Genomic DNA, 72,089 nt, shown 5'->3' with positions numbered 1-72,089 from the left:
CAGGAATAATGTAGTTTGGAATGATGAGCGGATGGATGTCACGAAACTAGGATTACAAACGTACTACAATTGGACGGATTGGTTGTTGGCTCGTGAAACTACAAAGATTGATAATCCCCAACCCAACCTGTTAGGTTGGACGCTGCCTTGCGATTGGTTTGTGAAGTGTAATGTCGACGCGGGGTTCAACAATCATCTTAGATCCACGAATAGGGGATGGTGTTTTAGAAATAATATAGGTGGTTTTGTTTCTGCGGGTGTAGCTTGGGATTTAGGTATTTTGTCCATTATAGAAGCGGAAGCTTTGGTTCTAAAATAAGCTATTCTTAGCGCTATCGAGTTGAGTTTTAATTGTGTGAAGTTTGAAAGCGACTCTCAAATGGTGCTTCAAGCCATCCACTCAAGAGCCACTGGTAACTCTGAGTTTAGTCTTATTGTTATGTCTATTAAGCAGTTGTTAATCTCTTTTCCCAACTTTGAGGTGAAGTTCATTAAGCGCCAAGCAAATATGGTTGCCCACTCGTTAGCGAAGGCGGCCAATTCTTGGTCTAGGCGTTGTTCCGTTAATTAAAACTCTTTTAATCAATGATATGAGTTAACTTTGTTGCTATAAAAAAAATTTAAAAAAACTATATTTAAAAATAATTTTAGGTTTAAGTGTTTTGTTATTTTAAAAATATGTCAATATTTTTATTTTAAAATCGACACCATGAATTCTCTCTCTTAACTTTTATTAAATTTATAAGGAGAATTAAAATAGATAATGTTATATGAAAGAAAATAAGAGGGATAATAAAACTAAAAATATATATATATATATATATATATATATATATATATATATATATATATATATATATATATATATATATATATAGAGAGAGAGAGAGGAGGGTTATATTTGCTCCAGGAGTAAGTTATTATAACTTACTCCAAATCTAGACCATTGATTCTTTTCAATCTAGTGGTTAAAAATAATAAGTAATTAAATGTGGAGAGAGAAAACTATTACTTATTATTTTTAACCATTAGATTGAGAAGAATCAATGGTCTAGATTTGGAGTAAGTTATAATAACTTACTCCTGGAGTAAATATAACCCTCCTCATATATATATATATATATATATATATATATATATATATATATATATATATATATATATATATATATATATATATATATATATCAATGCTCAGATATGTATTTATGTGATATGTATTTAAACCAAAATCTAACTATTAATTATTGTCTCTTAAAATTTAAGTGAAATTTGAGGCATTGATTTTAAATCGTATGATTATTATTAAAAGTTATCAGTTCTCGTAATAACCAAAGTTCTCATTTGATACGTCCCATATATGAGGACGTATCAAATGAGAACTTTGACTATAATGAAAACTAAGAACTTTAAATAATAAACATTGGATTTGAATTAATGACTCAGATTTACCCCATATTTTAAATTCATAATACATAAATATCTTGTTCACTTTTTTTTGGTTTATCACCACCGGTTTAGTCCAGTTCGGGGGTCAATTCTGGCATCAAGTGGTTCCAGCCCCCTCCCGATCGCAGTTGCGGGGGATCGAACCGTGGTTCTCCCTACCAAGTTCAAATGAGAACTTTGACTATAATGAGAACTGTGAACTTTAAATAATAACCATTGGATTTGAATTAATGACTCAGATTTACCCCATATTTTAAATACATATTACATAAATATCTTGTTGACTTAAACATTAATTAAATATTTTAAAATATGAGGTAAATCTGAGTCATTCATTCAAATTCAATGGTTATTATTAAAAGTTCCCAGTTTTCATTATAACCAAAGTTCTCATTTGATACAGACTTTGTTCTTCCATCTCCTTCCATAACAGTTTCTCTTCCAAATTCCTTAACAGTTTCCCTGTCATTAATCTACAACCGTTATATCTCTCTCTCTATCGATTTCTTTCTTCTCCCTCTTCATCTTTCTTCTTCTTTTTCATCTGTATTTTCCTTCATCATTTGAACCAATTTCATTCCACAAATGAAACCGTCAACTGGACTGCTGCAAATAGTGTTGTTGATTTAATGTCTGCACAGTTGGGTAATATTAATGGAGGCTTTTTATTAGGGTTTATTCCTTGGTAGAAAAGAGGTTAATTTATCAGGCTTGTATTTTGATGTTTGGAATTTGTTGATTTAGATTTGGTAGTCTTTTGCCTTGACAGTGATGTGGATTTGAAACGATGCAAGGACAGCGAGGAATGTATCACTCTATGTTGCTTAATTTTTGTTATAGCTATCATTTTCAACAATAGGTTATGAGAAAATTCCAATTCTGTTTGATTTAGAAAATTTCAATTTTGTTTGATTTTTTAGGTTCAATTTATAGGTGGCACAAATGAAGAATTTGAATAAATGATATTTTCTGCGATTTGCTATGGACTACACTGGTTCAACGGGCAGAGTTCATTGTAATGTATGTGATGTATTACATATGCTATTGTCTACCCTGAATCAACATGCAGAATTCCCAAAACAATTTATAATTATATTCCGCAAGTCATTTATAGTTTCCACTTCATATGATTTGAATCTGTTTATTATTAATCATTTGCATCGCTAATTGGTCAAAACCTGTTCTGGACTAGCTCAATTGTTCCAATATGCCCATTTCACTCATTGGTATAAAACGCCCAATAAGCATTGGCCCAATCCATAAAACCGGCAGAAGGTAAGCTACCCTTTCTACTGGGCACGTCTAATCTCTAGCTCCCCCATGACCAAAGATTATCGGAGCACGCTGGACAGTCGTTCTCGGCAACGGCTAGTTCCTTACGCTCAGCTAGTCAGGACCTAGTCAACTATTTCCTATATTTTGGGCCCTGGAATTACGCCCAGGCCCACAAATATAGAATGACTTAATCTTCACCAAAGAGAACACTATAAATAGCCCTCTACCTCTGGAGGGAAAGGTAATCCAAACTTTGCCCAAAATCTCATATTTTCCGTTGTACCTTTTGTTCTCTTTCTTACTTTGTCATTGGAGGGCCTTGCAGGTACAACCCACTTTTTTCTCATCCAACACCGAAGATCAAGCCTACTGTTGCTGTTGCTGGCCACCTATTCTGCACCACCTATTATACATACAAAGTTTTTTCACTGATTCATAATAGTTAATAATAAAGAGAACATCAAAATACTACACAATATTTTTATAAATAATGTAAAACAAAAACTATATTTATATCCAAAAAAATATATTGTTCATAAAGATGTTTCTAGCCATATACTTTAAGCCGAGTAAAACTATGCAACTTAGGAACCAAATCACATCCTTTAGGCAGAAGGGTGGTAAATCATTTTTTGAAGCATGAGAGTAATTCAAGGAGATGATGTGAATATTCCCACATCATAGACTCAAAAGGTTTATCGTCGACACTTTCTAAAATGGTCTTCTCTACAATATGAGAATGTCTCTACTCGCATATGCATGAGGAGCTCTTATGATTTATGAACAAACCTTTCGATGAGACTTATGCACTTATCGAGGATATAGCCTAAAACCATTATCAATCTTCCGCAGAAAAGGCCCCTCAAAATGGCGTATTTTATGAAGTTAGCACCCTGGACCACATGAATGTGAAAGTGGTATTTTATGAAGTTAGCACCCTGAACCACATGAATGTGAAAGTGGACACTTTATATCAGAAGTTAGATAAGCCACCGTAACTCCAAATTGCGAAAGAGGAGCTTCATAATCCTATGGGAAAAACTTCCAAAGATGGTTTTGAAGTCTTTTACTAACATTAAAGATCCACATGTATTCTATTAGTAGGCCATATATAAGCGTGCATTATTTTTAGTTGCACATAAAATGGTTGGAAAATGGGTTAATAAATTGAAGGGTATTGTTGGAACAATAAGTAATTTAGTTAATAAGCTTATATCTTTTTCTCTCGTACGACTAACATTGTGGTTCATTTTTTTAAGAGCAAAAAGAGAAATATATTAAGAGAGCTTCTATTTTGACACCATAAGAGCATCAATATTGCCATATTTCTACCGTGTCTACACAATAACCAAAGATACCGTGTCAGTAGTTTATGAATATTTGGCTTCCAAACATAGTGCTTTAACGTAAAAAGCGTTCCTTTGTTCAAGAGCGTTTCTTTTCATTATAATTGGATTTAAAAGATGGATATAGTTATTTTGTGAGATAGATTGTGGGGTCCAATAAATTTTTTTTATGAGTTGTATGGATATTTTAAAAAATAGAGATGTGTTGTTTAAATAATTGAAATGTGTGAAATATTATAAAAAAACTTAGTATGGTCCATTTAAAGAACCAAAATGAATTCTTTGGATGTGGATGCTCTAATCTATACACTGTATCCTTACACCCTATAACATACAGCCTACATATATGTTATTTGTGTCAGAAAAAAGAAAAAAAAATATTATTAAACATGATACAAAAATAAAATCGTATAAACTACGATGTAGGTGTTACAAACTAGTATAAGATTATCATTACTCATATATTAAACTAAGGCATAGGAATGCCGAAAAAGGAATACACATCAAAACTGTTTCATCTGAGATAAAAGTGGCAAAAAAACAAAAGATCATCCCAGCTGATATTAACAACTATCAGACAGACAAAAGAAGCCCATCTAAACCAGTACCTATCCAACAAACAAGACCATGTCCACCTATACCAGCAACTATCAGACAGACGCATAAATTGTGTTACAATGTAGAATTCCAACTAATAGAAAGACAGATAATAACTATTGAATAGTATCGCAGCTCCACCGACGAGATTAAAGCCACCAAAATCAGCCTAAGCGAGACCCGAACCAGAACTACAAACAACCAAATCTCAAAAAAATTGATAAATACATTGTCAGATACTAGAAACTGACACCTCGGTCAGATGAGCCGACACAGGAATGCGCATCTATGATACGTCTGAGAGAAAGGGCAATTCAAGGATGCTACCTCAACACCACTGAATTGGCCGAGACGAACTTTCAAACTGAAAAATAAGATTGCAGCCTCCATCGAGAGAAACTGAAAGTTTCAGATGAGATCAGCTTCGTTCTACTGGCGAAAAGTACAACAGTCTGAAGCCTGACATTGTTTCCATGCCCAAGAACATCATATCACCGACACACAACTACCTTCTCAAGCACTGCTATAGAAAATAGCAAGAAGGCAAACGACCTATCAGTACTGCTCGGCGGAAAAACCAGTACCACAATCTGCACTGATACCAAATCTAACAAAGCTTCAAACGGGCAACCACTTCAACACCAAGGTCAGATATCTTCCAAGGAACTCCTAAATGGCGCAAACGTGAATACTATTCATCTTGGTTCCAGCGAACTCGCCGTTGCCGGAAAAGCGGGGCAATTGAAATAAAGAACACTGAATTATGGGACAGAACCCGCAACAGCTCAACAATGACCAAGCTAGCTCTCCAAAGACCTACTAATACGACCCTCTGATTCCAAGCGCTTAAACAATCACTGCCACTTGAACCACCACCTAACAATCAGCAACAAATAGGCCTCGGAAAGCAAACAAGCCCAGCCATCCACAAAGTAAAACCACTTAAGCCAAATATGCTCAAAACTAAGAGATATAAGATTAGGTTAAAAAATATCTCTAACACCGGATCGCATTTGCCACTGCCATGGGCAACACACCACAGAAATATATGACATGCACCAGACCAATGCGCTCGACAGATCAAGAGGAATCTTGACCCTTTTGCTGCTCCTATTGCAAAACACCTTCGGGGCCTTGATTTCCCGGTTCAATTCAAGAGATCCTAGACCGGCTTTTGGATTCATGAACCAGTAAGATAAATTGACAACGACAGCCGACTCCAAAAGCAAAAATAACACCCAACCACCGATCCAATAGAATAAATCCTGCCAACCAACTCAAGACAGCTTGATACATCCACTGGTAGAAGTTAGCAGAAACAACAACGAAGAGAGAAGAATATCACCAAGCCAAATCAATCCAGAGAAAAATAGTCGAGCAAAGGTAGTAAAATGCGACTACTTACTGCCTTCTCGACTCCAACACGTAGTAGAACTACAAACCAAAAACCATATTCAATAATTCACAACCAAGTACATCTTATATTTCCTTCCAACTACCTGAACCAGGACCCAACGCTCTTACATGACCTCCACGCTCAAGCAGTCCGAACCAAAACCCAACACGAAACTCAAAGCTATGTTATGTTTGATGTTGCCAGACTTACTTTTCAGCCAATTCCAAGTAGTCATTTTTTCATTCTCCAACATCCTATCTAGGCATACTTCCTTACCGCGACATACCTTGTCGTTTCTAGCCTTCCAAATATTCCATATGCAAGCAAACCAGATTATAGTGGCAATTTTAGGAGATGATCTACCCGTTCGGTTATACCAGCAAACTGCTCCAAATGTGCCAAACTTTCTTTTTGAAGTGCCACTTTAATCCCGATCCAACGAAAAATTGAGTACACCAAATACCTACAAAAGTTTGACATTAAAAAAAATGAGATATTGATTTCTCACAACCATACCCACCCTTACTTAACAGCGACTCTTGACCCAACATTCCTCTCTTGATTAGGTTATATCTTTAGTGGCTAATATGTGTTTTAAAATACTCTCAACACCAAACATGAAACTTTGGACAGGACCGCCTTATGCCAAGCTTTAAACCAACTTGGGTTGGAAGAGTTCTGTATATTGCAAATTAAATCTTTATATAACTTTCTGACTGATTAAACGCTCGATGTATCCTGAACTTCCATGCTTGACGTACACATAACATTCCACCAAGTGGAACAATCTCTCCACCCACCCCTAACCCCCATCCTCTGCTCCAATTCTCTCAACCCATGACTGTATTTCATTTTACTCAAATAATTTTCCTCTCATCATGTCTCCCTTCATAAAAAAATTTAAAAAGAGATTCGAGTTTATTGATGATACCTGACGGCTGACGGAGCCTTAAAAAAATACAAGAAGTAGACTGGTAAGACAGACAAAAATGATTTATAACAACCACCCAACCCCTACGGATAGCTGTCTAGCTGATTGTTCCTCCAATTTGATAATCCAGCTCTAACAACTTCTATGATGGGCAGCCACCTACTCCTACTCGAATTTGCACCAATTGGTAAACCAAGATAATTTAACCGTGTGTGGCCGATTTTCCATCTTAACATAACAGCTTCCACCTCGGTCCAATTTTAGTTGATGTTGATTCCTACCAACTTTCTTTTGTGAAAATTAACCTTTAATCCTGACATTGCTTCAAACCGCATCAAATTTCCCTTAATGATTTTAATATTTGCCCTCCCCTTCTCTCTAATGATTAGTGTGTCATTCTCATAATGAAGATGTGTAAACGTTTCATCACCATTGTCGAATTTAAATTCTTTGCTAATAACGGGTCTCCTTGTCTAAATCCACATTCTATATTGAATTATTTTGTGGGGCTTCCACTTACAAATATTGACACTATAGCAGATTTTAAACATTCTGACACCCAACTCCTCCACTTTTTGTTAAACCCTGTCTTCACCATCATACAACCAATGAACTTCCAGTCAATTGAATCATATGTCTTTTCGAAATCAACTTTAAACAATATTACCTATTTTCTCCACTTCCAAAGCTTCCTCTGCAATTTAATTTGCAATTAAAATACCTCTAATATTTTCCCTTTAGAGATGAATGCCGATTGCGATTCTGGGATAATTGAACCAATCATTGTTTTTAATCCGTTTGCCAACAATTTAGATACCACTTTATATATGCACCCTGTTATACCCCAAAATTTGCCCGCATCTTTTTCAGGGAGAAGGCAACAGACTTTTGTCTAAAATTGGGAGTTTCATATAATCTTGGATTTTATTTCATAAATATCCTGATTTTATGAATACTCAATTTTTTAGAATATTTTTATACGGTATTTTGGTTCGCTGTTGAATTTATTCTTACACAAACACCAAGTATTGTTTATCACTTCACACACGCTGTTTATTTGAGATTTATTTGCAGATAAATAGTACTGACGCAATTGGTACATAATTAAATTTTTGCAGGCGCAGAGTCCGGGGATTCAGACTGTACTGGTAACAATTAAATTATTATTAGTTTTTGTTTCCCACTAATTTTTGTACTATACTATTGTTTTCAAATCTTTTCCTTTCTTTTCAAATCTCTTTCTTTCAAATCAAATCCTAACTTAATTCCATACATCTTTCTTTTCAAACCCTACCATACACTTTCTTTCAAATCCTACTATCATTCAAACTTTCCTCTTTTGTACGGAATCACTTCATTCCCCAACGTCTCTATCCTTCTTTTCACTCTATATATACCCCTCATAAGCATAAGCATCATAAACATAGGAGTTTACCTTTGTTCTGTTGTTGCAGGTAATGGATCCCGCTACCAGAGATTACATCCGAATCAACATCTCAACAGTACCATCTGAACTTAAGGAATTAATATCAGAATTTCCCATAAATGCTCAATTCACCGAAAAGCACGGTCACCTACTCCATTTGGTTACTTCAAAATTTGAAGAAGACATGATACGGGTCCTGTTCCAATTCTTTGATCCCGAACATCATTGTTTTACATTTCCTGATTACCAACTAGTACCCACTTTGGAAGAGTTCTCTGAACTGATTGGGTTACCTGTTCAAGATCAATTACCTTTCACTGGTTTATAAAAGATTACAAAGCCTGAAATCATTGCTGCTGCCTTACATTTACGAAAGTCAGAACTCGAGTCTAATTGGGAAACAAAGAGTGGAGTCAAGGGTTTGCTTGCTAAGTTCTTAATGGGAAAGGCTCGATCATTATTAAAAAATAGGAGTTACCAAGCTTTTGAGGAAGTTGTGGCTCTTTTGATTTATGTGTTGGTTTTATTCCCCAATCCCGACCAATTCATAAGTGTGCACGTTATCAACATTTTCTTAACCCGCAATCCGGTACCTACTTTACTGGGAGACATTCTACATTCTTTACACACTCGTACCATGAAAAAGCGAGGAACTCTTATGTGTTGTGTACCACTACTGGCTAGATGGTTTACATTACACCTTCCCCGATCAGTGTTGAGAAACGAGCAAAGGATGCAATGGTCTCGCAGGATTATGTCTTTGTCTCATTCCGATATCCGGTGGAACAATTTCTTTCAAAAAGACATCACTCTCATTGACCATTGTGGGGAGTACCCTAATGTGCCACTCCTTGGAATTAGGGGAGGTATCACCTACAACCCCTCTTTAGCTTTGCGCCAATTCGGATATGCACGAAGAAATGGTCCTCATGACATGATTACCCATGGCATTGTGTTCGACTACGAAGATGATTCCCAAAGATATCGACGAAGGTTTATACATGCTTGGGGCAGTGTCTACAAAGTAGAAAGCAAGACTTTAGGACAATGGAATTTTATTCCCATGGAGCCTTACCTCAGATGGGTGCGTGCTCGTGCTCAGAAGTTCATCATGCCATATCCCGCTATCCTACCTGTGACTGTTGAGCCAGAAGTCGAAGGGGACGAACCTCGAGTTATTCTACATCCAGACATTCCGACTGACCTAGAAGAGTTGCAGAAATCTTGGGTTCAACTAAAAGGAGAAAGGGACACCTTCAAAGCACACTGTCAAGACTATGAGAGAAAAGTGTTGGAGCTCACCAGACAACTCCAGGAAGAACAGCAGATCAACACGTTCCTGGGTGCAAAGAGAAAGCGTCCATGGGAAACTTGAAGAATCCTTTATTTTCTGTATTTTTATCTTGTAAGCCCAAAAGAGGCAAAGAAAAGAAAAAGAAAAAAAAAAGACAAAAGAAAAGAAATAAATTGTTTGACTAATAAATGTTTGTTTCTCTTGTTTAAACAAATCTAAATTCTAAGATCCTTGAAAACATTGCATATACATCTCATTCATAAACATTGCATAACAGGTTCACATAACAGGTTTCTCATCTCCTCGCTGTTTATTTCAGTTAGAAGGGATGGATTCCGAAACAAGCATCAAGAATCTCGAGGCACAGAACGCCCAAGTTCAGATAGAAATTTTGGAGCTAGCAAAGGGGCAACAGGAACTGAAAGCCCTGATGACTAAGAAGAAAAAGAAGCCCAAGGGATCTGTAGGTTTAAGTCACCTCGTGAGGAAAGTCAGAGTCCTAGCCAGGATGCCCAGAAAAGCGCCAATCCCTGAAGTAGTCGGTGAAGGTGATCAAGAAGACAACCACAACAACCAGGGTTCTGTCAAACTCTCTCTCTCTCTCTCTCTCTCTCTCTCTCTCTCTCTCTCTCTCTCTCTCTCTCTCTCTCTCTCTCTCTCCCCTGATGAAGAAGATTATCACTCCAAAGACGAACAGGGTGATAGCAAATACCAGCAGTTGGAAGAACGCATGAAAGCTATGGAGATACAGAAAATACCTGGTTTAGATTTCAACGATCTTGGACTCGTCTCAGATATTGTTATCCCTCCAAAGTTCAAAGTTCCTGTCTTTGCAAAGTATGATGGAGTCTCTTGCCCAAAGCTGCATCTAAGGTCCTATGTGAGGAAGATACTACCTCATACGGCAGATAACAAATTGTGGATTCATTTCTTCCAAGAAAGTCTGTCGGGTACACAACTCGAGTGGTATTATCAACTGGAAAGTGCAAAAGTTCACACCTGGGAAGATCTGGCTGCTGCTTTCTACAAACAGTATCAATACAACGCTGACCTTGCACCAACCCGTACTCAACTACGAGGCATGACTATGGCACCAAAATAAAGTTTCAAAGAATATGCACAAAAATGGAGAGATCTAGCTGGAAGGGTTCAACCACCCTTATCTGATCGCGAGCTGGTCGACATGTTCATGGGTACTTTAACTGGCCCTTTCTACAGTCATTTGCTGGGAAGCTCATCGTCAGGTTTCACTGACCTGATATTAACTGGAGAGCGTGTCGAAAGCGGCATTCAAAGTGGAAAAATTCAAGTAGGCTCCTCCTCTGGTACTACAAAGAGGCCCATCAGTGGGAGAAATGAAGTCAATACAGTACACAGTCAGAAAAGTCGCAAAAGTGAGCATCACCAATCTGTAGGGGCTATTCTGATCTCTGCATCTGCACCTCAAAAAGATCAACCGCCGAAGTATACGCGTCGACCAGATGCACCAAGAAGAAACTTCACCAGAATCAATATGCCAATCTCTCAAGCATTGCAACACTTGTTAAAAGCAAATATGATTACATTGAAAGACCCTCCGAAGAATGTCAACACTTCCTCTCCTAGTTATCGCCCCGACGCAACATGTGCATACCATTCCAACTGTCCAGGACATGACGCAGATCACTGTTGGGCCCTGAAAAACAAAATCCAAGACATGATAGATGCTGGGGAAATTGAATTCGATCCTCCAGAGACTCCAAATGTTATCACTGCGCCTATGCCAAAACACGACAAGACTGTTAATGCTATCATAGACACTGTTTATATCTATGATGTGAGAGAACTGTCAACTCCGCTCCTTGAAGTCAAAAGAAAGCTAATACAAGCTGGTTTATTTCCAGGTTGTGACCCTGATTGCTTTTATGGTTGTGAAAATCTGAAAGGAGGAATTCAAAAGTGGATGGATCGTCGTATCATTATGTTTGAGAAACTTCCTTCTATAGACAATTTGTGCAAAGTTTTTTCAAATGGGATGAAGATAGAGGATGTCTCAGTGGTTTCTAACATACCATTGAAAATCCCTACCAAGGCTCCCTTCAAGATTTCTGCTACACCCAGAGTAGCATCTGTAATCATTACCAATCCGGCTCCATTTCCATATTCCTCAGACAAAGCTGTCCCGTGGAGTTATGACACTAATGTTTATGTCCATGGAGTTAAGCAAGACACCTTGATTAAAGAGGCCATGAATTTTACTACTCCAACTATTGATAATATTGTGGGGACTAGTAAGATTACAAGAAGTGGAAGGATCTTTTCACCAGAAATTTCTCCAAATGTTGCTACTAATCCAGTCCAGGTCCCGATTTCTAATCAAGATGTCAATGCTCGAGGCAAAGAGCCACTAATTGAACCAGTTCAAGTACCTATTGAAGTCACTGTTGAAGATCCTTCGAGGCAAGAAATGGAGGAAATATTGAAAATCATCTGCAAAAGTGATTACGATATTGTTGAACAACTGGGGCACACTGCTTCAAAGATTTCAATGCTGTCTCTGCTAAAGTATTCAGAAGCTCATGCCAAGGCCCTGATGAAGTTCTTAAAAGCTGCACATGTACCACAGGAGATTTCAGTTGACCAATTTGAAAATTGTGTTGCCAGTCTAACAGTGGATAATGGTCTCGGTTTCTCTGATTCTGATTTAACCCCTGCTGGGAAAAATCACAATAAAGCCCTGCACATCTCTATCGAATGTAACGGCACCACTTTCTCTCATGTGCTGGTAGACAATGGTTCCTCGTTAAATGTGTTACCAAAAGTAGTACTGGAAAAACTTGACTTTGAAGGAGTTGTTTTACAACCAAGCGATGTTGTGGTAAGAGCCTTCGACGGGTCAACAAGAACAGTATACGGAGAAGTGAAGCTCCCAATCAGAGTGGGCTCTTAGATCTTTGATTCTACCTTTTACGTGATGGAAATTCATCCAGCATACTCCTATTTACTAGGACGCCCTTGGATACATGGGGCAAGCGCTGTAACTTCTACCCTGCATCAGAAGTTAAAATATTCGGTAAAAGGCAAGGTCGTCACAGTTTATGGCGAAGAAGAATATGTGGTTAGCCACCTGAGTAACTCCAAGTATGTTGAGATGGATGATGAATTCATCGAAACCCCCTGCCAATCTTTTGAGGTGGTCTCTCCAGCTATCTCTACTGCCAAACATAGTTCTGCTACTCCTGCTACAAGAATAACTCCAACTATGGCTTCTCTCAAAGATGCCAAAGCTGTGATCGAAGAGGGTGGTTGCACAGTATGGGGACAACTCCTTGATGTACCTTACAAGTTCGATAAGCTAGGTCTGGGCTATGCTAATGGAACTCAGAAGAACGATCAAAGTCCTCGTTCTGGAGGATTAATGTCACATTTCATCAGCCAAGGAGTAAATGCTATTGAAGATGACCAAGTTCCACCCGTTTCCAAGGAGGTTTGGTATACTTTGGGAGAACCAAGCGGCAGGTACGACTTTCTAGTGAAGTACACTTCTCCTCAAAGTTCTTTTATTGCCATTGAAGACATTGTCCCAACTGGATGGGATGATCAGTTCGAAGATTACAAAAGTCTTACAAGTTCCATTACTGAGCAATACCAAAGTCCACCTAGTCCAAAAGAAGTCTGGGATACGCTGGGAGAACCAAGTGGTAAGTATGACTTTATGGTGAAGTATTCCGCTCCCCTGAGCTTGCAGATCGCTATTGAAGACACCACCCCAACCGGATGGGATGAACATTTTGAAGACAATATGACACTCACAAGCCCTGTCACTCCTGAAGAAGTCTGGGAGACACCAAATAATGAGAATGATTTTCTGATGCAGTACACTGCTACCCAGAGTGCACAAGTCTCTATCAAAGACATCATCCCAACTGGATGGGACGATCTTATCGAGTATCTCTCTCAGCCAACAGAGGCACCTCAGCCTGGGCTCTCATATCCAGTAGAGTATCTTGCTCATCCTGAAGGATCAACAGCTCATCTCGTCACCAAAGAAGTCAATATTGTGGAAGACGAAGAAGACAACTGCAACTGGAGTAACTGGATATTCCCTACTCACAACAATGGATTGAACAATTGGGAAGCCGAAGATGTTATCTCCTTTGATCAGGAGTAAATGCAATTTCCTGTTTTCGTTGTTTATATGTTCAAAAATAAAAATGGTTCCTGTACTATCGAACCATGAACTTAAAAGCCAAGTGCCTTGCCCGAAGCACACTGGTCCTTTTTATAAGGGTTTGTCATATCATGATCATATGTTCATTCAATAAAATCATGGGATGTTTGCATATTCAAGTTTTGTGATCCTTTTTGTTTCTTTCTTTATTCATTTTCAAATAGCTATGTATTCTTACACACACCCACATAATAAATGCAGATTCACATTCACTCTGGATCCTGTTGATAACGATTCTTCTATTGCCAGTCATGACTTTGAAAATCCGATCTACCAAACTGAGGACGAAAGTGAGGAAGATTGTGAAGTACCTAGGGAACTTGCAAGGCTATTAGAACAAGAAGAAAGGACTATACAGCCGCATGAAGAGCCAATTGAGGTTATCAACCTGGGCAGTGACGAAGAAAAGAAAGAAGTCAAGATAGGGGCTGATTTAGAAGACAGTGTCAAGCAAAGACTGATTCAAATGTTACAAGACTATGTTGAGATATTCGCTTGGTCCTACGAAGACATGCCTGGTCTCGACATGGATATTGTGGTTCATCGCCTGCCGATCAAAGAAGGAAGCACTCCAGTTAAGCAGAAACTGCGGAGAAGTAGGCCCGATATGTCCAAGAAGATTAAAGACGAGGTTGAGAAGCAATTCAACGCTGGTTTTCTAAAAGTTGTGAGTTATCCTCCATGGATAGCTAACATCGTTCCTGTGCCTAAAAAAGACGGGAAAGTCAGAATGTGTGTAGACTACAGAGATCTGAATCGGGCAAGCCCCAAAGATGATTTCCCTTTACCTCACATCGATGTACTGGTTGACAATACTGCACAATGCAAGGTATTTTCCTTTATGGACGGATTCTCCGATTACAATCAAATCAAGATGGCGCCAGAAGACATTGAAAAAACAACCTTCACAACACCCTGGGGAACCTTTTGTTACAAAGTGATGCCCTTTGGTTTAAAGAATGTAGGAGCGACGTATCAGCGTGCAATGGTAGCTCTGTTCCATGATATGATTCATCAGGAAATAGAGGTTTATATGGATGATATGATTGCAAAGTCCAACACCGAAGAAGAACATCTGGTCGTCTACACAAGCTGTTTGACAGACTCAGGAAGTACAGGTTGCGACTGAATCCGAACAAGTGTACCTTTGGAGTAAGATCCGGTAAACTCTTAGGTTTCATCGTCAGCAGCAAGGGTATTGAAGTTGATCCTGCCAAGGTCAAAGCCATTCAAGAAATGCCATACCCCGTAGCGAGAAACAAGTCAGAGGATTCTTGGGACGTCTGAACTACATCGCCAGATTTATTGCCCATATGACTACTACTTGTGTGCCAATTAGCCTTTGATAAGATCAAAGAATATCTTCAAAAACTATCAATCTTGTTACCCCCAGTGGAAGGAAGACCTCTAATAATGTACCTAACAGTGTTAGAAGATTCAATAGGGTGTGTAGTGGGGCAACATGACGAGTCTGGCCGAAAAGAGCATGCAATCTACTATCTTAGCAAAAAGTTTACCGATTGTGAAACAAGATACTCACTGCTCGATAAAACTTGTTGTGCCTTGGCATGGGCGGCTCGCCGACTAAGGCAGTATATGCTAAACCATACCACTTTCCTGATCTCCAAAATGGATCCTATCAAATATGTGTTCGAAAAACCTGCTCTCGCTGGAAGAATAGCAAGATGGCAAATGATCTTAACAGAGTATGACATCCAGTATACTTCACAAAAAGCGATCAAAGGAAGTGTGGTAGCTGACCATCTGGCTCATCAAGCAGTGGATGATTATCAAGCGTTGAACTTTGACTTCCCAGATGAAGATATTATGCTAGTTACTGACTACGAACAACCAGGACCGGAGGAAGGACCCGAGCCAGGATCCCGATGGACTATGGTTTTTGATAGAGCCTCTAATGCGCTTGGCAATGGCATCGGAGTTGTAATCATTTCTCCTACAGGAGGACATACACCATTCACTGCCAGATTATGCTTCAACTGCACTAACAATATAGCCGAGTATGAAGCATGTATTCTGGGTCTCAAAGCTGCAATCGATCTGAGAATCAAGTTCCTAGAGGTCTACGGAGACTCGGCCCTTGTAATTTATCAAGTCAAAGGGGAATGGGACACGAAGCACCCGAATCTAATTCCTTACAAAGAATATGTGCTGAGTTTGATTCCTTACTTTAAAGAAATCACTTTTGAACATATCCCGCGAGAAGAAAATCAACTAGCTGATGCTCTAGCTACCATGTCATCTATGTTCAAAGTCAGGTGGGACAATGAGGCGCCAATGATCACCATTTACAGACAAGATGAAGCAGCCTATTGCAATGAGACTGATACCGAAGGAGTGGAAGAAAAACCATGGTTCCATGAAGTAAAAAGATACCTCGAAGCCCAGGAGTATCCTGAAGGGGCATCCATTAATGATAGAAAGTTTCTAAGAAGATTTGCTGCCAAATTCTTTCTAAGTAATGGAGTCTTGTACAAACGCAACCATGACTCGACTTTGCTTCGTTGTATGAACAAGAAGGAAGCGGAGCAGATTATGGAAGACATACACGATGGTGCCTTTGGTACTCATTCAAGTGGACATACAATGGCTAAAAAGATCTTAAGAGCAGGTTATTATTGGTCTACCATGGAGACAGACTGCCACCATCACTCCAGAACTTGTCACAAATGCCAGATATATGCCGACAAAGTACATGTACCTCCAGTCCCATTAAACGTTCTGACAGCTCCTTGGCCTTTTGCAATGTGGGGTATTGATATGATTGGAGAAATCAAGCCTACTGCTTCAAATGGACATCGTTTTATCCTGGTCGCTATTGACTACTTCACAAAATGGGCAAAGGCAGCCTCGTTTGCTTCTGTCACCAAGAATGTGGTGGCCCGGTTTATCAAGCATAATCTCATTTGTCGGTATGGCATCCCTGAGAGCATCATCACAGACAATGGTACAAATTTAAACAACAGGATGATTACCGAACTCTGCACGCAGTTCCAGATCAAACATCACAATTCATCCCCATATCGACCAAAGATGAATGGCGCCGTGGAAGCTGCCAACAAGAACATCAAAAAGATCATACAAAAGATGACAGTAACCTACAAAGACTAGCATGAGATGTTACCTTTTGCTCTTCATGGTTATCTCACCTCAGCACGTACTTCAACAGGGGCAACTCCATTCTCCTTAGTCTATGGTATGGAGGCAGTTCTTCCAATTGAAATTCAGATTCCTTCCCTAAGGATTATGAAAGAAGCTGATCTAGACGAAGACGATTGGATTCAGACTCGGTTGGACCAGATAAACTTGATTGATGAGAAGAGGCTTGCAGCTATTTGTCATGGTCAGTTGTACCAGAAACGTATGATCAAAGCCTTCAACAAGAAAGTCAAAAGTCAGGCATATCAAACCGGTGATTTGGTTGTCAAACGTATCATCTTACCACAGGGCGACCCCAGGGGCAAGTGGACTCCCACTTATGAGGGACCATTTGTAATCAAGAAAGTATTCTCCGGCGGAGCCATGTTGCTTACCACTATGGACGGCGAGGATTTGCCACACCCTGTAAATGTAGACATAGTCAAAAAGTACTTCGCTTAAAGAAAAGCTCGCTAAGTTGAAAACCTGAAAGGGCGACTTAGGCAAAAAATGAACGTCTCGGTGGATTGAAAACCTGAAAGGGCGATCCAGGCAAAAATTAGAGACTAAAAAAATATAATTATCCAGTTAGGCTGAAAACCTGAAAAGGCAGCCTAAGCAAAAGATAGGGAATAAAGCGTACGACTATGTCCCGTTTGGCTACCTACTCACCTTCAAGGTTCAACACATCAAAGGCACCAATCAGTCCAATCATTTTCTTCCAACAAGTGAGGGATGAGATACTCGAAGACAGATTGGCAATAGTAGAGTTGAAACTTGACTGGATTGTTTTCACATAGCTATTTCCCTTTATAAGTACTTTTCAAAGTTTTATGACAACTTCCTACTACTAGGATTTTTGTCTCCTTGTACTAATCCGCCTATTATGGCTCTCTTTCAAAATCAATACAGTTCATGCTCAAAATCAATGTTTTCACTTTTTCTGTTTTGAACGCGTAAACGTCCCAATAATAATTTTGAATGAACATATACATTTGAATATGATTGATGTTTATAAGAAAAAAAACAGGAATAGCAGTCAGGTAATGTCCCAATCATCTGGACATCATCCCGAAATCAGCATCAGAAGAAAAGTTCCCCAACAGAGATACGTTTCTCAAGCAGATTCCTCAATGAGATTTTTCTCTCCAACGAAGTGATTCGAGGAACCTTATTCCCCAGCAGAGCTGTTCAAGATCACTATCCCCAGAAGGCGTGATCCTCCACACCAAGGTTTGATCAAATAGTGCATCGGAGGATTACACATCTTTCTTATTCCCATTCAAGGTGCATCAAAATCAGAACTTTCAAATTACCTTCATCCTCGAGCGGTAGTCAAAGATCCCTCAACAGAGCACCCTGGTCCGTAAGGAAGTTCCCCAGCTGAGTATACTCGAACAGGATAGCAAAGATCATCAACGGTCATAATGCCTTCATTTCCAAAATAACAAACAGGGATTTATTTTCCCAACCAGAAGTTTGATACGCTCTAAACTGCATAAGTCATGTCCATACTGCATACATCATACGCATATTCATGCATAGCATATAATGATTCATGACAAACGCATACATAAATGCACGATTCTAACTTAGTTTGAGAATTTCAACATATACATTACATACATCATGGTATTGCATGTCATTAACTTGGTTTTCAGGTAAACGGATATCCTCAGCAAGTTATTCTCGATCGCATGCAATATTTTCCTGGGTTCTATTCAGACAGGCATTCTTCTCAGAACCAAAGATTCAAACTGAAGAGTTCTCTCTTTTCAAACCACCTATCAACTCAAAACAAGCAACGCAGATCTAAGTCGATACCTTGGACGGTTCCTTAATGATCTACCTTCAGATCTAAGTTGATACCTCAGACGGTTCCTTAAAGCAATCAACCTTTAAGATCTAAAAACGGACACCTCAGACGGTTCCACAAAGATCAACTTTCAAAATCTAAATCGGAAAAACCTCGGACGGTTCCATAACGATCAACTTTCTAAGTCGATACCTCAGACGGTTCCTTAAAGCAATCAACCTTCAAGATCTAAAAACGGACACCTCGGACGGTTCTGTAACGATCAGCCTTCAAAGATCTAAAGCGGATACCTCAGACGGTTCCTCAACGATCAACATTCAAAATCTAAATCGGAAAAACTTTGGACAGTTCCGAAACGATCAGCCTCCAAGATTTAAAGCGGTAACCTCGGACGGTTCCGTAACGGTCAACACAGAGGTTTTCAAATCCTTCATCAAGATATAATCAATGGATTCATTCTGATGAACAAACCATCAACACATTCGCTAGATGGCATCTGAAAGCCCATCTCAGGTAATGTTTTGATCCGCCAACAATATTTATCAAGCCGCATTCAATACAAATTCCAACATCACTTCCGGTGGAGGTAAGTGCAAATTTTCAAGGCATCTAAATATTCAATCATCTTCTACCTTCAGATTTCAATCGGTCTCTTCAGGTTTAAGAAGATTGAATAGGGGCAACTGTTATACCACAAAATTTGCCCGCATCTTTTTCAGGGAGAAGGCAACAGACATCTGTCTAAAATTGGGAGTTTCATATAATCTTGGATTTTATTTCATAAATATCCTCATTTTATGAATACTCAGTTTTTTAGAATATTTTTATACGGTATTTTGGTTCGCTGTTGAATTTATTCTTACACAAACACCAAGTACTGTTTATCACTTCACACACGCTGTTTATTTGATATTTAATTGCAGATAAATAGTACTGACGCAATTGGTACAGAATTAAATTTTTGCAGGCGCATAGTCCGGGGATTCAGACTGTACTGGTAACAATTAAATTATTATTAGTTTTTGTTTCACACTAATTTTTGTATTATACTATTGTTTTCAAATCTTTTCCTTTCTTTTCAAATCTCTTTCTTTCAAATCAAATCCTAACTTTATTCCATACATCTTTCTTTTCAAACCCTACCATACACTTTCTTTCAAATCCTACTATCATTCAAACTTTCCTCTTTTGTACGGAATCACTTCATTCCCTAACGTCTCTATCCTTCTTTTCACTCTATATATACCCCTCATTTTTTCCATAAATTCTCACATCAAATTTCACTCATTTCCCAAATTTCTATCTCCTAATTATTTTCTCTTCTTCCCCGGCAAAAATGGCAAAGTGGATGGATACATTTTTTCTTATGGTCATCACTGTGTTGGTGGTGATCATGTCCTTTTTCTGTCTGCATAGTCCTGAAAAATGCGGACCTGGGATGCTTACACTCCCGTGCATCTATATGTTGTTGTTTATAGCATGGATTTTTAATCGTCATATTTAAAGTTTGTCGTATCTTTCGCTTTCAAATAACGTACCGTTCATTATATTTGTTATACTGTTCGTTATATTATGTAATATTTGTACTGTCAGTATTAAATATTATATTGTCTGTTGTACCGTTGTTTAATTATCGAGATAATGTTATGTGAGTTTATTGCTAGATAAATATTTATTTTTCTATGCATTAAATCTTTTACAAATATTATTATCAGTAATTTCGTTTGCGTACGGTATATTTTATTTATTTATTATGTTTGTGTTTTTCTAACAACTCATGTAAATAAATTTTCACCATTAACACAACAAAAAACAAAAAGAAAAAATTAACTTTAACTGTTAAGTTTTCACTTTAACTGTTACGTTAATGCCTGGACAGCCAGTTAACAGTCAAACCCGCTGACAGCACGATTCTCCATGTTTTGTATCATCATTCAAATCAATCTTTCACATTTCAAAATTCCAAGATTTTTGTTCTAGAAGTCTTCTGATAATCACATGATCAGCAGAGACTCAACACTGTACAAAAATCAAGTACGCTTAACTGTCTCCTACACAAACAGTCCCTAATTAGGTTTTTTTGTTTTTTTTTTCAGGAGAACAAGTTTTTTGAGACCTCAATTGGATTTCATGGATCTCCATATGTCTCAAAGTACCACCAGACAAATTTTCAAACTCCGATTCGCTCGGACGCACAGTCAGCAGCTCAAACAGTCAACAGACGACCAGTTTGACCGAAAAGTCAACAGACAGTCAAAAATGAAATTTTTTGTCAACATCCATATTTTGTCAAAAGATTCATCATTTGATCAATGGTTGATCATAATTCATCAAGAAAAGTTCAGAAATCAACAAAACCCTAAGTTTCAAAATTAGGGTTTTCTCCTAAAAAGTCAATTGAACTTTGACTGGCCATAACTCTCTCCTTGTTTATCCAAAAAATTCCAACCAAAGCTTATTTTGAAGGAAATTCAATTATCTTTCAAATGAAATTGGTCACATGGTCAGTGGATTTACCATTTGGAAAATATGAGCCAAGACATTACAGGTCATTTTCAAAGTCAACAAAAAGTGGTTTTTTGTCAAAGCCCATAACATCAAGATAACTTCTCCAAATGCAAAAAAGCCTCCAAAGTAGCTTGTAGAGGACATCTTGAGGTTTCTAAAAAGTACAAGAACTCCTTCATATGATCAAAATTGAGGGAGATATGTCTTGTTGAAGTTGGCTATTTTTTGGGAAAATGCATGAAACTAGCATTGATCAAAATGATTTTTTTTCCAAAAGAGGCCAAGCATGCATGATCCAAACATGTTTCTAATGATGTTAAAGGGCTCCCATGACCAACATTAGGCCCATGACATTTTTGTTTCTTTTTTAATTTAATTTTATTACATTTAAAATTAAATTAAAAAAGAAATGGTTCAAGACAATTATCCAAAGCTTTTGTCCTTAGCTTGAGTCACCAAGATGGCTTAACTTTTGCAGCATAGAGATGTACAGCAGGCCTAGAGCAAGAGGGTGAGGAAAAATGAAGCCATGGCCAAAGAAATCAAAGCTTTTTATATTAAAAAATTCAAAAGTTCAAAGACAATCAATAATTGTTAGCTTAAGTTTGCAGCACTCTTATTGCTCATAAATAGCTTAGCATACTTCAGTAAGCATAGGGAGACAAATTCAGAACAAAACACATGCTTGTATCACTCTTGTATTAATTTGAAATTTTCAAAGAAAGCTAAATTTCGAATTTTGAGTTTAAGCTAATTTCAATCCAAACTAAACATTCAAACATCTTCCTCAAGTATCACTGAACCTATCCAAATCAATTTCAAGCTTTGAAACTCACTGAATCGAGCACTATAGCTCACGGTTTGTTCAAACATAAACCAACACGAATCTGATTATTCATGCATATTCAATAAGATGTAATCCCATATTTGTGTTTAGTTTGGTGCTCTGATCGTTTCTGGAGCTTTAATTGAGTTTTAATGGCCGTTTGTAGAATATACCATTTTAGGGTTCTTAAGCTAAAATTTGGGATCCTTTGATTTAGGCAAAATTAGGAGAAACTAAGGGCATATTTGAACTCAGGGGACAATTTTAAGTTGAACCATGGTCTCCTAATCAGTTTATATTGCTTGTGTGAAGTTTTGATTGTTTGCAGGTCTTGTAGCTACGGACAAAACCGTTGGTAAAGCTTTTACCTACGGTTGCAGGTATTTGAAATGGAGAAGACGAAGACATGGCGTCCTCTGGTTGGTCAGTTTGCGCGCGCGTGTGTTTTAAGTTTCAAACCAATCATATGCTTTGCGTTCCACCATCATATCATGTGCCTTATGATTACAGCCATCAGATCTCATTAATTCAAGATCCAACGCACCTGAATACTCATCCTTACCATAGACCTTCCTGCCAACCACACCAGATCATATCTTTAATATATTTCCTATTTTATTTTATTTTTCTTTGAAAAATTATTTAAAAATAATTTTAAAAATCAGAAAAATATATTAAAAATATTTTTAGGGTGATAAAATGTTTAATTAATTTTTGACACAAAAATATTTTATTTTTCTTCATAATTAAAATATTTTGTTTAATTAATTAGATAATATTGTTATATTTATCTTTTAATTATTTCTAACCCATCAAAAAATAAAAAAAAATATTTTCATTTATTTAAATTAGGTTTATATATTATAAACTAATTTTTTACATATTTAGAATATTTTTCTCTTTAAATTTAATTTATGTGTATAATTATTTGTATAATTATATGTTAATTAGCTTAATAATCTCCAAAACCATTTCAAAAATTCCAAAAAAATTAATTTTATTTTAAAATTAATTAACAAACAACTTGGACATATTTTAAACTTTATTTTTTAGGTTTAAATTGTATTTCTGATTCCTAACCTTTTAATTAAATTAATTATGTATTAATTTTGATTAAAATCAACCATCCAAAAATCCAAAAATATTTTCCTTTTATCTTATTGCAATTTAAATTCATAGATAAGTGTATAGGTTGTCAAATTCATGTAAATAGCGTAGTTTACATTTCTCGCACAATCGATGTAATAGCGTAGATTTATTTTCCGCATTTTACATTCCCGCACTTTAATTTCTGTACATATAAAATTGCGTGTATGGCAAGAATAATAACTGAAGCGCTAGATCACTAATTTCAAAGACAAAAATATCTGAAAATAAAACACAATCACACTTGCACCTCTTAGGGCAATCCCTCTGTTACTCTTTTCAAAATCAACTCTACTGTTTCAAATACGATTCAAAATTCTTCTTCTGTATCCAGTCAAGGAAAATTTTCTAAAAGAAAATAGGAAAGGACCTTATGAACTTAGGGTAGATCTCCTAATTGCTTGCTCAAATCAAACAAAACAACAAATGTTTCACATATCATTGTTTTTCCAAAACAAAAACTTTCAAAAAGACAACACTTTGTATATATCCAAACAAGGATCATTACGAAGTTAAAAATCTTTTTTTTCAAACCATCAAAACATCTTTCGAAAGATAAACACTTTGTATACATCCGCACAAGGATCATTACAAAGTTAACTTTTTACAAAATATTTAAAACCACATACAAGCATTTCAAAGCAAGACAAACGATTCAAACAAGTGAGCTAAGCAATTAAGAGCCCATGGATAACCATGGATACAAAGGGGTGCTAACACCTTCCCTTTGTATAACCTACCCCCGAACCCAAAATCTCTTTAAGGTCTTTTTCTGTTTCTTTTATAAACCTTTCCTTAATTGGATAAAATAAAAGTCGGTGGCGACTCTCTGATTTTCACAAACTCAAAAATAAAAGAAGAGTCAGTTCGTATCCCACGAAAAAAACCGAGGTTTGAAAGCTGCAGTTGGATGCTGCAGTTGGGGTTTGAAAGCTTATGTATTATTGCCGAAAGCTCTCTAATGGGATGTAATATTGCCAAAAGCTTATGTAACTCTTTTTCAATGATCTCACCGTTTCACCTTTAATTTTGAGCCTATTTATTTCCTCTATTGCCACTTTAATTTTCTCTCCCAAATTCTGAGTATGCTTTTTATGCCATACCCTGAACCTCGACTTAGTATGTTTCATCTTTTTTTTAACACATACATTCTCCAACCTTCCACTTCAACCCGCTCCACTGTTCCTTAACAAATTTATTTTGGAAATTAATAGATACTTAATGTTCATGGGCGTGTTCAAATATAAAGTGATAGAAATGTCCATAGACAAAAGTTGAAATTGTCTTCAAATTTGTCTGAAGAAATTTTGGTCAAATTTTACACTAAACTTCCACCAGTGGAATTTGTCTTTAATTTATCGAAAGAAATTTTTGTCAGTTTTTGTTCTAAACATCCACCAGTGAAATTTGCTAAAGAAATTTTTTTCAGTTTTTGCACTAAACATCCACACCAATAGAATTTGCCAAAGAAATTTTTGTCAGTTTTTGCACTAAACAGCCCCAGTGGAATTTGTCTTTAATCTGTCGAAAAGAAATTTTGGTCAATTTTTGCATCAAACATCCACCAGTGGAATTTGCCTTTAATCTATCGAAAGAAATTTTTTTCAGTTTTTGCACTAAACATCCACCAGTGGAATTTGTCTTTAATCTGTCGAAAAGAAATTTTGGTCAATTTTTGCACTAAACATTCACCATTAGAAGTTGCTGATAAATTTGTCTCGGACTACTGAAAGTTTGAATTTCGATTTCAAAATATACAACACTTCCTAAAGTGGTGCATAACGTAACTATAAGAGAACCATTACAATCTTATGCTAAAAAGGTGTTGTTTCATCCAGGGTTGCAAACCTGTGAAACAACACATGCATGGCCCATAAATACACTATTCAGAACTCGAAAATAATTCAGTCAATTAGAAAATCCTCTTCATTATTTTAGACACTCTTCCTTGCATTCGATTTCTTCATCAGTCTTGTGCAGAATCGATGAGAGGCTGAATTATCCTAGGTATTTTTGCTTTCCAAACTCTAAGACAAGTAAGAGAGTGATTGAAATACTTTAAAAAAATGACTCCGTTCACGATTCAGATCTAGATCGATTTTTTTTTAATAACCAATTTTTAAAAAAAAATTCCAGAAATAACAAGTATTTCAAATAAATTACCAAAATAGCAACTTTTTTAAAAAATTACACGTTGTCGCCAGTGGGGTGGCGACAACACTTAACCTATATTGTTGTCGCCAATGGGCCTGGCTAATGCATGCAAAAAACAGGTGTTGTCGCCACCCCCTGGCGACAACACCTCCCCCCTTCTTTTTTTTTAAATTTTTTTGTATAATTTATTTTACCTATTATTTGTAACTATTTTTTTAGTTTGGAAAAATAATATCAATAAATAAAAAAGTACCAAATACATTAACCATTAATCATAATTAAAAAAGTACATTAAAATTAAAAAACACAAAATACATTAATGATAATAATAATTAAATTTCTATTGACCGCCGCGTGGACCATGGTACGATCCGCACTCAGGTTGTCTAATGACTCGTGTCGAAGGTTCACGAGTTGGGAGTGCTCCCTTATTCCTACGACGACGCCCCCCTCTATTTGGTTCCTCTTGTGTTTGAGTCGACGGCCCCTCAATGCATTCCGGGTCTACAAAATCTGTGAGCCATCCTTGACCTCTAGAATTCCCGCTATAGGAAAGGTGGGTGCCCGCGGCACCTTCAAAGCTTTGTCTTGGTGGGTTGTAACACACACAAGATATAAGCTGTGAATACGGGGGAGCGTTCGTCATTCAAGCAAATGTTTGCCATCATCAAAAAGAGGGAGTTTGTAAGAACAAGCATACAATCACAAATGAGTTTTTGATTCATGGCAAACATCACAAGCAACCAAATACAAGAGCACAAGTGAATGACTCAAAGAAAATGAAGTTTTGACCATCGTTTCATCTGTCAGGTCGACCTAGTTCACAATCAGGTCGACCCAAATTGAAGTAAAAATTGCATACTTCTGTTATGTCGACCCAGAGCTTCAGCAGGTCGACTCAAAGTGAAGTAAAAACAACATGGTTCTGTTAGGTCGACTCATCCTTTATCCTAGGTCGACCTAAACTGAAGAAAAGCCTCAAAAATGCAATTTAACTGACTTTAGGTCGACCTAACCTACCAACAGGTCGACTCAACTGGAAGTAATTACAACTTGGCCAAATCTAACTCTGTTAGGTCGACCTAACCAACAAAGTAGGTCGACCTATCTGCTCAAAACCTGCCAAACTATGTGTGTTTTGCTGATACACAGATCCTGCTCCTTTATATATTTCTTCATGTCATTTATTGCAAATCAACACCAACAACTGAAAGATACACAAAGGCTTCTCATCTTCGATCATCGACACAACTCCAACACAACAACACACAATCATTTTTGCATTGAGGGTTTGCGTTCAAGATCGATAACGTCCATAGAACAGAATTGAAGATTCCTAGTGGGTGAAGATTTGTGGGGTTTTGGTGAATAAAATTTGCGGATTTTGTCCTCCAAGATTGGTGAATTTTGGGGGTTTTTATCAAGAGGCTTTATCAAAGATTCAGCTGAGTGTGAAGATTGAAGAACAAGGGTTCAAGGAATTCAATAAACTGCAGCAAGGAAATCAAAGTGAAGCTCTTGGAAGACCTTGATCTGGCTCAAGATTAAGGGGGAAGAAGATTCAAAGGATCAACATAATTGGTTTATCGTTTATCGCTTTGTTATCTTCTTTGTATAAACTGTTTTCAATAATAATGAAAGACATCCCAATTCCCGTTTGGAATTGGGGGCAGATGTAGTCGTAGCAAGGACGATCGACGAACTGCCTGAATAAATATCGTGTTGTTATCGCTTTTGTCTTTTCATTTACGTTCTGTTAGTACTTGGTTATAATTGCAAATTGATCAACGATTCAAGTGTTAAAATTGTGTATTAAGAACCTTCGTAAACATCACAATTCACCACATATTGAATCATAATCAATTTAGATATTATCACCAAATGTTTGTGCTTTTGCTTCATCCATTATCATAGCATTGCAAACAAAGTTTATCAAATCAGAAGTTAATCGTTTTTCATTAGAGCAACTAATTGATTCTTTAATCTATCCTTTCATTGTTAATCCCAATTATCTTGTGGTTTTATCACATATACAACCTTTTCAATAGCGGTCCGGACTAGACGCGAGTCGATCCTGAACCGCTTTCGCTTAAGTTTGAAATAATTCCGAAAAACTCTGAGATCTATTCACCCCCCCTCTAGATCCTTAAGCCTAGCGTCTGACAAGTGGCATCAAGAGCTCTGGTTTATTCCGTGCTACGTGAAACACTTATTGGAAAGATGGCTTCCGGACCTAAAGGGGCTCACAATAGAGCTCCAGTTTTCAACGGTGAAAACTATGGCTATTGGAAGGTGTAGCAACCTGCCCTAAAAATTAAAGATTAGAGTCGCCACCTATTATACCAAGGCGAATAGGAAACCTCGCGCAGTTAAGAGATCAGTGTAAGATACTATATTCAGGTCGAGGGAAGGTGTTAGGCACCCTCAACCCTTTCCTAAGGTTTACACTATAAGGTTAGGTTTATGGCTAACATAAAGAAAGGTAACAGCCAGTTAATAGGGTAAATGGTAAATTATTGATATTAAAGGTTTATGATTAAAGAGATAAAATCAGGAAAAAATGAGATTTGTGAAGAAGGGGACTCGCCTTATTGCCAAGTGCCTACGTACCTCCTTATGGAGGATCAGAGTCTACGTAGTTCGGGGCACAGGGTTGTACGCCTTAGAATTAGAGTTTGAATGGTTTGAAGTTGTTTTAAAGGCTTTTTGAGTGGCCTGTCGTAGTTTTGAAATGCAAATGTTTGAAGGTATTTTGAATTAACTTATCGTAGTTGTGAACATCGCAGTGTTTGAAGGGATGAAAATCCGTAGTATCGTGGTTTAGTGTATTTTGAGATTTTGGCGTACAACCCTGATTTAATTTGTTACCATTAGTTGCGATAATCAATAGGTTTGATTACTATAGCTAACGGATTAAAGGGAGGATTGCTAACCACTATAATCGATAGATTCGATTATCACGAATAGCAAATGTGCGTATTTTAATTATCTGTACTCCTCATAATCGATAGATTCGATTACAAATAATAACGAATTTTGATAAAAGGAAAATGCTAATCATCGTAACCAATAGCTTTGGTTAAAACCATTTAGCCAAAATAAATTGTTAGTTTAATTTGAATTTAATTATTTAAAGGATTTGATTATTACCCTCATACCTTAATGTATTCATATAGGTTTTTTATAGTTTTTATAATTAAAATTAATTAATTAATCGAAATAGTCGGATAATCAGGAAGAATAATTTTATATCATTATAGAATAATCCTAATTTAATCTAATCTTATTAAATTAACCCTAAATTAAATTAACTATATAATTAATCTAATTAAAATAATTAAATAAAAACAATAAAGAGAAACCTCGTTATGATCCTGTGCATTGAAGCCATGAGGGAGCATGGAGCACCTTAGCCTTTGTGTGCGTTAGATTTGAATTATAGGAGGATCGTACGGTTAGGAGATGAGGGTGTACAGTAGGCCACAGGTCAGTCCAGGTCACTCCCTTCCACCTTTTGCCAATGAGGCTGCATGTGTATTGTGATAAATAAATAGCCTGGGTAAATTAAATATAAAAGACAAACCTGATTGGGAAATTCAACCAAGCAAGTCAACTGGGCCCCACGGATTGTATGCACGAACCAATCATAATTGGAGGGAGGAATTTTGACTTTCTGACCAGCCAACTGCACCGCGCCACGCGAGGAGAGAGAGAGGGAGAAGTTTGACTGGCCAGTGGAAACGAGGCACGCGTGTGGCTGACGAGGAAGACCACTGTTCATCGTCTTCTCTACGGGTACCTGCGGATTTACTCGCAATGTTACCTGCGATTTTACCTGCGGATTTTTTCGCAGGTACTTCGTCTTCCATGGCTACAATTAGAATCCTGCAAAATCAATCAAAAACAAAAATAAAGACAACCCAAATCACCTAAAACGAGGTCCCTGAGTTCAATGGTAATGTTAGTTTTGACTAAAAACCAGTGTAGCCCTGAAAACGAACGTATAGGACCTTGATGCCCTAACTATGGTGTCTCTCGATTCCTGCATGTAAACTTACGATTAAAGGTTCAGAATAATCCTAAACATCAACATGATTATAAAGGCGTTCATTAAATCCATTTAAAATGCGTGAATTGAAGGTTTAAGAATCGAAACTTTATTGCAAACTGTGGGGAACCAGGGGGTACGATTCTGCGTGCATGGGGCTTCAACAAAACGCTGGTTGGACTCTTGGGATCTCTAGAGGGAAGAAGGAATATTTGCTTTGGTGTGAAACTCGCCTGGAGGAGTGATTTGACGATGCCCTCTTCTTGCCTTCTTTGAAACTCTAAACCCTAGCTTCTTGCCCCATCTTTTTCCTCCCCCCTTTCTTGGCAGCCTCTTTTTAGAATATATATGGGTCCATTAGGTTAAAAAAACAAGGAGAGATCCATGATTAAATGTCTTGGATTTTTGATTGAAAATCTCCATCAAAACTTACTATCTTGAGCTCATGTTATTTGCAAATCCTTTTCCACATATTTCTGATTTGAAAGATTGATATTGGATCAATTACATGTGTTGTAAAATGTTATTTCTTTTAATCTTGATTTACTTTGATTTAATTTGATTTTAAATGATAAAAAATCAAAATAAAAGAAGATAAATCCATAAAATAATTGGAAATTGATCCATGGACTCTTTATGAACCTAATATTTCGTGGAAAGTGCCATATGATAGGCCCATTACTCAAAAATACGAAATTGATCAATTAGGGCTTCATGCATTTTTTCACAAATCGACCAACTTGTGCGCATCGTATCTTCCTCCATTTTAATCATATGAATGCATTCTAGGACTTTTTAGAAAGCTCAAATAGTCCTCTAAAGGACCCTTTTGGTTTCATCTCAATTGAAGCTTCCATGCTCGAGTTATGAGCTTTGACCCAAAAGGTGTTTTTCGTTGACTTTCAAAAGGACCTGTAATGTTTTTGTCCATATCTCCCAAATGGTGCATTTCTTGATTTTGGGACCAACATCAAAGTTGTGGAGGGTGAAATTTCCTTGAGAATAGGCTTTGGTTGGGAAATTTTTAATGAACCATGCGAGAGTTACGACCGGTCAAAGTTGAGTTGACTTTCTAGTTAAAAAACCCTGATTTGAACCTTTGATTAGGAGAGCGTGACTTGAGTATAACCATTGAGCCTTGAACCCTTGAAGATGAAATAAGACGGGCAAATTTTGGGGTATGACAGAAGGATTGTATGTGTGTTCACATCAATGCCATTGATAGGAACATCTGGACAGCAATTGTCAATGGTCCCTTTCAGATCACCATGACAAATGCAGCTGGTGCCGTTGTTCCAAAACCAGAAAATACTTGGGATGCTGAAGATGAAAAGAAATATGGATACGATTGGAAATCGATAAACATTCTAATCTCAGCTCTAGGAGTTGATGAATACTATCGCGTTTCCCATTGTAGATCCGCTAAAGCTATGTGGGACACATTGCAAGTTGCCCATGAGGGAACGGATGATGTCAAACTAGCTAGAATCAATATGTTAACTCAAGAGTTCGAACTCTTTCACATGGAAGATGGTGAATCCATCGAAAACATGCAAAAGAGATTCGTACATTTGAAAAATCGTTTAAATTCTCTTGATAGACTTGTTTCCAATGCAGTTGCTACTAACAAAATCTTGAGATGCTTGAACAGGGAATGGCAACCCAAGGTTACGGCAATAAAGGAAGCAAATGATCTAAATACCTTAGACATCACCACTCTCTTTGGTAAACTAGAAGAACATGAACAACATCTTAAATGCCTTGACATGCATGAGAAAAGGGCAAAGAAAGATAAGAACATGGAGAAAGAGGTAGAGAAGAAGTCAATAGCTCTAAAAGCTTCAAGCTCCAAGACCTCAAGACAAGAGCTAGAGGATAGTGATACAAGTGATGATGAAGACTCCAATGATGAGGAAATGGGACTGTTTGTGCGAAGATACAACAAATACCTAAAGAAAAATGGAGCAAAACATTCCGACAAAGGCTTGATCAACTATAGAAAGTAATCAAACAAGTTCAAACAAGATGAGAATAACAAAGGAAAAATTAAAGGTCCTTACTTCAATTGTGGCAAAGTCGGTCACTACAAACCGGATTGTCCATACCTTAAGAAGGAGAAAGAGAAGAACCAAAGCAAAGGTCACAACAAATCTAGAAGAGCCTACATAGCATGGGAAAGTGATTCATCTAGTGAAAGCTCATCAAGCGATGAAAAAGAATCAGCAAACTTATGTCTTATGGCTCATCAACACAAGAAAAAGAAACGTGTAAGTCATCTTAAACATGAACTTGTAGATAAAGTATCGCATTCTCAATTAAAACTTGCTTTTGAAGAATTACATAGAGACGCAATTGAAGCTTTCAAACTTTTGGCCTCAAATAAGAAAATCTTTTCATATCTTGAATCAAAAGTTGAGAAAACCGAAAAGGATATGGAAGCTTTAAAACAATCTATGCTAGATATTCAAAAGGATAAAGTTGAGATAGATCCTACATCATGGTTTGGTTGTGAGACATGTCATATTTGGCAAAAAGAAGTGAGAGATCTAAAAGCCAAATTAGACAAGGCTCTACAACCAAAAGTGACGTTTGCGGTTGATCCGAATAAGTTCAAAAGATCGTATACTCCTTTATATAGTAAATACACTTTTGTACCAAAAGTATCAACTGGCAAAACAGCATATTCTCATCATATTACCTGTCACTATTGTTGCAAAAAGGGTCATACCATTGAAAAATGCAAATTTAGGAGGATTTTGGTTCCTAAAGGAGTATTTCAATGGCTGCCCAAGTGCAACAAATTATGTACTCACTACCAAGGACCCAATGAAAATTGGGGACCTCCCTCTCTAAATTAATTTTGCAGGAAAAGTGTCTTGACATTGCCGAAAGGATGTGGTTCCTTAATAGCGGATGCTCAAGACACATGACGGGAGACATATCACTTTTCGTTGAGTTTCACGCAAAGAAAAAGGGGTATGTCACCTATGGAGACAACAATCGGGGAGCTATACTTGGTAAAGGAAGTGTAGGTAACCCCTCTACCACAACTATAACTGATGTATTGCTAGTAGAAAGTCTTAAACATAACCTCTTAAGTATAAGTCAATTGTGCGACAAAGATTTTAAAGTAACTTTTACAAATTCTGGTTGCACAATAGAACATACTAAGAAAAGAGACATTATGTTTAATGGCTTAAGAGTAAACAACATCTATATGCTAAACTTGGACGAAGTATCTAAGACAAGTACCAAGTGTCTAATTGCTCTAGGCGAAGACTCATGGCTTTGGCATAGACGCCTCGCTCAAATTAATTTTGACTTACTTAACAAGGTTGTCACAAAAGACTTAGTAATCAGCTTACCAAAAATAAAGTTTTCAAAGGATCATCTATGTGATGCTTGTCAAAAGGGAAAGCAAACAAAAACCTCTTTTAAATCAAAGAACGTGGTTTCAACATCACGCCCTCTTGAACTCCTTCACATGGATCTCTTTGGCCCTTTAAGGACTAAAAGCATAGGTGGAAACATCTATGGTTTTGTCATTGTCGATGATTACTCTAGATTTTGTTGGACAATCTTTATACCTAGTAAGGATCAAACTTTTCCAGCTTTCACGCAATTTGCAAGATTATGTCAAAATAAAATGAACACCAAAATAGTTGCAATTCGAAGTGATCACGGTGGAGAATTTGAAAACTATCTTTTTGAAAAATACTGTGATAAACATGGAATTGAGCATAACTTTTCAGCTCCTAGAACACCACAACAAAACGGAGTGGTTGAACATAAAAATCGTGTTCTAGAGGAGTTGGCAAGAACAATGCTAAATGAGGGTAGTCTACCTAAATATTTTTGGGCTGACGCTATTAGCACCGCATGTTATGTTTTGAATAGGATATTAATACGTCCTATACTAAACAAAACGCCATATGAATTATTAAAAGGTAGAAAACCAAATGTGTCACATCTCCACGTATTCGGTTGCAAGTGTTTTGTGCTGAACAATGGTAAGGATAATCTTGGGAATTTCGATACTAAAGCTGACGAAGGCATCTTTCTTGGTTACTCACAATCTAGAAAAGCATATAGGATATACAACAAAAGATTACTTATAGTAGAAGAGTCAGTACATGTGTCTTTTGATGAATCTTATACAAAATATGTCGAGAAAGGTATATCTTTTGATAGTGCAGGTCCATCTACTGAAGACATTGTCAAAGATAAGGAAGACGAGAGTGAAATTATTGTGAAGAAAGGTGCTGAGAAAGAGAAAGATGAGTCTCATGATGATGATGAAAAAGAAAGCATCTCAAACAATGAAGAACTTCCTAAGGCCTGGAAGACGAGAGTGAAATTATTGTGAAGAAAGGTGCTGAGAAAGAGAAAGATGAGTCTCATGATGATGATGAAAAAGAAAGCATCTCAAACAATGTAAAAGATCATCCAATTGACAACATTATAGGGGACATCTCAAAGGGCGTTACAACACGCTCCAAGATAAGTAACTTTTGTCATCATTTTGCTTTCGTTTCACAAGTTGAGCCGAAAAACGCTAAGGACGCATTACTTGATGAGCATTGGCTAATGGCCATGCAAGAAGAATTAAACCAATTTAAACGGAATGATGTTTGGGATTTAGTCCCTCATCCGGGAGATCATCAAGTAATCGGCACGAGATGGGTTTTTCGTAACAAACTTGATGAAAACGGAGTTATTACTAGAAACAAAGCTAGATTAGTTGCTCAAAGTTACAATCAAGAGGAAGGTATTGATTATGAAGAGACATACGCTCCCGTAACACGTCTCGAAGCTATTCGTCTCTTACTTGCCTATGCTTGTTCAAAAGATTTTAAACTATTTCAAATGGATGTTAAAAGCGCCTTTCTAAATGGCTATATAAATGAAGAGGTCTATGTCGCTCAGCCACCCGGCTTTGAGAATTACATGTATCCAACTCATGTTTATAAGTTGAAACGTGCTTTATACAGTCTCAAACAAGCCTCTAGGGCTTGGTATGAACGTTTGAGCAAATTTCTACTTAGTCAAGGATACTTTAGGGGTAAAGTTGACACCACTCTCTTCATTAAAAGAAAAGATAAAGATATACTCTTGGTTCAAGTTTATGTAGACGATATTATATTTGGGTCGGCTAATGCAAAACTTGTCAAAGAATTTTCTAAGCTTATGCAGAGTGAATTTGAGATGAGTCTCATGGGAGAGCTGAATTTCTTCCTTGGCCTACAAATCAAGCAACTTAGTCATGGAACATTCGTAAGTCAAACCAAGTATTGTACAGAGTTGCTTAAAAGATTTGGAATGAGTGAGGCAAAGGAGATTGACACACCTATGGCAACAAATAGTAACCTAGACAAAGATGAGAAAGGTAAAGAGGTTGATGCGAAATTGTACCGAGGTATGATAGGTTCACTATTGTATCTCACAGCCTCAAGACCGGACATCATGTTTAGTGTATGTATGTGTGAAAGATACCAATCTTGTCCAAAGGAATCACACTTAAAAGCTGTCAAAAGAATTCTACAATATCTACGTGGAACTACTACATATGGCCTATGGTATCCTAAAGGCAATGAATGTTATTTAGTGGGATTCTCCGACTCAGACTTTGCTGGCTGCAAATCCGACAGAAAGAGCACCAGTGGGACATGTCATCTATTCTCAAATTCATTAATAAGCTGGCATAGCAAGAAACAAGTATCAGTTGCATTATCTACCGCTGAGGCAAAATACGTAGCTGCCGGAAGCTGCTGTGCTCAGATATTATGGCTCAAGCAACAACTCATTGACTTTGGTATTAAGCTTGATCGTATACCTATCATGTGCGACAACACAAGTGCCATAAACTTGAGCAAGAATCCTGTTTTAGACTCACGAACCAAGCATATTGAAATAAGGCATCACTTCCTAAGAGATCATGTAGAGAAAGGAGAAGTTATATTCGAACATATAGAGAGCAAGAAGCAACTAGCTGACATCTTCACCAAACCTCTAGCAACGGAGCAGTTCTTCAACATTCATAGGGAATTAGGGATATTAGATATCTCTAATTTGAGCTAAATGCGTTTGTTTTCTTAATTTTATTCCTTTACTTCCTATATATATTGATTATACTCAAGCTAACATCTCTTTTAGTATGAAGGTAGTTCATCATCAAATCAAGCATCATTCCACATTGACTAGAGGATTATACTTCATTCTACGAAATGATGACAAGATACCTACAATTGAGAAAGTGGCAACATGTTTGTCGTTCACTTCCAAAAAATTTATTGATACTATAATATGCTATCAATTAACATGCTTATAGTGACATTATACATGCTTTTCGATATCTCACTTACACACATATGTTGATCATCATTCTACATAACATATCACGTTTTGGACATACAAGCAGGTAGAATAAGCATATCACCATCATTCATAAGCATATCACTGCATTTCTAGCATTTGAGGCAATTTAGGTCGACCTAATTCGTCTCTGAGTCGACCTACAGAATTGTTTTTTCACATTTAACAAAATCATGCTCAGTTACGTCGACCTACCCCTCTTTTAGGTCGACCTAATCTGCATTTTTTTGGGGGTCCTTCTGCTAGGTCGACCCAGCCTCCCTTTAGGTCGACCTACTGATACAAAATTTCCAAAATTGGGCCTGTTGGTCGACCCAACCCATCTCCATTCATTATTATGCATCCATTTTTCATTCCTCCTCATTCCCAAACACTTGTGTACGGCCAGCCCTAATTCTCCTACAGCAAACTTCTCCAACCATCCTCTTTCTCACTCAAATTTCCTCCAACCATGGCACCAAAATCAAGAAAGGGAAAGGAAATCGCATCTGGTTCATCCTGATTGTAGGGAAAACTTTGAGAAGTGGCAAATGAAAAGGAAAATTGTTAGGCAATATATCTATAACCCACATGTTGTCAAACATATGCATATTCCCGATGTTGCAAATCTGATTGAACACCAAAATATTCATCCATTGGTGCGCTGTGACACTCCGTACTGTGAAAATACCGTTAGGGCTTTCTATGCAGGGTTCCAAAAAGGGGATGGTTGTAATTTCTGATTTAAGATGGGATCTCAAGAATTGAACGCAATGAAGTTGTGTTAATTTATTTGCTGCAAAACAGAACGCGTGTCCACTGGCCACACTTTCTAGCTGCCAAGTTCCATGAAGTACAGCAGAAAACTACTGCTCTATGTTATGGTTCAATCATTCAAACAATCGTAAACCATTTCGGCATGAGGCTTGATAATTTGCCCTACATCCACATGCAACAGTCTCAAGACTTCTCCCAAACAACCTTGACCCTCATGGGATACCACTAGGATCCAAATAGGAAAACCTACTATCTCATTCAAAAGGGAACCGGAAAGATCATATACAACTATGACGATCCTACAGAGTTTGGCCCCCTTGCAGGTAATGAAGAAGAAGGTAATGATCAAGACATAGCAAATGATGATGATCACACTATGGAAGATGTTTCACATAATCCGGATCCAAATTGGCAATATGTTCCATCACAAGAAGAGGAAATCCCTTGGGGATACACAGCCCCGCCTCAGCCGGATCAAACTAACATCATTTTCATGTTAGAAAACATGCAGCTTCGCCAACAAGAAAACTTTGAAGCACAACAGCTTCAATTTCAGAATATGCAACAGCTTCAAGAGGATCGTTACAATGCTCAACAACTCCAATATGAAAATCTTCATCTCTTGGCTCAAGAACACAAAAATGATTTTGAAACCTTTGCTTCCAATATGATTGCAAGACAAAATCAGTTTGAAGAATCAGCAAACACTTGGCACGCCGGTTTGAGCCAACGATTCAACATTCTCAATACATCCGTCTATGAATTGCTGGAACAAGTTGAAGAGGATCGTTCTCAAGGGTTCCAAAGAGGAAGAGGAAGACGAGGCAGGCGTTAGCAACCTTTGCATCCATTCGTTTCATATCATTAGCCATCACATCATATTGCATTTCATTATGTTTTTCTACTTGATTGTCTACCTTTTAATACTTGATATTAAGCTTTGCTTTGTAATTTTAATTATGCCTGGATATTATATTGTGCCTTTCTATATTATATTCAATCTGCACTATTATAATGTTGTCATTCTATATTATATTTGCCGTCTGCTTCTCTCTTTCTTTTTTCTGCCTTTTTTTGATGTTGTCAAAGGGGGAGATAAAATGAGAGTACGGGGGAGCTTAGTACGGGGGAGCTAACACACACAAGATATGAGCTGTGAATACGGGGGAGCGTTCGTCATTCAAGCAAATGTTTGCCATCATCAAAAAGGGGGAGTTTGTAAGAACAAGCATACAATCACAAATGAGTTTTTGATTCATGGCAAACATCACAAGCAACCAAATACAAGAGCACAAGTGAGTGACTCAAAGAAAATAAAGTTTTGACCATCGTTTCATCTGTCAGGTCGACCTAGTTCACAATCAGGTCGACCCAAATTGAAGTAAAAATTGCATACTTCTGTTAGGTCGACCCAGAGCTTCAGCAGGTCGACTCAAAGTGAAGTAAAAACAACATGGTTCTGTTAGGTCGACTCATCCTTTATCCTAGGTCGACCTAAACTAAAGAAAAGCCTCAAAAATGCAATTTAACTGACTTTAGGTCGACCTAACCTACCAACAGGTCGACTCAACTGGAAGTAATTACAACTTGGCCAAATCTAACTTTGTTAGGTCGACCTAACCAACAAAGTAGGTCGACCTATCTGCTCAAAACCTGCCAAACTATGTGTGTTTTGCTGATACATAGATCCTGCTCCTTTATATATTTCTTCATGTCATTTATTGCAAATCAACACCAACAACTGAAAGATACACAAAGGCTTCTCATCTTCGATCATTGACACAACTCCAACACAACTACACACAATCATTTTTGCGTTGAGGGTTTGCATTCAAGATCGATAACGTCCATGGAACGGAATTGAAGATTCCTAGTGGGTGAATATTTGTGGGGTTTTGGTGAATAAAATCTGCGGATTTTTGTCCTCCAAGATTGGTGAATTTTGGGGGTTTTATCAAGAGGCTTTATCAAAGATTCAGCTGAGTGTGAAAATTGAAGAACAAGGGTTCAAGGAATTCAATACACTGCAGCAAGGAAATCAAAGTGATGCTCTTGGAAGACCTTGATCTGGCTCAAGATTAAGGGGGAAGAAGATTCAAAGGATCAACATAATTGGTTTATCGTTTATCGCTTTGTTATCTTCTTTGTATAAACTGTTTTCAATAATAATGAAAGACATCCCAATTCCCGTTTGGAATTGGGGGCAGATGTAGTCGTAGCAAGGACGATCGACGAACTGCCTGAACAAATATCGTGTTGTTATCGCTTTTGTCTTTTCATTTACATTCTGTTAGTACTTGGTTATAATTGCAAATTGATCAATCATTCAAGTGTTAAAATTGTGTATTAAGAACCTTCGTAAACATCACAATTCACCACATATTGAATCATAATCAATTTAGATTTTATCACCAAGTGTTTGTGCTTTTGCTTCATCCATTATCATAGCATTGCAAACAAAGTTTATCAAATCAGAAGTTAATCGTTTTTCATTAGAGCAACTAATTGATTCTATAATCTATCCTTTCATTGTTAATCCCAATTATCTTGTGGTTTTATCAAATATACAACCTTTTCAATAGCGGTCCGGACTAGACGCGAGTCAATCCTGAACCGCTTTCGCTTAAGTTTGAAATAATTCCGAAAAACTCTGAGAGATCTATTCACCCCCCCCCCCTCTAGATCCTTAAGCCTAGCGTCTAACAGGTTGAAATTTCTCCTAGTGGGTGTGGCCTCGAAGTTTGGTCTTTAGAAGTTGGTGGTGGGTTCGGTTTGGTTAAAATACATTGGTTGTGGTGGTGTATTGAAGTTCAATGGTTGATTGGGGTATTGTGATGTTTGTTGGTCGAATGAGTTGTATGGCGGGTATTCTTCTTGTATGCCTATGTCGGGGGTAAGTGGTGGTGATCTGGAAGAGCCCGCCATATTGAGTTCTTGAAAGCATAGGTGGTGGGGTTGAGTTTGTGGTTGATTTTGAAATGGTTGTTGGTGGTGGTATTGTTGGGATTGTTGTTGTTGTTGTTGTTGGTAAATAGGTGTTTGTTGGTTTATTGGTTGTTGTTGGTAATAGGATGGTTGTTGTTATGGGTAATTTTGTTGTTGGAAATTTGGTGGTGGTTGTTGATGTTGGAAATATGGTGGCGGTTGTTGTTGTTGGAAATTTTGTTGTTGTTGGTTGTTGTTGGAAATATGGTGGCGGTTGTTGTTGTCCTCCAAAATATGGTTGTTGTGCTCGCGGGTCTGCCAAATAGAAAGGGTCAAACACAAACATTTCGGGATTTGTGATCGTTCTGTACCAGTTGACATATTCAGTCGTTGGTTTCATTTCGGCCGGCGCCACAGGAAATTGTAGGACACTGGTGGAACGACGAGCCCATATTTTACGGTGCTCTTTAGCAAACGTCTTCCAATTAAGTATGTACCACTGTTGGCTAACCTTTTGCAGATGCCAAGGTTCCAAACACTCAGGGGGGTCAGGGATACCTTGATGCATGCCGAATTGGAGCTTCACACGGTCACTTTGGTGCATCTCCACAGTGGTGAACCATATGATGGGTGATTTTTCCGTCCAAACAGCCGCCTCTCTAGGTTCGGGTTCACGGTCCAGCCCCAAGTACGGTCTCCAAATAAACTGCAACGAAAAAATATTAATTTCAAATTATAGAAGATAGTTTATTTTACAAATATATTTAGAAGATGGAAATTTTTAGTGGTATTACATCTTGGGGTCGAAGTCGATCCAATAGTTGGCGGTAAAAAATTATTTTGTTTACAAGCGTATTGGTGTAATCCAACCCAGTTTCATTAAACCTAAACACATCCAAAAATAAAAATCAATATAGTTACAATTAATAATAGAAAAAAATACACTAATTAAAATAAGATCATTAAGTTACCTTGACGCGTAAGGGAAGACGTAAATGTGCGGGTTTTCATGGGCTAATACCGGCATTCTCCACCATCCCCATGCTTGTAGCAAGAATGCACATCCATTAAATGTACAAGTATCCTTTGTTGCACATTTGCACAAGGAGCTATAGAGGTATGCCAACACCGCCGAACCCCAACTATACGTCTTGATTTCATCAATGTCCTCAAGTAGACATAAGTACATAAAATTGACACTATTCCCCGTTCCTTCGGGAAATATAAACCTACTAAATAATAACATAATATACATTCTAGTTTTATATAGTTTACTTTCTTCGCTAGAAAACTCATTCAACTTAAGGTCATCATAACTTTTTTGAAGGCCAGCAAGCTTAATACCTTGGCCCCTACCTCTTTCTCGGCCCTCACCCTCTATTAAATCTACACCCAACATTTCGACGCATAGAGCATTGGGTTGTTGGACATTTCCAAACACAGCTTTTCCATTTGTTGAGAGACCCAATAACATGTACACGTCCTCTAGCGTGACGGTACATTCACCCGTTGGAAGGTGAAAAGTATGAGTCTCGGGCCTCCAACGCTCACACAAGGCTAATATAAACTTAGTATCAATTGAGGTATGTATTAAATTCATTACCTTCCCAAATCCCGCACGTTCAACGTAAGACACAATCCAAGGGTCGGGAGCATTCATCGGTTTCGCACGGGTCCGAAATCTCGTGAAATCCTATAAAAAATATTGAACCATAAGTATTTGAATGTTTGAAATGAGTAAACTTAATTAAAAAAATTAAATGTTTGAACAATAAATAAATAAATTGAATTTACTCAAACTTACGTAATCGGCAATGTTTGCTATGGTTCCTCGATGCTCTTGACCCATAGTTAGGAGAGACATGTTTCCATGAGTTATAAACGATTTGCTCTGATGAAAGTTGTTTGGTGATGATGAAAATAAACAAGTTTGTGCACCTATTTCTAGCCAAAAGAAACACAATTAAAACATATAAATAAGTGTGACAAGACAAGTGCATGCAATGGTTGAAAATTTTCCTCGAAGCAAGTCACCACCCCCATTGGCGACAACTCCATAAAATCAATGTAGTCGCCACCCCCATTAGCGACAACTCCTAAAAGACAATGTTGTCGCCACCCCCATTGGCGACTTCCTCCATGCATATGTGTGTAAGAGATTCTCTAGGCCGCATGCATGCTTGTGTAAGAGGTGAGCACGAGATTCCATATTGGCATGCATTAGTCTTGTCATGTTTGATTCTTGCATGTATTATTGCATGTATTCTTGCATGTATTACAAATATATGAACCACTTCACAAATTTTTACAACACAAAACTACTTCTTCGTTCACAAATACACTTCACAAACATTTCTCACAAATAACTCAACACAAATACCTATCAAAATTATGGCATCCGCCTCGCAATACAAAGTTCGTGTTCACATGAATGGTGAGACTTACCACTGCGACACAAACGGTTTTCTATTTAGAAACACTAACTCAACACGTTTTTCTCTAAATAGAAAAGCGGATTTCTCGTATCTAAAAAAGAAAATCGAATCCAAAATTAGAGAACCAGTCTCTCAAATATTTTACCAACAACCCTTAGTCGAACCTAACAACTCGGTCAAGTTTTATCAATCACAGATACAAACTGACATAGAGGTTCAAAACATGTTCCTTACCCATGAGTATTATGGTTATGATTATCTGGAGCTGTACATAGTGGTTGAACAAATTGTTCCGTCGCAAAATATGCAGTCACAGGTTATTGATCCTGTTGTTGATGACGAACAACAACCCGAAGATGTCGTCGATGAAGAAACTGAAATAGAAGATGTCGTTGATGAGTTGGTGAACCGTGATTCCGAAGATGAAGAACAAGTTCCAGTACCTGATACGCATGCATATTCACCTCCAGCGCACTTCACAACACTTAATTTGGGAGAGGATGAGCCATCGTCTGATATGTTCTACAATCAATATACGAGGTCAGACGAGGAGTTAAAAGAGGGTGACACGTTTCGTTCGAAGGATGATTGTATGCTAGCTATACAAAACTGGCACTTAGCGAAATGTGTTGATTTCAAAGTTGATTGCTCAAATCCAGAGAGAGTCACTATTTTGTGCAGAAACCCGGAGTGTGGATACATGCTGAAGGCATCATTTAGGAAGAAATTTAATGCGTGGGTGATACGTTCGATTTCTCAAGGCCACACTTGCGTCAACACAAATATGGCGCAAGATCATCGGAAACTAAGTCATTACATGATATGTCATACCATCATACCTCTCGTCGAAGCTGACCCATCACTGAAGGTGAAGACGATTATTTCCCATTGCGTTTCTGTGTTCAAATACAGACCTTCGTACAGAAAGGCTTGGTTAGCGAAGCAGAAAGCAATTGAAAAAGTCTACGGCAACTGGGAGGAATCCTACCAACACCATCATCGCTACCTGGCTGCACTGCAATTTTATTCACCTGGGACTGTTACTATATTAGAGACACTGCCGGCACAATCCCAAGACGGAACCCCTCTCGAAGGTAATGGAATCTTCCATAGACTTTTCTGGGCGTTTCGACCATGCATCATCGGATTTGGTTTTTGCAAGCCGATTATTCAAATTGATGGAACCTGGTTGTATGGGAAATACAAGGGAACATTGCTGATGGCGGTCGCGTAAGATGGAAACAGCAACATTTTTCCAATAGCCTTTGCTCTAGTAGAAGGAGAAACAACTGCTGCTTGGAGTTTCTTTCTGAAGAATCTCCGAGCTAGATTTTCTCCACAATCTAATCGTTGTTTGATTTCGGACAGGCACGCTTCTATTGACAGCGCATACAAAAATCCGGCAAATGGTTGGCACAACCCCCCGTCTAAGCATGTATACTGTATTAGGCATATCGCACAAAATTTTATGAGAGAGATCAAAGATAAATTTTTGAAGAACCACTTGGTGAACGCGGGGTATGCCTTAAACCAACCTGGATTTCAATACTACCGCAGAGAAATAGCGTTGTCAAATCCAGATGCAGGAAGGTGGATTAACAGCATTGACAGAGCAAGATGGACTAGGTCATACGACGATGGAGCTAGGTGGGGCCACATGACTACAAATCTTGTGGAATCAATGAACGGGGTTTTCAAAGGAATACGAAACCTACCTGTAACTGCTTTGGTTAGTGCAACGTATTTTCGGATGGCAACTTTGTTCGCCACAAGAGGTAAGCGGTGGAATTCAGTATTACAAACACAACAGGTATACAACGATGTCTGCATGAAATATATACAACAAGAATTTGCCAAGGGGAACACTCATCGAGTGACAAAGTTCGACCGTCATGGCCACACCTTCAGTGTCAAAGAAATAATTGACCACAACCAGGGGCTGCCACGACAACAGTATCGCGTCTCAATCCCAGATCGTTGGTGCGACTGTGGCCAATTTCTAGCCTATCGCATGCCCTGCTCCCATGTCATTGCAGCATGTTCACATACTCACTTTGATGCATTATCATTGGTATCAGAAATTTACAAGGTATCAACGTTGCTCAACGTATACGACAATTACTTTCCGGTGGTAGCGATGGAGGCATATTGGCCTGTGTACGAGGGGGAAACAGTTTGGCATAATGATTTAATGCGTCAGAATAAAAGCGGTCGACCAAACAGCAGGCGTATTAGAACCGAAATGGACGCCACTGAAAAAATGCAAAGGAAGTGTAGTATATGTCGTGAGGTAGGACATAATAGGAACAAATGTCCCAATCGTGGATCTAGCTCCACAACATAGTTTTTAGGTGCAATGATATTTGTAATTTATTTTATCAATGAAATGGACTTTTTTTTCATTAATTAGATGGGTTACAACACACATGACAAACAACAAAAACTAGGACTAGAAATAAATTTTTACCTAAAGGAAACATTTGAACAGACAACACAACAACACAACAAACAACACAACAAACAATTAAAATCTAGGAAATTATAGCGGTTAAAACAATGTCATCTGTTCCGTCCATTATTTGTTTAGTATCAAGATCGGTTTTCACATCAACCCACCAACGGATCGTCTCTCCGGTCCTAAGCGACACCCTTGTTCTAAGCCTCTGAATCCTTTTTATTTCTTCCCCGGGGCTGTACTCCCCTTCTAACTGTGACATCAGAATCCGCTTCAGGTTGTTGAAGTCGCGGATGTTCCAAAACGTCACCGCCATAGAGGGTTTGACCGGGGAAAAAATTACATGCCCATAATATCTCTTGTATTCCGGCGCTGGCACAGGACGGCTGGATGATGTTCGTTGCCATGAGTCTGGCCTTATGCGAGACCTGATCAATAATGTGAAGTGAAAATGGAAAAATTGAAGGAGATAATAATGAAGATTGATTGCATGATGGGCTGCTATATATAGGCAAAAATATTAGGTGTTGTCGCCACCCAAGGAGGCGACCGGGACAACTGGATGCAGCTAAAAAAAATAATATAAAAAAATTGAAAAAAAAAATAAAGGGGAGGTGTTGTCGCCAGGGGAGTGGCGACAACACTAAGCATTTGTACATAGTCGCCAGACCCGTTGGCGACATCATTGAGATTGGAGTGTTGTCGCCACCCCCCCCTGGCGACAACGTGTTATTTTAAAAATAAATGGACATTTGTGTAATTTTTTTGAAATACTGGTTATTTTTGAATTTTTTTTTTAAAATGTGGTTATTCAAAAAAAAATTCATCTGGATCTATTTAACTTTACCGAAATTTCTAACCATTTATGGTAACCCTCATCTTTCCAACAACTTAATATGCAAAACAATTTTGGTCCCCAATTATGATTTGACTCACGTAACACTATTGGACACTGATCAGATAGATTCTTGTCTAGACACCACTGGCTGCTTGCTGGCCAAGTCCTGACCCACGCCTCTGATATAGGAAATCTGTCAAGCCAACTCATTCTCAAACCTCCTTTTTTTTATCTCTTAACTCTAAAAAAGTCTATATTAGTCTTTTAACTCTTCAAAATGTAACATGTTAGTTCTTTTCGCATAATTAGCAACAAATTTAACAATCAGTTTTTTAAAAAATTCCGTCATTAACTAGACGAAAAGAATTAATATATACATTTTGATGAGTTAAAGTATCACTATAAAAAATTTTAAGTTAAATTATTGATATGAATTTTTTTAAGTTTAGGGACCAATATAATTTTTTTTTAAATTAAGGGATACATCAGGATTAAGATATTGGACGGAAAAACTATAGTAAGGATGGTTAATAATACTTGCTTATAGATAGAGTATAGACTATAAATTATAGTTAGATCCAATGAAGAATTTCAAAAAATTTCCACTGTTTTGAAAAAGCATAAAAGTTGATTGATCAGGCACAAAAAAGATGAAAAACCTAACTGGATTTAAAATAGATCAAAGCTACATCATACAAAAGTAAAGATCAATCAAGAAACAAACATTTCTTGTTTCCTAAAGATTGTCCACTATGGATGAAACAAACAAAATTTCCTCAAACTTTCTGCAAGATTCAATGTAAGTAAACCTTTCTCTGATTTCTTTGTATATTGAAAATTGCATAAGCAACCATCATCATGATTACAACTACTATAATTATAATTCAAATACACGTAAAAGACATAAACATGACGTGCCACATGGTAGAAAATATGGCCATTTAAAATACACCTAATTTTTGTATTTGTATCAAGTGCAAGCAATGCAAGGTTTAGATCAGTAGGACTTACAATTTTGTAAAAAATAAAATAAAATGTTGTGAAAATGAATACTTGAAGTTTACACCAATATCTCAAATTATCTTTGAAAGACTTGGTTATTCATCATTATTAGCACTCTTTCTTTCTAGACAATTATCAATTTCTGGTCTAACATTACTTGATGAATCACAAGAAGCTTGTCTTGCTCAGTCATTTACTCATACAGTGGAGTAACCCTACACAAAGTCTGATTTTCCCATGGCTTTAAGGAACGGTATTCAATCTACTTGAAATCCTCATTTCATCGTTATTTTTTTAAGTTATCACAAGTAACAAACAGATGCGAAGACTCGGGAGAATCACCACAAAAAGAATAAGCAGAGACTAAAATTACAAGCATAATAATTTTGTGGGACCAAAACATGTCATTTTTCTTACAAGGATCAAAAGCAAACCTTCAGGGACCAAAAACATCTTTTAACCCTAATAATAATAATAATAATAATAATAATAATAACAATAACAGTTAAAGTGAGCATAACATGAGCTTGTTTTGTATAGTGAGCAATATTGAAGAATCTGCAAAAACAAATAAAGTTACATTAGACGCATGAACTGAATTAAATAAAGCAGTGACAATTAAATCTAATCAAAATGGTATAATAAATAAGATCATCCACCAGAAATTATTTTACCTTGAACATTCATCATAATCAATAATAATAACTCTCCACCAAATCTCTTTCCTTCGGTTGTACCACACACTCGACAAACATGTCTTTAAGTTTTTTGTGCTGAAGCATTAATTCAAGAATACCATCTTCAAAGTTTACCGCACGGTTTTTGCCCTTGTCATTATCCGAAAATACTAGTTCAGATAGCCGATCCGTTTCGGCCTGTTTGCAATATTTGACGCACTCGGCAGTCCCGTGCATGAGGAGATGGTACGTGTACACAATTCTCTCTTGTCCAATCCTATATGCTCTACTGATAGCCTGTCGTTCGACAGAAGGATTCCATACAACATCAAGTAGCACAACCCTTGAAGCTCCAACTAAGCTAATTCCCTCGGAACAAGCTTTCGTACATGCAAGTAGAATCTTAGCTTTGCTGTTTGCATCATTGAAGTTATGGATTAAAGACTGTTTTTCCTTCAGATCAATCTTGCCATCCATGTAGAGTATTTCCTTCCCCTCGGCCCAATTGAAGATTGAGTTTAATTGCTCAACAATTAAGCGTAAAGGGGGGATGAATTGGCTGAAAACGAGAACTTTTTCATTAACAGCGTCACAAAGATTAACAAACTCAACCAAAAATTTTGTTTTGACGCCGACATGTGGATCCAATCTAACTTTTTCAAGTCATTCCTTGTCGACAACAGATTCTTCTTTTTCCAAAAGTTTGCATTTTAGGAATAGTGATGGATTGATTGAGGCCAGTATCAGCTTATGTTCAAAGTTCAATATGCCCTGAGAACTTTGAATGCTCTCAAGAATTTGCTTCTGTAAACTGTCTGGCCTCAAACGAAGCGCACAATCTCTTAACCCGGGAATCTTCTTTTGAAGAATCGCGCCTTTGTAAACATGAACAAAGGGATCCATTAGCAACTTCAAATGCTTGATCTTATCATCAGTAGAATTTCCTGTTGTACTGTTTTCAGCAACTGGTTCCCAACTCCACTCTTTTGCTGCTTTCTTATGTTTTTGGCAAAACTTTTTCAGCTTGTGCGGTATCGTGTTAGGAAAAGAAGGCTTCACTAAGCTAAAGATGTTGTGCAGTTCCAAGAAATTATTCTGAAAAGGAGTTCCAGAAAGCATAATTCGCTTCTTTGTTTGAATTTTTGACAACACCTTCCAAATACGACTTCTTGCATTTCTTGGCGTATGTCCTTCATCTAGAACCAACAAACCAGGAGCTTCAAGCAAAGCCTTTCTCATATAACTGTTTTCTTTTTTCTTCTTTAAAGTGTGAATAAGAATTAGTTTGTTCCTAGAATAAGGGTTTGTTCTCATTAAATGTAATTATTTAGTGTAATTACCGATATAACCCTGTAACCTCTATATATACAAGAAATAATAATGAGAAATGTATCAAGCCAATAATTATTGACATGGTATCAGAGGTTTTCGATCAAACCTGTGAGTTTTAGGTTAATCTTGGCTTTATTCAGCGACACCCCACTGGGTCGCTTTTGAAATCATCTCGGTAGATCTCGGTTCTTGGTAATCTCGTCTAGGCTTGCGATTCTGATCTCTGGTGATTACAATCGTTTCTCGGCTCCGTTCTTGGTGGTGATCACAAGTTGCAATTTCGTTATTCCTCCTTGTTCACAAATCGTGTTCGATTTGGTGTGTTGATTTGGCGTCGGCAAGCTTTTGATTTCGGCAAATTTTAGATTTTTTTTTGTTTCACGTTAAAAAAAAAAAAAAGAAAGTAATTGTTACGTGCACCACTTGTTGGCTTTCTTTTTGTTTCACGTGATCAAAAAGCATAGTTAGGTGCATCACAGCATATTCATTTTGGCACTTTGGTTGGTATCTAGTATTTCCGTCTCCACTTGTATTTGGTTGTGGCTATATTATTTTCTATGGCTTCCGAAAAAGAAAATAATAATATTTGTGTTCGTTTCACCGGAAAGAATTATCCGGCTTGGGAATTTCAATTCAGAATGCATGTCAAAGGAAAGAAATTATGGAGTCACTTGGATGGGGTCTCTAAGGCACCGACAGAAAAATCTGCTTTAGAAGAGTGGGAATATAAAGATGCTCAAGTTATCACTTGGATTCTCGGTAGTATTGATCCTCACATGATTAAGAATTTGCGCTCCTTCTCCACTGCTCAAGAAATGTGGAATTACTTGAAGCGTATTTACAATCAGAACAATGCGGCCAAGCGTTTTCAGTTGGAGTTAGAGATAGCTAATTACAAACAAGGTACCTTGTCGGTTCAAGAATACTATTCTGGTTTTTTGAATCTATGGACAGAACACTCTTCTATTATACATGCTGATGTTCCCAAAACTTCTCTCGCGGTTGTCCAAGAGGTCTATAACACAAGTGGGCGTGATCAATTTCTCATGAAGCTTCGTCCAGAATTTGAGGTTGTCAGAGGAGCTTTACTGAATAGGAATCCTGTTCCTTCCTTGGATACTTGTGTTGGCAAACTCCTTAGAGAGGAGCAGCGTCTCCTTACTCAAGACACTATGACTTATGATGCTATCACATTTGAGCCTACGGCGGTTGCATATGCTGCTCAGAGTAAAGGAAAGGGTCGTGATATGCGACAAGTCCAATGTTTTTCTTGCAAGCAATTTGGACATGTTGCTCGCAGTTGCAGTAAGAAGTTTTGCAACTATTGCAAACAACATGGCCATATTATCTCTGACTGTCCCACGCGTCCTCCTCGACCGACACAACGTCCAGCCCAGGCATTCCATGCCACTACCAACTCTGTAGCTGGTCCTCTCAGTACTGGTGCATCTAATGGTGGTGCTCTACAACCTGAGATGATTCAACAAATGGTACTTTCTGCTCTTTCAGCCTTGGGAATTCAGGGTAAGTCGTCTAATGATTCTCAACCATGGTTTCTTGATTCTGGTGCATCCAATCATATGACGGGTTCCTCTAAATACTTGCAAAATTTACATTCTTATAATGGCAATCAGCAAATTCAAATTGCTGATGGTAATAAACTTTGTATCACTGATGTTGGTGACATAAACTCTAACTTTCGTGATGTGCTTGTATCACCCGGACTTGCTTCCAACTTATTGTCAGTTGGTCAATTGGTGGATAACAATTGTAATGTTAACTTTTCTCGTGTTGGTTGTCTTGTGCAGGAGCAGGTGTCGGGGAAGGTGATCGCGAAGGGGCCTAAAGTGGGAAGATTGTTTCCGCTCCAATTTACTTCTAGTCATTTATCTTTTGCGTGTAATACTGTTTTGAACTCTTATGAGGATTGGCATAGAAAATTGGGTCATCCAAATTCTGTTGTTTTGTCTCATTTATTTAAAACTGGGTTGTTGGGAAATAAACATGCTTGTACTGCTTCTATTTCATGTTCTGTTTGCAAATTAGCTAAAAGTAAAACACTTCCTTTTCCGTCAGGTGCTCATCGTGCTTCTACTTGTTTTGAAATGATTCATAGTGATGTGTGGGGAATGTCTCCTGCAGCATCTCATGCTCATTATAAATATTTTGTCACGTTTATTGATGATTACAGTCGCTTTACTTGGATATATTTTCTTAGATCTAAGTCTGAAGTGTTTTCTATGTTTCAAAAGTTTTTGACATATGTTGAAAATCAATTTCAAGCAAGTGTTAAAATTTTTCGATCTGACTCGGGAGGTGAGTATATGTCTCATGAATTTCAGGGATACCTTCAACAAAAAGGAATCTTGTCTCAACGATCTTGTCCCAATACCCCACAACAAAACGGGATGGCAGAACGAAAGAATCGTCATTTACTTGATGTAACGCGCACCTTACTTCTTCAAGCTTCTGTGCCATCCCGATTTTGGGTAGAAGCTCTTTCCACAGCCGTATTCTTGATCAATCGTCTTCCTTCTACGGTTATTGATTTTGATTCTCCCTTCTTTCGTCTTTTTAAAATTCAGCCTAATTATAGTGATTTACATACTTTTGGATATGTTTGTTTTGTTCACTTACCTCCGTTTGAACGAAATAAGCTTGGAGCACAGTCTATTCAATGTGCATTTATGGGGTATAGCAACTCCCATAAGGGTTTTATGTGTTATGATGTTTCTAATCACCGTTTTCGAGTTTCTCGGAATGTTACATTTTTTGATAATCAATATATGTTTCATTCTCTTTCTCCTGCCACAAATGATATTGCTATTCTTCCTAATTTTTCTGTTATGCCTCGATCTATAGAACGTTACAAACCAGGAATCACATATGTCAGACAACGCAGAAAACAGGTTCCCACTGCCCCTCCCGACACAGATCCGCCACCTGATCCTGAACCGGTCGAACCACGACGTTCTGGTCGAATATCTAAAGCACCGGATAGATATTCACCAGACAGGTATGATTCCTTACATACTTCTCTGTCTGCCTCATTGTCTAGCATATCCATTCCTACTTGTTATGCACAGGCTGTTAAAGACTTACGTTGGATAAAAGCAATGAATGAGGAACTTCAGGCCCTTCAAGAGAATTTTACATGGGATACTGTCTCTTGTCCCCCTGATATCAAACCCATAGGTTGCAAATGGGTGTATTCTGTGAAACTAAATTCTGATGGGTCTCTCAACCGTTTCAAGGCTCGATTGGTTGCCTTAGGAAATAAGCAGGAATATGGAATTGATTATGATGAGACATTTGCACCGGTTGCCAAAATGACATATGTTCGTACGATACTCTCTATCGCCGCTTCTAATGGGTGGTCTCTTCATCAAATGGATGTGAAAAATGCCTTTCTTCATGGTGACCTGACGGAAGATATCTATATGACTCCTCCTCAAGGCTTATTTTCTTCATCTAAGGGTGTGTGCAAGCTTAAACGCTCCTTATACGGTTTGAAACAAGCGCCTAGAGCATGGTATGAAAAATTCCGGTCCACTCTACTTGGGTTCTCCTTTACTCAGAGTCAGTATGATTCTTCTCTATTTATTCATCGAACATCTACTGGAATTGTCCTACTTCTTCTGTATGTGGATGATATGATTATTACTGGTTCTGATAATGCTTCGATTCAAAGCCTTAAACAGCAGTTACAATCATCGTTTCATATGAAAGATCTTGGTCATTTGCATTATTTTCTTGGTCTTGAGGTTCACTCTACATCCAAGGGTATATTCCTCCATCAACACAAGTATGCCACAGATTTAATTTCTATGGCTGGTCTCCAATCGACTACTCCAGTGGATACTCCTCTTGAGGTTAATGTTAAATATCATCGTGATGATGGTGATCTGTTGCCTGATCCCTTATTGTATCGTCAACTCGTGGGTAGCCTTAATTACTTGACTATTACTCGCCCTGACATATCGTTTGCTGTTCAACAAGTAAGTCAATTCATGCACTCTCCTCGCCACCTTCACTTGGCAGCAGTTCGTCGTATAATTCGTTACTTGAAGGGAAGCTCTCATCGTGGTTTATTCTTTCCTATTGGCGTTGCTCCTAAATTGAGTGCTTATAGTGATGCCGATTGGGCAGGGTGTCCTGATACTCGACGATCTGTCACTGATTGGTGCATGTTTCTTGGCTCTTCATTGATATCATGGAAAAGTAAGAAACAAGCGAGAGTCTCTAAATCGTCTACTGAATCTGAGTATCGTGCAATGTCTGCTGCTTGTTCTGAAATAATTTGGCTTCGTGGTCTTTTGGCTGAGCTTGGATTTCCTCAATTAGAGCCAACTTCACTTTATGCGGACAATACAAGTGCCATCCAAATTGTTGCGAATCCTGTTTTTCATGAACGCACCAAACATATTGAAGTTGATTGTCACTCAATCCGTAACGCTTATGATGACCGCATCATATTCCTCATGTCAGTACTCAGTTGCAGATTGCAGATATTCTTACCAAGGCTGTTCCGCGTCCACGTCATCAGTTTCTTGTTAGCAAATTGATGCTCATTGACAAGCAGCATCAATTTGAGGGGGGGTGTGAATAAGAATTAGTTTGTTCCTAGAATAAGGGTTTGTTCTCATTAAATGTAATTATTTAGTGTAATTACCGATATAACCCTGTAACCTCTATATATACAAGAAATAATAATGAGAAAGGTATCAAGCCAATAATTATTGACATAAAGCCCCTTCTCCGCCTCCTAACTCCTTGAACAAACTGTAACTGATTCCGAGAATGCTGGTTTCTTTGAACCACGAAATCACTTTAGCCATTCGCATCTTGTCCGTACTATGTCGCTGTGAATTAGACAAATTAGTTGCATTAACAACATCATCATGCTCTTTAACAGATAACTCAGGATTTTTCAAATTGTGAAATGGAACACCTATGTCCCATTTTTTGAATTCTTCTTCCCAAGTAAGCAACAAACCAGCAGGAGCAACAATGACCGGCAAGCATTTCGGAAAAACTTTTAAATAAGCCTTGAGAAACATTATTGTCAGCTTTGTCTTTCCAGTTCCCGGAGCATGAGAAATAATGCAACCCCCTCCCTTTGAAGATTGGCATTCTTTAACCCTTGAAGTTCAATGTTTCCTACTAACTTATTCCAAATGAACTCAAAACCTTCTTGTTGGTGAGAATATAAGGTTTGTTTTACATCAGGAATTAGGTCCCAAACTGTTCTTTCGTCGTACGAGAAATTAGTCCCCAAGTCATTATTAAAAACATTGAAGTAGGAGTCATGAAAGTGTGAGACATTTGCATCACCAAACGACACCCTTTGTCCGGACCCTTCATAAGGAAATTTATCAACCTGAGTCATTGAAGTGGGAGTCATGAAAGTGTGAGACATTTACAACACTATAGCTGCAATTAGAAAAAAACTAAGCAAGATAGTGTATATATATATATATATATATCAACATCAGACCATGCTTACCACTTGTGGCGAGACATCTTTAATATCAGTGACAACCCAACCACATCGCCTGCAATATACACCAATCTCTTCGTCGAGACGAATGTCATGATCACATTCAGATGATGAACTTTCCATCTTTTCCTTCACAGCTTTATTGGTCCCTAAATTTCCCATCTACACAGATAGCTAGATCAGCTTAAGCACTAGTCTTGTAGTTCAAAAATTAAAATTAAAATGCTTATAAATTTAAATATTCTTAAGGAGGAGGATTACCATGGATTCAGCTTCAAGTTCTCTAAGGCTTGTTTCCATTTTATCCCATAGTACTTCCTCCTCCTTCTCGCTCTTGGTCTTTTGCACCTTCTCCGCCTTTTTAAGGCTCCATATCAATGGAGCTGTCACAGTACAAACAGGTGGTGATCTTGTATCACGCCGAATAACATCTTTCATCTCCAACACAGGTGAATCATTCTGAATTCTACTATTCTTGTTTCCCCAATAGTATTCAGCAAGGAGTTGGTGTAAACGTAACTCCTTCGGCATAAAAACTGTGCTTTTTCCCCTTTGATTCAAACGCAACTCCATGGATTCCTTCTTCTCGCCACTACTGCTGCTAGCTCTACCTTTATAATCACTTCCCTTCCTATCAATCATCTTCTGTTTTTGATTAATAGAATCACTTTCATCCCCAACACGTAAACCTCGAACAGATTGTACATCATCATCATCATCACCACCACCACCACCACCACGGCTATCATCACTTTCAAAAACATCATTCACATTATCAACTAGAAATTCTTCATCACTAGTCTCAATTTCCTCACTTTCTTCACCATCATCAAATTCATCTTCATCATCATCATTATAATATTCTTCCAACCCTCCTTCACCAACAATATCGCCACTTTGTTCCTCATTTTGAATATTAATGCCGTCAACCTCAAATTTGTTCTTGTTAGGATATCCCAACCATTCCTCATCTCCAACCTTATCAGCATCACCATCAACATCACCATTATCAACAACTTCTACTTGTTCAACACAAGCCTTAGAAAATTTCTTATCAGAAAATTTCAACTCCTCTTGATCTCCTTCCTCGTCACTGTCAAGGCAAATAACATCATCATCATCACCAACAACATTTTCTACTTGTTCAACACAAGCCTTAGAAAATTTCTTATCAGAAAATTTTAACTCCTCTTGATCTACTTCTTCGTCACTGTCAATGCAAATAACATCATTATCATCATATCCCTTAGAAAATTTGGACCACCCTTGATCTCCTTCTTCATCACTGTCAATGCAAATAAAATTAACTTGTTTATGCCACACAAGAGACTCTTCATCTGGCTTGCTTTTTTTAGAGCTCAAACACATGTCACTTCTTCTACGCTTAGTTTTCAACGAACATGAGCCATGAAATGGAACACTACCGAACAGTAAAACATTCTTACTTTGAGTACTACTGGAAGCACCATCCATTGTGACAAACACAATAATGGTTTGTTTGGAGAGAGAGAATGTTAGGAATGTGATAGGAAGAGATATTATAAGAATGGAAGTAATATAGTATGGCGCCAAAGTAGAAGAAGAGCAATCATCATCATGTTTTCTACGTTTGAATTTATAATGAATAATTAGATTTTTATATTCTTCTTTCCTTTTTCAATGTATATTTAAGAGTCTGATATTGGTTAAATTAATATAGGAATAATTAATTATTTCACTCCCTCAATTAATTATTTCACATATATTAGAGAAATAATAATATTTTTATTATATTATTCTTTATTATGTATTGGAAATGATGAAATTTTTATTATTAAGAAAATATAATTTAATGTTTTACTATAATATCTCTTATCATGTATTTTAATGATGAAATTTTTATTAATTAAAAATATAATTCAAAAATTATATTGAAAATTAAAATAAATTATTTATTTTAAAAAGTTTCTGTTAAACTCTAGTGGGAAAGAAAAATCCGTATACAATTAATTTATAATAAATATTATCACTTTTATTTTAATGTTGGACATTTGATATCATTAGAAATTCATTCCCAATTGTAAGATTTAAGATAGAATTGGGAACGAAGTATCTGACTAATAATATAAAAAAATTATATTAATCATTAACATAAATGAATTGTTTATTTTATTTTGATGAACTGAACATAATCAAGTGATGGTTGCTTATGTATACAGGTATTGTAATGTTTAAATTAATTAATAAGTGTTTTTGCATAAAATAGAAAAGTGAATCACTATTTTCTTAATGAATTGATAGTTTAAAATATAATTCAATGTTTCAAATACTCAAAAAAATAAGTTTAATGCTAATACTTTAAAAATAGTGTAAAAATGTTTCGTAGTTTTTTTTTTTTTTAAATCAAGATGTATTAACGAAAGAATCAAAAGTTTGTTCTAAAATTGTTCGCAAATTTTATGTTTTGGATCTTGATATCATGATTTTCACGGTGTTCTAATTTCTATAATAAATAGTAAAAATATATCCGAATTCATATTGGTGATTCTTGTTCTTTCCTTGATTCTGGAATGAAATTGTTCTCTTCTCTCTTCCTTCTTCCTTTAATTTGATTATTTGATGATGAAGATACTTTGTGTATTTGTGAGAAATGAGAAGGAAAATGAGAAAAGTTGATGTTGCTTGCCTAAAGGTGTCTTTTTATAGGCATTTTATTCCAACCGTTGCAACTCATTTTCAAAAGTCATGTCCCTATAGTCATGAAGATAGAGAAGAGGGATTTAAATTTTATTTTGAATTTCAAAATAAACACCCGCTTAATTATCCATCAACCTAAATAATCATCACATTAAGGTATCTTTCATTTAAAGCCAAACTTTTAATTACATGAGTCATATTTAATGGATTAATAAAATAATCCAACAGTCTCTCACTTGACTCATGTGACAACGTGATGTTTTTCAATCTTATACCATAATTGTGCACCATTCATTGAAATTACCAAGACATTATCTTTAATGAACTACAATAATTGGATCATGGCGGTCTCAAGTTATTCATCAACTTAATTCCTTCCATGTATCACAAATCAATCCAATTCAAATAACTTTAAGGGATACAATAATGTGTTTTTCATGTCCTTTTAATAAAAACACATTTGTTATCACATATTAACAATAATATATACAATATGATATGGATAACAAAACTAAGTAGAAACATAACTTTAATTGAATTCATAAGTGTCATACAATACGAACATTAAGCTTTTCACATATATATACCATTGTTACCCTAGGATTTCGACTTATTAAATAATGGTAAATAATCCCTAAAACAGGTGAGATTATTAAAGAATCTAAAGAGAAAAGTCTGACTAAAAGGTCTTGTTTAGTCAAAGCTGACGTTCGACTATCTATAAATCATCATTGTCAAGGTTCGACTAGAATTAGTCAATATGTATGTTCGACTAGAACAAACAGAAAAAACTTAGACGTTTTGTTTAAGTATAGCCCTGAAGTCGGAAGACATCAGAAGTTAAGAGGCAGTTTCAAGCAGTTTTCTGGCAGTTTTCACAGGACGCGTGGAGGTCTCACAGTTGAAGATCTTGCATGTCGAAGACACGTGTTGACTGATAATCAGTCGACCGTTAGTAGTAGTTATTTTATTTTTTACTATTTAAGCAAGTTCCATAGGAACAGTTTGGGGTCCGCATTTTCTACAAAACACAAGTAAACTCAAATCTCTGTGCAAAATGAGTGACGAGTGCAACTTTGGAATGTACGTATGCGTACCAGTCTAATTTATGCAATCATTTTCTGTTATATTTCATTTTCAGTGCACATTTACTGCTTTCCATTGCTTTTAGTTATTTTAAAAGCCTTTAATTTCAGTATTTACTTTTACTTTAAAGTTATTGCTGCATTTAATACAGACTAGATACACGTAATAAACAAATTAAAGCAATTAGTCCTGGAATATTCTAGTTGATTCCGCAAAAGTAACCTTTAAAAAGGAAACTAGCGCTTGTTTACCATATTTCTTGGTAAACAAATTGGCACGCCCAGTGGGACCCGTCAATGTTGTCAATTCGACAACAAATAGACGAAAGTAATCATGAAATGGTGAATGCCCTTACTCAACAAATGGGAACTGTTTTTACTCCCATGATAAACAATACGAACCAAAGTTATGAAATATTGGCTAGACAAATGGCCAGGATAGCAGATTTCTTTGGAGCGCCCCCACAACCAAACCTTTCGACTCCACAAGGGTCGAATGTTAGAGTAGTTGAGACGCCTAGAAATGGGGACCAAATTGAACAAGAAATCCCTAGAGTAGTACAAAGGCATCAAGATGCTGATCAGGTTCTTAGAAATATTCAGCAAGATGTCAATGTTGGACACAATAATATCTCGAATGTAGTCGAACAAATCTTAGTTCAGAATGGAATAAATGTAGGTTTGCATAGACCAAATTTTGTTTCCCCATTGTCAGAGTACGTAAGGCAGACAGAATTGCCTAGGGGTTGGAAAATTCCAAAATTTACCAAATTTGCTGGTGAGACTGGCGAATCGACAGTCGAACATATTGCTAGGTTCCAGACAGAGGCTGGAGAATTAGCAAACAATGAGAATTTAAAAGTGAAATATTTCCCAAGTTCTTTAACAAAAAATGCCTTTACTTGGTTCACGACCTTACCTCCACAATCTGTATTTTCATGGAGTCAGTTAGAACGATTGTTCCATGAACAGTTTTATATGGGACAGTCGAAGATTAGTTTGAAAGAATTAGCTGGAGTTAGACGAAAGGGTACAGAAACGGTCGATGACTACCTCAACCGTTTCAGGTTATTGAAAGCTAGATGTTTCACACAAATTCCTGAACATGAGTTAGTCGAAATGGCTGCAGGTGGGTTAGATTATTCCATAAGGAAGAAATTAGATACCCAACATTTAAGGGATATGGCACAACTGGCAGACAGAGTACGCCAGGTCGAAAGGTTAAAAGCTGAAAAAGCTAGAGTTAGTAAATATCATAAGAAAGAAAAGATAGCTTATGTTACTACAAATGAGTTCAACTCTGATAGTGATAGTGAATACGAAGAGGGAGAGGTCAATGTGGCTGAATTGAAGCCGGGACCACCATATATTTGTAAATTACTCAAGCCCTCAAAAGATAAAAATCCGATCGAAAGTAAAAATGATAAATTTTCTAGTAAAACGTATTCATTTGATATAACAAAATGTGACGAGATATTCGATTTGTTAGTGACTGATGGGCAAATCATAGTACCCCCAGGACTTATGAATCCTCCTCTTGAACAAAAGAAAAAAAGAGGATTTTGTAAATTTCATAATTTCCTGGGTCATAAGACTTCTCAATGTGTTCTTTTCATGGATTTGGTGCAGAAAGCTTTGAAAGAAGGAAGGTTACAGTTTGGAGAAAAGCCAAAGTCATCAATGCAAGTGGATACTGATCCCTTGCAAGTCGAAGAGGCTCACTATACTGAGCTTGCTGATGTGATGATGGTCGAAACTATATTAGGGCTCACTGTTTCCTGGTTTGAAAGCCCTAATAGACTTGGGGGCAAAGCGCGTTGAAATTCGAGGTGATTCTGAGCTGGTAATTCGACAAATCAAGAAAGAGTATAAATGCATCAAGGAAAATCTAATAGTGTACTATGCAATAGTGGTACGCTTGTTAGAGAAATTTGAACAGGTCGAGATCTTGCATGTACCAAGATCTGAGAATTACATTGCTAATGTATTGGCACAGATTGCTTCTGGCTATAGAGTTTCTAAAAATAAGTTAGAAGATATGGTCGATATCAAAGAGAAAGAAACTCATGAAGTGTTAGACAGATTAAGTCAATTGTCGACGTCAAAACTTGGGGGGCTAGGAGACGAAGTTGAAAGTGAAAATTGGCATGCCTTGGAAATTTTTGCCATCGACAATATGACAATTTCTGATTGGAGAAACCCATTGGTTCAGTACCTAAATAATCCAGTCGGAGGAACTGATCGAAAGATTAAATACAGGGCTCTAAACTATGTGATATTGGGAAATGATTTATACAAGAAAACGGCTGAAGGTGTATTGTTGAGATGCTTAAGTGAAGCAGAAGCATATTTGGCTGTGTCAGAAGTTCATAGTGGTGTTTGTGGAGCTCATCAATCAGGCCATAAGATGAAGTGGTTGTTGTTTAGACAAGGTTTATATTGGCCGACAATGTTAAAAGATTGTATTGAATATGCAAGAGGATGCCAAGAGTGCCAGAAATTTTCAGGCATTCAACATATTCCAGCCAGTGAATTGCATGCCATTGTCAAACCTTGGCCTTTTAGAGGATGGGCTTTGGATTTAATAGGAGAAATCAAACCTGCATCTTCTAAACAACAAAGATTCATTTTAGTAGGAATAGATTATTTTACTAAATGGATAGAAGCAATTTCCCTGGTTAATGCTGATCAAGAAGCAGTGATTAGTTTTATACAAAAACACATTATTTACAGATATGGAATTCCAGAAACTATCACTACTGATCAGGGATCAGTCTTTATTGGTCGAAAGATGCAAGCTTTTGCAGCTGAAACAGGATTTAAATTACTAACATCCACTCCGTATTATGCTCAGGCTAATGGTCAAGTCGAAGCTGCTAATAAAGTTATTATAAATTTGATAAAAAAGCATGTAGGGAGAAAGCCAAGAAATTGGCATCAAACGCTCGACCAAATTCTTTGGGCTTGTCGAACGTCACCAAAGGAAGCAATAAATACTACCCCATTTCGTTTGACTTTTGGGCATGATGCTGTGTTGCCTGCAGAAATTCATTTACAGTCAGCTAGAATTCAACGACAAAACAGTCTTTCGTCTGATGAATACTGGAGTATGATGTTAGACGAATTAGTAGAATTAGACGAAGAACGACTAATAGCATTGGATAGGTTGATAAAACAAAAGAAAAAAGTGGCGAAAGCTTACAACAAGAAAGTCAAAGAAAAACATTCATGATAGGTGATTATGTATGGAAAGTTATTTTACCCATGGATCAAAGGGATAAGTTATTGGGTAAATGGTCCCCAAGTTGGGAAGGACCGTTCAAAATTTTGCAAGTATTTTCAAACAATGCATATGAAATCGAAGAATTAAATTCAGATGGTCGAATCTTGAGGATAAACGGTAAATATTTGAATAAATATAAACCTATACTTCAAGAAATTCGCATAATAGAATAAAACCAAAAGATTATATTAAAATGGCTAAAAATTTGGCCAATCATTACAAAAAGTTCCTTATAAAGAGCGTTGGCAGTCATTACAAAATATAGCCAGTTAGTCGAAAACAAAATTACAAAGTTGGAAAGTTGTTCCTAAAATAAGCTAGCTTGGCTGACTCAAAGTCAATCTTAGAATCAAGTCGAGACAAGTTTTGCTTAAGTTGTCGAATGTTGCTTTCCAACTTAAGGGCATTTTCACCATGACCAAGTCCTTTCAAGACTTCTTGGTTAATAATTTCAGGCGAAGGAATTTCTTTAGTTTGTGCTAAATTGATTTTCTCTTGTTCAAGACCTTGAATCTTCTTGTTAAGAGCATCAATTTGAGCTTTGTAGTCAGCAATCTTGTTGTCGATCTCTCCCTTCTTATCAGAAAACTTTAAAGTTTTTTCCTGAAATTCTTCAACCTTTTTGGTCGAAGCTGCACTGGCATCCCATTCCCTCTCCATTTCACGCTCTTTGTTCTTTGCTTGACGAGTGATGTTCTTCTTCGTCATAAGGTCCCTCCAGAGTTGGTCGAAGTACGCCTCAAAATCAAAGAAGAATTGAACAACAACTGTTGGAAGAGAAGCTTTGATTAGTAAGTCTAGGATCTTACGAATTTCTCCACCAAGATGTTCAGAACTCTCAAGAACAGCGAGAAACTCAGGTTCGTTCAGATGGGTTTTTAGCTGGCATATAGCTTCGACAAGAGAAGCATCAATCTCAGCATCAGGATTTGTTGATTGAGTAGGAATCTCAAAGGAACTTGGTCGCAGCTCCTGAAGTCGAAAGAGAGCTTCTAAAGGATTAGTCTTCTTCAAGTCCAGAATTTCCTCCTAACTAAGAGAACTGTTGGAGTTAGTATCGTCAGCAATAGGATGTTGTCTGGACTGAGAAACTGCATTATGTTCTGGTCGAGGGACATCACCAGCTTCAAAAAATTTTGTGACAGGTGTTTGTTCGACGGTGGGTTTGTCCTGGAGATCTGTTCGACTTCGACCTGGAGTGTTAGCCGAATCAGTGTTGCTTCCAAAAGCGTCAGTCCTTTGAGGGCTAAAAAGGTTGGAGTCAGGAGTAGCCTCAGCAATTTTTTCAGCAACCTCGACAACTTTCTCCTGAGTGTGGTCGACAGTTGATGCATTCTATTCAGGAAAAGTGTTAGAAAACAGAGATATTGAAAGAGATATATTGGAAGAGAATGTTAAGTTACCTCAGGACGAATTTGAGACGAAGAGATTGTTGGAGCTGTTTGAGGTTTGACAACCACTTTGGGAATGTTCTTTACAATTTTTCGTCTCTTTGTTGGAGTCGGAAGCGGGGGTCGTGAAAAAATCTCACTTTCTTGATTCGGTGGAGACGTAGTTTCGTCTGATTCAGTAGGAACGACCAACTAAAAAAGAAAAGTAACAATTAACGAAGGTTAAGGTAGATTCGACAAGATTAAAGATCAAGCTAAGTACCTTTCTAACAGTTTTGTTTTTCTTGGTGGTGGTGTTGTTCGACGTACTGGGGCGCTTTCGACCTGGCTTAGGAGCAGGAGCTTCGATTTGATTGGTAAGATCAGGCCCTGAAAGATCTAAAATTGATATTAGAATATTGCTGTTGGCAATAAAAGAAAACGAAAGCAGATATAAAATACTTACTTATGGTAAGTTGATCCTCCAACTTGTCGAACGCAGTATTCAGTTTCTTGATAAAAGAATCTCGATCAAATAGTTGGTAGTATTCAGACCACCACTCACTAAACTCTTTAGTTGTAAAATAGGAGTTTTGAAAGGTGAAAGTTGGGTGTTCCAGAGATTGTTTGTTATGAAACTTTAAACAGTCAAGATGTTGACGAGATGTAAACGGTCGACCGGAGTAACAAATGTCATTGTCATGAGAATATAGGCTTTTGGGCAGCATTTGGCTCAAACCAAATTATCGAGAGACCAAATTTGGTTGATAACTTACAAACCCATAGCACTTGCCTGTCGACTCAATACGATGAGAGAGAAGTGTTGGGGTCAGAAAAGCAGCCCAAATAGCATTCAGTTGAGCTCGAAGGGTTGGAGTGGTCCCAGGGAAAACAGCTTTGAACCAAGTCGGCCCAAAGCATCGATTGGAAAAAGGGGCCATAGAAGCTATGAATGTTTTACATTCAGAAAACAATCTCACATATTTGAGAAGGTTGGGCCTGTTAGACTCATCTTGAGGAGTTTGAAAGGCTAGTTTGATGCCTTCGACTCTCCGGTCATACATGACCTCTAGAATGGACCTGGAAACAGTGTAACCTATATGTGACTCGAAGGTGGCATTCAACCAGTGTTGCAAGAGCCAATAAGGTCCCGACAGAGAGAGTTGTTTTGGAGTTTCGTGCAGACGTTTGATCCTTAAAGATGCTATGCCTAAAGTATGGTAAAGATAAGCAAGGAGAAGCTTACCTAAAGAGATCTTTCGACCTTCATGAATCTGAATAGCCAAAGGTATGTAAGCTTTAGCAATCTGAACTGATCCTGGACAAAACAGATAATATGAGAGCCAGTAGGTGAGGAAGGCAACATGCTCTTCGTCAGAGACTTCTTCTGTCGACTTGTCATAATGATCTTGCATATACTTGGTGATGGTAGCGTTGGTGAAGTTGAAATTCATTTCTGTGGGAAGAGTTGGGTCGAAGATCTCACCTAATGGCGAAAGCCCTGTGATGGCAGCCACGTCGAAGAGAGTGGGAGTCATCATTCCACAAGGAAAGTGGAAGGTGTTAGTCGAACCTTCCCAGAAAAATATCGAAGCAAGTAACATTGGAGGACAAACCCTATGACCAGTTCTGGATAGTTGTATGGCGTCGAAGATGCCCGATTCCTCCCATCTTTGTTGCTTTTTCGCTTGAATTTTGTTAAGCCAAGCCAAATACTCTTTGTTGCCATGAGCTGGAGTCGAACGAAACACCCTAAGTGAAGGGTCCATAAACTTCAAGTCGAGGGGACGCGGTTTGTCGAAAGCTACAGGCATAGTGGTTTGGAAGCAAGGAAAGAAACCAGTGGTTTGTTCTGGATGATAACGGTGATCTGGTAATGGCCCTGAGAAAGCCATTAATCTATCGGTAATCTGAAAAGGGATTAACATCTGGTTTTACCAAATAATGGCTTTGGCTTCTGTGAGGTTGGGTTGAGGAAAAAAATCCAACCCTTGTTCTTCTTCTTCACGAGACATAATAAACCCTAAAGGGTTAGCACCTGTAGCGTAAACAGTAGTGTTGGTGGTTGCAGCAGCCATTGTTATGTATGGAAGGAGAAGAAGAAAATGGTTAAAAGTTAGAAAAGAGGGGTGTTTCTTTCTGAAACGTTTGAGAAGAGAAGGAACGTTTGAGAAGAGAAGGAGACGAGAAGAAAGAAAAAGGAGAAGGAACCTGCACATATATATAAGCTGGTAGTGACGTCAGCAGAAATCGTGCAAAAAGAAGTTGTAGAAATCAAAGGTCATGTCAAAGAAACGCTTTGGAAACTGGTTTTTAGAAAGTGGGGAGCAGTTATAGCCCACTACCTAAGATTTAGGTAATAATTAGTACCTAGGGATGCACAAAGTAATCATGGCGTCAGAAAAGAACAAAAGTCAAAACCTAAGAAAGAACGGAAACGCCATTTTTCTCTTTCCTAAAGTCAGTCGAAAGAAGTCGCTTGGGGGGCAATTTGTTACCCTAGGATTTCGACTTATTAAATAATGGTAAATAATCCCTAAAACAGGTGAGATTATTAAAGAATCTAAAGAGAAAAGTCTGACTAAAAGGTCTTGTTTAGTCAAAGCTGACGTTCGACTATCTATAAATCATCGTTGTCAAGGTTCGACTAGAATTAGTCAATATGTATGTTCGACTAGAACAAACAGAAAAAACTTAGACGTTTTGTTTAAGTATAGCCCTGAAGTCGGAAGACATCAGAAGTTAAGAGGCAGTTTCAAGCAGTTTTCTGGCAGTTTTCACAGGACGCGTGGAGGTCTCACAGTTGAAGATCTTGCATGTCGAAGACACGTGTTGACTGATAATCAGTCGACCGTTAGTAGTAGTTATTTTATTTTTTACTATTTAAGCAAGTTCCATAGGAACAGTTTGGGGTCCGCATTTTCTACAAAACACAAGTAAACTCAAATCTCTGTGCAAAATGAGTGACGAGTGCAACTTTGGAATGTACGTATGCGTACCAGTCTAATTTATGCAATCATTTTCTGTTATATTTCATTTTCAGTGCACATTTACTGCTTTCCATTGCTTTTAGTTATTTTAAAAGCCTTTAATTTCAGTATTTACTTTTACTTTAAAGTTATTGCTGCATTTAATACAGACTAGATACACGTAATAAACAAATTAAAGCAATTAGTCCTGGAATATTCTAGTTGATTCCGCAAAAGTAACCTTTAAAAAGGAAACTAGCGCTTGTTTACCATATTTCTGGGTAAACAACCATTCAAACTATAATGTTAACAAGGACTTTTATATAATGCCCATTCTTTAAACCTGACCAACAAATGTCTTGGGCGGTAAACCTTTAGTTAACGGATAAGCTATCATTAAAATCTTTACCAATATGTTCAAACGACACTTTTGTTTCTGCACTTCTTCTTTCAATAATAAGCACTTCAATTTCATGTGTTTATCACCATTTTAATACTTATCATTCTTAGAGAAGAAGACATATGCAAAATTATCACAAAAATCCTTAGAGACCTAACTATACCATCAACAATACCAAGCCCTAAGGTAGAATTCTGCAACCACAATGATTGAATAAAGGCTCAAAACATTCCACAAATTATGCCTCTATAGAAAAAGAAGTAATTATAGAATATTCTTCATTCTTCCATGATATTGATCCTTCAGTCAGAAGGAAACATACTCAAATAAGGATTTCCTTGAGTCCACACATTCCAAAATTTAAATCTGATAGTCAACCACTTCAAGTGATATGATCTTCTATATGTGAGCGTTTAATCTTTGGTGCCTTGTAAGAACTTTCTTTGCAGCTTTCCATGGCTTATGCGAACGAATATTTATTTTATGTGATTTCTCACTCCCACTGAACTAGCCATTTTCAATAAAACAAGCATAACCAAACTCGATCATTCTTGTACTATTATTAGGACAATAAAATTTATACCTTTTCATGTGGATTATTATACACCTTTATTTTTTGCTTGATATCTGGTTTCCATCACATTAAGTAAATAATTAAATCTTAATTTAATATAATTATAACATCAATTTGCAATGTATACATATCATATAAATACTATGCAGTATATTAATGGTGAAATTGCCATTTGTTATCAATGCAGTGCCGGTTTGTGCATTTCCGTTAAGAAAGTGGAATACTACGTTAACTCTTTATATTATAAAGCACTACATTTAGTATATTGAGACAATAACCTGGTAATTTTAATAGTATGCAATACATTAACGTGAATCCCACCAATTTATTACACTATTAATATAAGCCAAGTATGTAAACGATCAGCAAAGCACTTTCCAATACATGCCATTAATTACGATTCATAATGCGCTGAAGCGAAACACACGAGCAGTATTTTAATTCAATTTTAAAGCATTGTACTCTAACACATATAATACTGGAAAATCACAATATCAGTAACCTTGCTCTGATACCAACTGTTAGCAAATTTTATGTTTTGGATCTTGATATCATGATTTTCACGGTGTTCTAATTTCTATAATAAACAGTAAAAATGTACTCGAATTCATATTGGTGATTCTTGTTCTTTTCTTGATTCTGGAATGAAATTGTTCTCTTCTCTCTTCCTTCTTCCTTTAATTTGTATCTTTGATGATGAAGATACCTTTGTGTATTTGTGAGAAATGAGAAGGAAAATGAGAAAAGTTGATGTTGCTTGCCTAAAGGTGTCTTTTTATAGGCATTTTATTCCAACAGTTGCAACTTATTTTCAAAAGTCATGTCCCTATAGTCATGAAGAAAGAGAGAGAGAGAAAGAGAGAGAGAGAGAGAGAGAGAGAGAGAGAGAGAGAGAGAGAGAGAGAGAGAGAGAGAGAGAGAGAGAGAGAGAGAGAGAGAGAGAGAGAGAGAGAGAGAGAGAGAGAGAGAGAGAGAGAGAGAGAGAGAGAGAGAGAGAGAAGAGGGATTTAAATTTTATTTTGAATTTCAAAATAAACACCCCATTGGCTTAATTATCCATCAACCTAAATAATCATCACATTAAGGTATCTTTTATTTAAAGCCAAACTTTTAATTACATGAGTCATATTTAATGGATTAATAAAATAATCCAACAAAAATAAGATTACAAAAGGGCTGAGACATAACTCAAACCGAAGAAAAATTATACTCCAAATACAACCTAAGAAAGATAGAATAAAGGAGATTTTTTAAACTCATAAAAGTTGTAATTGGTACGAGTAATTTTTCCTATGAAGGACCACCGTCAAATAAGCGCCTTAACGCTCCAAACGGTATCAAAAACATTCCAAGAATCATTCCGGAAGATGATCTCATTCTTAAGCTTCCAAATAGTCCAATAAGTAGCCAACCAAATACTCCCTACTCTACCGGATTTCACCTTTTTGGATTTGCAAAAACTATTCCATCTCAAAAAACTACTCATGATGCAATAGGACTCAAAATCAATCATGTTGGTCCAACTCGCCACCTCCTTCTAAATTAAAGCAGAAGTTCCACAAGAGAATAATATATGATTCAATGTTTCCCTCTCCGTTCCGCATAACACAAACAATAGAAGAAGGAAAAGAAATACCTCTAATAAGAAGAGATCCCTTGTGGGCATTCTATTGATAAAACATCTCCAATCAAAAGTCTTAATCTTGTAAAGGACATCCAATTTCCAAATAAGATTAAAAGCTTTGACAAACGCCTTCTCCGGGCCAAAAGGAACATGGAAAACATTGGAAAGGGAATAACAACTTCTAACTGAATACACATTTCCGCTTCCGCCAACCATGTGACGCCGTCGCTGCCTGAAGCAACAGGCTGAAAGTGGCGCAAAAATAGTCTCAGGCGCTGCACTGCAGCAGCAGCCGTCGAACTGTTTCGAGTCGGAATACCGAACTCCCCCGACTCCCACTCTCCATTGACCCACCCGCCCATACCCGCCACCGACACAAATTTCAACTCATATAGCTTAAAAGCATCCGGAAATAAATCCATTAAACACTTATCATCCAACCAATTTGCTTACCAAAAAGAAGTGTTGTAACCATTATCGATAATAAATCTACAGTTGTTGATAAAAAAAATTCCTTGTAACTCTTCTCCAAAGAAATGATGTCCGTCCACCAAGGAGATTTAGAAATCCTCTTGCAATTATTCCCATCATAAAAAACAACATGTAGATTAATATCACCATATCTAGCTTTCAAAACTTTGTACCGTAACGCATCCGAACCTCATAGAATTCTCCATCTCCATTTGTGAAGAAGAGCAAAATTAAAAACACGAATCCTTCTCAACCAAAGCCCACCCTTCTCAATGGGAAGACAAATATTCCTTCAACTAAACCGATGAATTTTCCTCCCTTCGATCGATCCGTGTTAGAACAAGATTTTTTCTGATCAATATTCTTAGTTTTGATGATAACAATGCATATGAATTTTGTATAAGACAATGTGGTACTCTAATCCTATGCATTTTCTATTTCAGGAAATATATGAAGAGTATGCACAATTCAACGCAAGAAGCACTAATTCAGAAGGTTCAGTATGCAACATCAGAACATGCTCTCGCAAGACATCAGAAGATGGTCAAGCAGAATCATAACATGGTCTATTGAAGCATCAGAAGAACTTGAGATCAGAAGCAGAAGCACTGAAGTTCTTATGGTATCACGCTAGAAGCACTTCAAAGTCAGAAGACAAGAAGATGCTCTGCACTAAGCTATTTGACTCTGATTAATTCAAACGTTGTATCTACAAAGATCAGATCAGAAGCAAGTACAAGATGGAAGGCTACGCTGACTGACAAAAGGAACGTTAGAAGCTATTAAAGGCAAAGTCAGTTAAAGCAGGAAAAGCAAGGCTCGAGGTAGTTGACAAAAGAGTGAAACATTAAATGCAATGATGTACGAATCACGCAACGCATTAAATGCTCCCAACGGTCATCTTCTCAAAACGCCTATAAATAGAAGTTCTGATGAGAAGCTAAATACAACACTTTCACGCAAAATACAGAAACGCTGTCAAATTCAAAAGCTCTCAAACTTCATCTTCAACCTCACTACATTGCTGTTGTAATATCTTAGTGAGATTAAGCTTAGAACTTAAGAGAAATATCACAGTTGTGATTATAGCTTATTAAGAAGCATTGTAATACTCTTGTAAGAATTTGTTTACATTCATTTGTAAAGGTAATAGAGGAGATCAAGTTGTGATCGGATTCTCTAGAAGTCTTAGAGGGTATCTAAGCATTGATTTCCTAGAGTGATCAGGTTGTGATCAGAATACTCTAGAAGACTTAGAGGGTATCTAAGTGGAAAACCATTGTAATCAAGATTGATTAGTGGATTAAATCCTCAGGTGAGGTAAATCACTCCAAGGGGGTGGACTGGAGTAGTTTAGTTAACAACGAACCAGGATAAAAATCATTGTGCAAATTGTTTTTATCTTAAGAGTTTTTAAGCTACACTTATTCAACCCCCCCCCCCTTTCTAAGTGTTTTTATATCCTTCAATTGGCACCAGAGCGCCGGTTCTAAGGTGCAAGCACTTAACCGTGTTTAGAAAAGATTCAGGAAGAGAAAAACGCTAAGTCAAGATGGTTGAAACTCCACCACCTACATCTACATCTGGCTATGTTGAGCAACACAATGGAAATGGAAACAATGGCTACACTAGACCACCAGTATTCGATGGTGAAAACTTTGAATATTGGAAAGATAGACTCGAAAGTTACTTTCTTGGTTTAGATGGTGACTTATGGGATCTTCTGGTGGATGGTTACAAACATCCAGTGAAAGCTAGTGGTGTAAAGCTGACAAGACAAGAAATGAGTGATGATCAGAAGAAGCAATTCAAAAGTCATCACAAGTGTAGGACTATTCTGCTGAATGCTATCTCTCATGCTGAATATGAGAAGATATCTAACAGGGAAACTGCCTATGATATATATGAATCATTGAAAATGACTCATGAAGGAAATGCCCAAGTCAAAGAGACTAAAGCTCTTGCTTTAATCCAGAAATATGAAGCCTTCAAGATGGAGGATGATGAAAACATTGAAACAATGTTATCTAGATTTCAAACTCTAACTGCTGGATTAAGAGTTCTTGACAAGGGATACACAAAGGCTGATCACGTCAAGAAGATCATCAGAAGCTTGCCAAGAAGATGGGGTCCAATGGTGACTGCTTTCGAAATTGCCAAGAATTTGAATGAAGTCTCTCTTGAAGAATTGATCAGTGCTCTGAGGAGTCATGAAATTGAGCTAGATGCTAATGAACCTCAGAAGAAAGGTAAGTCTATTGCGTTAAAATCTAATTTTAAAAAATGTACTAACGCATTTCAGGCAGAAGAACAAGATTTTGAAGAATCAGAATCAGAAGAAGAAGAAGATGAATTGTCCATGATTTCCAGAAGGGTAAACCAACTCTGGAAGAGAAAACAAAGGAAGTTCAAGAACTTCAGAAGTTCTAAGAAGCCTGAAAAAGGAGAATCTTCTGGAAGCAGAAGATCTGACAAGAAGAAGGTCACTTGCTACGAGTGCAATGAGCCAGGTCACTACAAGAATGAGTGTCCAAAGCTTCAGAAGGAGAAGCCTAAGAAGAAGTTTCATAAGAAGAAGGGTCTTATGGCAACTTGGGATAATTCAGATTCATCAGAATCAGAATCAGACTCTGAAGGCGAGCAGGAAAACATTGCGCTGATGGCTACTGTGGATGATGAAGCAGAACCTACATTAGAATCAGAATCTGACTCTGAAGAGGTATTTTCTGATCTAACTAGAGAAGAGCTTGCTTCCAGTTTAGCTGAAATTCTTGAAATCAAGGCTAAACTTAGTATCAAGTACAAAAAGCTGAGAAAGCTCTTTGTATCTGAAACTAAGAAGCTTGAATTATAAAATTCTGAACTTAAAGAAAAGGTTTTAAAACTATCCAAAGATGCTGAGTCATCTTCTGGTTCAGAAGAATCTATTCCAAGCTTGAACCATATTCTTAAAGAATATGACTTGAGATTCAGGAGATTCTTATCTAGAAGTATTGGCAGAAGTCATCTTGCTTCTATGATATATGCTGTTTCTAGAAACAAGAGAGTTGGCATTGGCTATGAGGGTGATACCCCATACAAACTTGAACCTGTAGATGATATGAAAATCACATACAAGCCATTGTATGATCAGTTCAAGTATGGCCACTCCCATGATATTAGGCTCACTTCACATGCCAAAAGCAATCATGTTACACACACTAAGAAGCATGTGACACAACCTAGAAAATATCATGTTGCTAAACCTAAGGAATATCATGTTGTACCTCCTGTTAATTATAATGCTAAACCCAAGTTCAATCAGAACTTAAGGAGAACTAACAAAAAAGGACCCAAGAAGTTGTGGGTACCTAAGGAGAAGATAATTTCTGTTGCAGATATCCTTGGCAGCAAAGAAGAAAAAGCAAAGCATGTCATGGTACCTGGACTCTGGGTGCTCGCGGAACATGAAGGGAAGAAGGTCTATGTTCCAAGACCTGGTGCTTAAGTCCACTGGAGAAGTAAAGTTTGGAGGAGATCAGAAGGGCAAGATAATTGGCTCTAGAACCATAAGTACTGGTAACTCTCCTTCCGTATCTAATGTACTTCTTGTAGAAGCATTAGCTCATAACTTATTGTCCATAAGTCAATTAAGTGACAATGGTTATGACATAATCTTCAATCAAAAGTCTTGCAAGGCTGTAAGTCAGAAGGATGGCTCAATCCTATTTACAGGCAAGAGAAAGAATAACATTTACAAGATTGATCTTCAAGATCTTAAGAATCAG

The 72,089-nt window shown here is 37.3% G+C and overlaps 3 protein-coding genes and 1 non-coding gene across 4 annotated transcripts; 1 reads left to right on the top strand and 3 right to left on the bottom strand.

Annotated features, from left to right (window-relative positions):
* Positions 1-3,304: 3,304 nt before the first annotated feature.
* Positions 3,305-3,411, bottom strand: LOC131633776 (small nucleolar RNA R71). Its single transcript, XR_009293396.1, has one exon. It is a non-coding gene; the product is annotated as a small nucleolar RNA R71 (small nucleolar RNA).
* A 25,763-nt stretch (positions 3,412-29,174) lies between these two features.
* On the bottom strand, positions 29,175-41,105 carry LOC131633760 (protein MAIN-LIKE 2-like). The gene is made up of 4 exons (XM_058904450.1): positions 40,603-41,105; positions 40,480-40,516; positions 40,252-40,337; positions 29,175-29,415 (listed from the first exon to the last, which is right to left on the bottom strand). The coding sequence occupies exons 1-4, from the start codon at positions 41,103-41,105 to the stop codon at positions 29,175-29,177; spliced, it is 867 nt and encodes a 288-aa protein (XP_058760433.1).
* Positions 41,106-42,022: 917 nt separating this feature from the next.
* Positions 42,023-43,449, top strand: LOC131633759 (uncharacterized). Its single transcript, XM_058904449.1, has 2 exons — positions 42,023-42,934; positions 43,435-43,449. The coding sequence occupies exons 1-2, from the start codon at positions 42,023-42,025 to the stop codon at positions 43,447-43,449; spliced, it is 927 nt and encodes a 308-aa protein (XP_058760432.1).
* A 9,986-nt stretch (positions 43,450-53,435) lies between these two features.
* LOC131633758 (SNF2 domain-containing protein CLASSY 4-like) lies at positions 53,436-55,343 on the bottom strand. Its single transcript, XM_058904448.1, has 3 exons — positions 54,132-55,343; positions 53,877-54,032; positions 53,436-53,750 (listed from the first exon to the last, which is right to left on the bottom strand). The coding sequence occupies exons 1-3, from the start codon at positions 55,341-55,343 to the stop codon at positions 53,436-53,438; spliced, it is 1,683 nt and encodes a 560-aa protein (XP_058760431.1).
* Between the last annotated feature and the right edge of the window lie 16,746 nt (positions 55,344-72,089).

This window comes from Vicia villosa, unplaced genomic scaffold (assembly GCF_029867415.1).
Source record: "Vicia villosa cultivar HV-30 ecotype Madison, WI unplaced genomic scaffold, Vvil1.0 ctg.001176F_1_1, whole genome shotgun sequence".
NCBI lineage: Eukaryota > Viridiplantae > Streptophyta > Magnoliopsida > Fabales > Fabaceae > Vicia > Vicia villosa.
Note: the sequence above shows the minus strand (reverse complement) of the source record. Positions and strands in the feature narration are given on the sequence as shown.

What these genes read in the sequence shown, in the direction of transcription:
- LOC131633760 (XM_058904450.1), bottom strand. Translation starts at nt 41,105, where the DNA reads ATGTTATTGGGTCTCTCAACAAATGGAAAAGCTGTGTTTGGAAATGTC. An exon ending in TGGATTACACCAATACGCTT is followed by an intron (nt 40,338 to 40,479) that starts GTAAACAAAATA and finishes TTTTCGTTGCAG; the next exon opens with TTTATTTGGAGACCGTACTT. An exon ending in GAAAAATCACCCATCATATG is followed by an intron (nt 29,416 to 40,251) that starts GTTCACCACTGT and finishes TTGATTTTGCAG; the next exon opens with GATTCTAATTGTAGCCATGG.
- LOC131633758 (XM_058904448.1), bottom strand. Translation starts at nt 55,343, where the DNA reads ATGGATGGTGCTTCCAGTAGTACTCAAAGTAAGAATGTTTTACTGTTC. An exon ending in AACTTGAAGCTGAATCCATG is followed by an intron (nt 54,033 to 54,131) that starts GTAATCCTCCTC and finishes CTATCTGTGTAG; the next exon opens with ATGGGAAATTTAGGGACCAA. An exon ending in AAGATGTCTCGCCACAAGTG is followed by an intron (nt 53,751 to 53,876) that starts GTAAGCATGGTC and finishes TCAATGACTCAG; the next exon opens with GTTGATAAATTTCCTTATGA.
- LOC131633759 (XM_058904449.1), top strand. Translation starts at nt 42,023, where the DNA reads ATGGCATCCGCCTCGCAATACAAAGTTCGTGTTCACATGAATGGTGAG.